Here is a 72,089-nt window from a genome sequence, read left to right on the forward strand (position 1 = left end):
TAACGAACTTTTTTTTTCTGCACGAACTCAAATATGCACAATATCACATTTAAAGAAATGACGTTTCTAAAATGCCATTAGAGCTTGACATTCGTTGCCCTTCATGGCGTTACAATAAAAACATGAACAGTTTAATTTTGAGATGGGGCTGAATTAGACAATTAAAAACAACCTTTATTCCAGCAACTTCCTAATGTGTATTGTTTCAAGCACAAACGTTCTAAACATCTCTAATATCAGATTACATCTAAGTTCTTAACAATCACAGGGTCAAGGACGCCCTCATGAGGTCAAAATATTAACGAATTATTAATTGAAATATAGCGACATATTCCATGCAGAATGATGTTCCTGATAAAATGTATGAACTTAGAGGTAGAACATATAACTTCAAAATTCAACTCTTTTCAAATTGCATATGAAATGTTTTGTATTGACTTCTATTCGTTTATCTAGTCAACTAATGTTGTGTATAATCTCCTGTCACTCAGTGTATGTACAGACCTATTGACCATGAAGGGTGTCGATGCCTTTACATTCATTCAATAATGCATTCTTCTACTCATTCGTTTGGCAAGTCAGTAGGTCGGTAAAGTAACTAGGTTCATTGAATGCTAATTGATATGTGATTTGACTGATTGGTTGCCGATCGATCGATTTTATTCATTGATTGATTAGCTGATTCACTGTCAGACTGACTGACTGATTTGATTCGTTTACTGAGTGAGTGAGTGAGTGAGTGAGTGAGTGAGTGAGTGAGTGAGTGAGTGAGTGAGTGAGTGAGTGAGTGAGTGAGTGAGTGAGTGAGTGAGTGAGTGAGTGAGTGAGTGAGTGAGTGAGTGAGTGAGTGAGTGAGTGAGTGAGTGAGTGAGTGAGTGGATCGGGAGGAGGAGAAGTGACTGGTTGGTTAGATGGTTGTTTGGTTCCTTGTTTGGTTTGTTGGTCAGTCGCTCATTTTTCCAATCGTTTATAAATTATAGTTGTATCGTTCATATAATGGTGTCAAGTACATCATATATCACATAAACAGGGAACAAAGTACATGTAAATCAAAACTGCAAAAGTGGAATGTATAATAAGCAATATTATGGTATTTAGTTGTATAAACACTTATAGTGCCACGTATTGGCCAATCAAATTTTTGTTGTTCATTGTGTGTCGTCAGTATTAGCCTACCATCGATTGCTAACAAGTATTGTTTACATATCTGAACGTACAAATCTGTAAAACACACACACACTGTACACGTGTTACATTGATCAATATCGATGCTTTACCCGTTTCTTTGTATCATGTATTACAGTATGGAAGTCACACTGTTATACTCTCTACAATTATTCCAGTTTGAACTCTAACATCTGACTAAATTATATTCTAAATCAATTTCCTTGTATTTAAACTGTGGAGAATTTTACTAATCCCATATGTTCCTATTTCATGCACTGTGAAAGATTGTCTGCTTCTGTTTGGCGTAATTCTTTGCTTTGCTGTTCAAACAACATCTCAGTGGAAGTCCTTCATAATTCCATTTTCAAAACATCAGCACCGTATAGTTATGATACATAAATATGTGATTTTTTTTTTCGGTTTCGTTGTCCATTCTCGATATATTTTCCTATTTTTTTTTACCCATGTGTCTGTATGAATGCACATTGAGGAAAGAACGAGTCGAATAAAGCGATGTTGATGATTACATATAGCGAGGATAGGATCAGTTTCAAATCAGTTGAAGATATGTCATTATCTATTTTGTGTTATCAAACTTACTTCCCATCATGCACTCATACAAAAGCCATGCAATAAGAACAAATCTCAGTTCTAACTATGTTTTGAGCGATAACCTTATTGTGTGCACGATAGAGAGTTACATCGACTGGACATGATCTAATTTTACAAACTCGTGATCAATGTTTCAGTGAAGCTGAGATTAGAAATGTTGAGAATTAAATCGAACCCAAAACTTATAAATAAAGAGAGTAATGTTGATAAAAATTGTTTGGTATTTTGTTATCGGTATGCGCCTAAACTGTTTTTACGGAAAACGGATGAATTACAAGTATTCATTATCATGAAATGCTGAATAGTATTCATTATTATTGTGTATGTATAAACAGGGCCAGGACAGGAAGTTTAGTGAACTAAGAATTAAAATAACAACTTTCAATAAAATCCCGGAAATGTAACGTGAATCGCAGATATTATTGTCCACACGTGAACTGTACATATTGATCTGAAATTAACGAAATATGTGTTTTTCAAATTTAACCCAATAGTGGGTTGATGATCATGGACCTCCGTATATACCTCTTACATTTGTGTTAATTTGGTGCATTATCATAAACATTATTTCCAGCGATCGCAAAAACATACTCGTAAAGTCGTACGTGAAAAAGAGTCGAACCAGCGCGGAGTGAAAGAGATTCTATCTTCACGCATTGATTGGTTAACTTAGGGTAAAAACTCAATGTATTACATGTACAGATTAACTGTTGAAAATTCATCCAATATTACAGAAAGGTTTTGTTAATCTCTTATCACGAGATATCACAAATTAATTAACTGGTTTTCTTGCCTTACCTCGCCCTGACAAATACCAGTAAGCCCGGTATTCAACAGTGCAGGCGTATTGGACAGAATACCTGCTTTTAATAACTTAGCAAGCTATATTAATTTTACCTTTATGCGGATCAGAAGTTACTTTAATCTTCTGAAATGATTAATCTGACATATCGACTGCCATTTTTTTCATTTCGTTTTTCACTTCATACGACACTAGTCCAGTAAGAAGTGCTAAAGTTGGATATTTGGCTGGCAGCGAACTGAGAGCTAGCCTAATCTCCGTGTCGGCCATGATTTCAATTTAGTTCGCTATAGTCGCCTCTGGCAACACAATGAATACATCATAAATTGCTATGGCAATGCCCTGACCGTCTGTATGACAGAATAGAAGGATATCTATCTGATTACGGCAGACTATTAAAGTAATGGGTAACATGGATCATACCATCCCTGATTACGGATTACGAGATGACCACACTCCTTGTCAATCTGTTGCGGCAAATTGGCCCACGTCTTTGCATTATTTGTGATGACATACAGTCCTATTATTGACACATGATGTAAAAACAAAATTACATTTACTTGTAAGTCGTTCATTTTAATACCTTCACGTATATTATCTTGTCTGTCTAGTTTTGTAAATTCATTCTGTGTGGAACTGTTTCAGATTTCAATAATATGTTTTCTGAATCAGGGGTACTTGTAAGTTGTTGCTTTTTCTGGGAGGCTATGGGGTGGGTTCGCAAGTAGTAGGTAAACACGACAAGATAAGTAAAAAAATAATAAGATAAGTATGACGTAACACTTAGTTATTTGAAAATACAAAGACAGAATAGAATAGTATGGAACTTTTTATTCATTTTCTCCAAAAGCAAAATAAAACTTGTGGAAATTCTATAATTACCGTAAGTGATACACTTCGGATTTCAGCCCCTCAATTTAAATCTTATACGCAGTCAAATGATTGGGGAGTGGTTGATTGAGTGTTTTCATAGATGTATCTTGTGATTTTATGTTATTTCTCATTTCAGTGATTTAGGTTCAAAAAATTGCAATGAAAATCGGAGTTGAAGCATCAAATTAAAGATGTCGGTCAGTTTTATCTCATGACAGCTGATAGTTCAACAAATTATCTTTAATTTAGAAAAATGTTCCCAAGTAAATACATCAATTATAATCAAGTTATTTGTAGTCATGGTAACGTATGTCTAATAAAATATTACAACGTGTTAAAATGAGTACTTTTTCATTTTTCACTTCTTGGAGATACATGAGAATAAAAGGAATATGTATATTTTTAGATATTTAAATTAACAAGTCCGTTTATAGTTTAGATGCCAACAGAGGAAAGGTCATAGGTCACATGATGCCCAACTCGAAGAGGCGATTACTTGGGACACCACCTTAGTGTCCCCCCTCACCTCACCTCCCCTTCCTATGCCTCTTGTATAAGACTATAGAAATTCAAATTATTCGGACTTTAAATTTACCACTAACCACAGATATTTGTTTTATATTCTGGGACTGCAGTCTGAGCGCCGAACCAAGTAATGAGGATTTCGATTGGAGAGAGCAAATAGAACGCGTGAAAAGGGAGAAAAATGGATCGAAAAGTCCATCTGTAGGGTGTACATAAATGTCCAGTACACACCTCTAGTAGTCTTTACATACACAACTACTCAAATGATGATATTAGCATCCGGGGTGTGATATATGCATATATTCCTTTACAATGAACAGTTATTTGAATCTCTAGCTACGGATTGTACTTATCGACGACTTGCATGTGATGAGGGGATCACGTACTTCTAAGATACATGCAATTGGAACAATGTGTTTGTTTCCAGAAACACGATGATTTAATTGCCAAATCATAATTATTCTGTTGTTTTGAGTAAGTATAAACCAGTGACCATATCTTATTGGTAATTTTTGATTTGTTGACAATCCAACATAACCATGACAACTGCATGAATAGTTAGTCGGTGGAATTTGTTGATCAAACATCGGAATTTATCATTTGATCGTTATAAAAGAATTTAATGATATCAAAACAACTAGTTTAGTCAGACGTTTTTATTTAAATCAAAGTCATGAAAAAACTTTGATGGAAATATAAAACTAAACTATGAAATAGATTATACAAACGTCATACAATGTTGACACGTTCTGAGCTAAATGGGTGGATTTGGTGATTAATGAAGTTGTAACGGTCATGAGAGAATTTTTATCGAACCATTTATCAAATCGTAATGGTTACACGAGAACTGTTGTAAGACACGGTTGTCTTCTTTTTAAAACGGTTTTACTTTCTCACGCTGCTACTGGACACGTCTTTGGGACGGTGAATGCTTGAGAAGCTGTCGCTAGGTAACCATTTTGACTATCAGTGGCTATGTAGGCATCAAAGAGCACCATCACCACGTCACTAAGCATTGTGACGTCATCATTTCACGTCAAGTCATTCGTTAAATCATCCACTTACTTAGAATAATAGAACCAACAAAGCAGGAACATGCTTGCTCATTTGTTCTTTAATTTCATCCTATATTCGGCCGACGACTACCAGCAGCTGTGGTGTTTATCTTTGAGCCCCAAGTATTTTTCAATTGACTCGTACTTTTGTTTGGTGTACCTACCGTTTATACACCTCTGTAATGTACCGGTTTTAACGTGTAAGGTGCCAAAGTCAGCACAACAACAGACATCGCCTACGTTGTGAGTCTTTCTCTTGTCAACTAGAGACCGCCATCATCACCCGTCATATAAATCCCGATAACAAATGACGAACACACGGTGAATTTCAAACTATGAAAAATGGACGTCTTCAGAAAATGTTTAAAAACACGAAAATGTAAACACCCACCTAATTTAAGCTTCATCATATTTCAAGAAAACATCTGAGAGGCAATATCAGAACTATTAACATATTTCGATAGGGTAACAATTTACTGACTTTCTGTGACACATTGAAAGTAACACAGTTTCTTTGAAGCGAAGACGTTTTATGAATTTGAACGATCTAAAATCATTATTCTACAAACGGGTAAACATAAGTGTTGTGTAGGCAGATAAAATGCATTCTATTTTCCTATGTTATGTATACATCACAATGATCGATTCTTAAAATGCACATCAAGGCATGTATGGTGCGTGTAACTACGAATTTCAGACTTTGTCGTTCAAAGTCCTCTACATCATATTTGCCACTAATCTAAGCGAAGTGAATAGTAATTTTATTCTGTGTAAGTCACCAAATTGTACACCGAGTAATGTTAAGGTTATCCTTTGTGTTGTATTAATAGAAGGATGCAAAAACTTTTTCTTGTCATAAAACAGCTGCCCCGACCTCGATATGGGCACAAGTAACATCTGTGATGATATCCTTAAACTAATATGAAGAGTTGATATTTTGAATATTGGTTAGTTTTATTTTAACAAACTGAAGGTCTAAAAGTCTTCACCCACCCATTCACACATATCTTTACTTCTATATTGACTTGTCATCTGAAATAGTTTATTTGCCTGTTGTGTGTTAGTTGGTTTATTTTTTTATCTGTCAATGTAGTTGCATGTTTTGGATCGTTTGTGTTACAATTATCTTGGCAAACTAGAGCTGGTTTTTTTTGTATCTTTCGACATATATGATTATTTGTAGCGAGAGTAGAAACTTGGCAGGCTACAAAGATTACAGTGTGTCGATACCAGCTGTCATAAAGCGAATTTCATGACTTGTTGAAGATACTAGATAGACTGATATCAAAAGAACTAAACTGCAATATCATATGAACGTTTCACTTGAGACGAAGGTACTGATAAACCATGACAAAGATAGCTATCTGGCGTTACAATATCTGATTCAAAAAACATCTTGAACTTGATAACTATAATTTTGGTGTGACTGGTAAATCGCCGTTATCGCTATCGACAAATTGAAGTTGACAGCTACTGATATGTAGTATGAAATCGAAATTGATATCCCCAGAACAAATTTAGACGCAATTGTTGATCTTTTGAAGCGATAACAAGCGACCAGCAGTTGGCCGTCACACAATTAACGTTAAACGTTGGGATGGCTGGATGGAAATGTAACAATATAATCGTTGCCATGGTAAGTACTTAATTAATGGGTCATTTGAATCATAATAATAGCAATTTTCTATGCTATAGTAGTCGACGTATTGCTAAAATTGTCATATGATTCAGTTTGGACTCACATGGTTTATGGTGGATAAAATAACATGTACAGATAAAAGACTTTGTCCTCTGTATTCTACAGAACCCATATTTCGGAAGAGACATCCTTCTCAATTATTCCATCACTCGACACCAACACGTAGAATCGAAAGCATCTATACAGCAGTGTTTCATTCGCTGTGGCCCTATCTGGTCGAATACCCCCAATTGTTTCGCTGAAGGTTGTAAGCGTTAAACTCTGCATTAATGTTGTAGGCGTAACTACTGTAGTTTGTATATGTGTAAAAGATGATAGGCGGTGCTCACTCACTTTTAGCATACCTACCATCATAAGGTTTCTTTTCCCATCCATCAAATATATCATATATAGTGGTGAAAGTGTAAAATTGTTGTCGGAAATTGGTCGAAGTGATCAGAGGCAAGGAAACAGTCGAGTTATTACAGTGGTCTTTGATGGTGTTTTATTCTCAAGTAATTAGCTTAATAACCAACGGCTGACTGGAATATTTAATAAGCTCGTGTAACGAAAAGGTGAGCCGAGTGATATGCAGTTAAGCTGTCAAGTGTCAAGACAACAACCAATAGGAATAGCCAATAATGAACAGGTGTAATTGAAGTCACATGAGACGTGTTATTTGATTGGTCCAGGCTGTGGTGAACTCGAGTGTTTTGTCGTTGAAGTAGTTAAGCAGACCGCTATCTATATAATCAGATGATATTTTTGTTCTTTCACCAGTCGTACCGAAAGTAACTCGACGCCAAGTCAACAATGGACTCCGATAGCATGGATACATTATCTGGTAAGACAATTTCTCCTAAATTATGAATTTAAAAATGATATGAAAAAAATGGTTTCATAGATCAGTAATCTATCACTCTACGAATGTGATCGTTGCCAACTTCACAACAACTGGCGATGATTGTATGTTTGTTATAATGGACGTAATAGCAAAAATAAAGTTTAACTGAATTGATGTGCAGTTTTATAAAAAAAAAACGTTTTCTGTTTAATAACAGCGTTGTCTCGTTATAGGGATATGGCATAATATCGTCGCGGTATGTATTTGCTATATGTACCACTTTAGGCATTTGTGAGTTTTCACGCACTTTTCTGGTGATTGGTTCTCATCTTAATCTCGGTAGAACCCCTTATTGCTTTTTCCTGTCTTCTGTTTTCTGTTAATGTTAGCTTCCCAATTCATCATCACGGATGGGGTCTGGTTAAAGTAATCCGCCTTAGCTAGAATCCGGTATTATAGACGACTGCCTATAGTTCACAATAACGTCAGTAATCGTTTTGCAGCAGACTCATTACATTGATGGTATTTTCGGCAGATTTTAAACGACTTCTAGTGGTGATCTTTCTTTTCACGTGGTTACAGCGAGACATTTGAGTCGCATCCATGTTTCCAATAATCGCCATTAGTAAAATTAGAGGTAGTAACAATTAAACGACCCCGTGACATTACCTCCCACCATCAAATTTTGCTCTTTTTTTTACTAAAAGCCTGGTTCCATGTCACTTATATGACAGTCGTGTCGGTACGACATGGCAACCATTCAATGCCATTCAACCATAACTTTCAATTTAGAAACTTCATCCGAACCTTGCCATGCTTCTGTGCTTATATTCTTCAATTTCATAGAAAGGTCTTTAATTTTTAATGACTGACTATATTAAAGACACGGATATGGCAACATAAAGTACTTTTAATTTTCGACATTACTTCAATAACGTTGACTTGTTCTCATTATGCATTTCTAATGATGAGTCCCTTGCCAATAGATCGCATTTATCCTTGCTATTTAGTATGATAAAATGACAAATATATATTTGATAGAACCCTTCTGCAGCTGTTTTCTATGCAATGAAATAATAATGTATAACGTGATTTAATATGCATAACATCATACATTATATTTGGGTAGATAACAAAGCCTGGGTCCTTAAGTGTTAATAACAGGCATGCCAACATTATCCATTGCGGGTATATACAGTTCCTGTCCCTGACTCAGAACGGGATGTTCTCGTCAACAGTAACGCATTCAAACGCCACGGTGGAGGAAATGAAGGTAAAAGCCACAGGAAATCGAGTCAATACCGGAGTTTGTACGGATTTCAAACAGCAAAGCTCATGATAATACGTAGTATTAAGTGTTCAGATCGGACATTGTCAAATGAGAGCCTAGCAACACACAACTTAATAATATAGTCTGTCAATAGAGTCAGCAACTAACATGTTATTAATTGGTCAGTTATCTCTTGTCCATTTAATATGTATCGGTATTTGAGGAGGGAAATTTATCAAACACGTTGTATTTGACAAGGAAATGAAAGTATGTCTGCTTTTAGTATCTCTTCTACTCGACTTCTTTGATACAATGAGTTGTCAGTATAGATAAATAGTGAGCACACAATACAGTACACAATAGACATGTATGCCAGCACCACACGTATGCTACTTTTCCCATCATATCACAATCAAACTATCACAGGCCTTAGTCTATTTTTTAATATACATGCCATAACGTCTTTCTACTTCGTTACCATAATTTAATATCTGGTCAAATTATTAGGTGCTTTGGGGCACAAGTATAGTGACGATAATTTCTTTCTATGTGCTGGTTGGAAAATTTAACACAATTGGGGGATTCGATATTAAATTCTTAATAATATTAGTGAGTGAAGATTGGGAGTCGATTAGTAATGACACTAGCAAGACGATTTCATTGAAATGGGATAATACTAATATAGAGATAGAGATTTCATCAACGCGACGAGATCTGAGGGTAGATGTACATTTCAATAACTTGATTTCATTTACCTAGTCGTTTTTCCTTCCATTCTCTCGTTACCGCCACAAAAGGAAATTGTCCAGGAAATCAACAATACCATTATCTTCAAGTGGTGTGTACAACTGTAGCAATACCGGTGTATCAATCTTCTCTATATTGCTCTTTCAATTTTACACATATTTGATATCAAGTAGCACTACCTATGGGTATATATACCTCATTTTCAGCCGACTAATTTAAGCCACGTTTCGATCAAAGAACGAGACAATAGAATTAAGTAAGCAATAACTAAATCAACCGCCACACGATACGAGTCTTTTGCAATATGCAAGAACCGTTTACAGATAACTTAATTTTCGTTATTTTTCATTTGGTCTTGTGGTGCATATATCAGAAAATAGCAATCAATCGCCAGCGGATATTGCTTACAGCAGAGCTTACAACAAGGCAGATATCAGACAATGACCAAAGATGTTAACAAATAATATCTAGATGTGTTTATTTCCACCTTTTTTTTCTTTGCCGTTATTTTGTTAATTTTTTTTTCTGTTCAATATACGGTAGCATTTTGTCCTTATGAAAGAGGCGACTTTTGCAGTATCGAAATAATGTTCCGTATTGATAAGTGAAGGAGCAATGAATCATAAACGCCAGACAGAACGAAAATCATTAAAAAGCATAGGTGTCGGGAAAATCATAATTTTCTGTGAAAAATCCAATATTCGAATGACATCACCCCATGTGTTATGAACACGATGTGCATTAACGGAATATCGACCACGTTTTGGTTTTAATGTGGGAAATGTTGCTCGGGAGGCAAGTACCTAGATAAACAGGGCGCATGTCGGGCTGAGTTATCGACTGCCGACTACATTGGAAACACGCAGACTAGCAGAGAATGAAAAGGTAACTGGAGACCATTGCGAAGATCAATATCGATATCAATAAAGTTGTTACAGCACAGCCAGCAAAGATTACACTACAAACAAACCCAATAGAGTTTTCCTATAAAGTAAATATGCCAGCCTTACAACACAGAGTATGCTTGATTAAATCAGTGGTTTATCCGAGTCGGAGAGTCACAGTCAAAATATAAAAAAAACGTTGAAAATCAAATCATGTAATCTTTCAGGCAGAAATTAATCTGAACAGAAAAAACATTGAATGATAATTAGATTAAGTTGCTGGTGTAAGGTGCACAGTATTGTAATGAATTACATGCCCTTTTTGATTTCAGAGAATTTTTGTAGCTGTGAATTAGTAAATATAAGCTACCGTGATGAAATATTTGCAGACTTCTGGCGTCACAAATTTGAGCTAACATTCATTCAAACGGTACGACATTTCTGGATGAAAACAATCAGTTAAGATACGTCATTCTCTTCACGAGGACGACCCATTGATATTTCACGTGTTTAATTTAGAGATATTCGTCAACAACTTTTCGCTCTCCACCATTTAAATTTCCCGTTTTGATTCTGTGTTGCTGTGATTTAAAATACAATGGCGGTAAAATGCTTACACTCCAGCAATATGTGTGTGACAGAAATTTTCCTTTTAAAGTCTTGATTGTACAAAAATATAGAACAAGGTTGAAACAAATCGTTAAAAAATGCAAAATTAAGGGGGAAAATGCAGATTTTCCTCCGCAATACTAAAAAGAAAGTCATTGAAGAAAACTCGTGAAAATGAGATCTCTATATAGAATGATATCTTTGTATAAACACTTACTGTCATCGCACTAAATAATTTGCCAGGCTTACATTATATCGATTCGTGTCAAAGTATTTATCGAATAGGCGACTTAAAGAAGCGTATACGCAGCAGGGATGAGACATTTGGATATTGGACAATTAGATAGTATGATACAGGTAACCGTACTCGCCATGGCAAGTCTACGGAGTTGATGAAGGTTCAATCAATATTGTCTTGGCCCTTCCATTTCAATTCACTCTGTTCAAGAAGCTATCGACCAAAAAGGGCTCGATTTACTGCAGCCACTAAACAGACATGCACTCAAACGTTACTCTTTATTATTTTATCCATCTAACTTCATACTTGGTGCGTGAATTAACAAAGCCTAGAGCACAAAGGTGAATGAGTACATGGCAGTTTTAATTGACGACGCCAAATCTGCCTAAAATCACACATACTTCAATGAATATTTGATAAAGACAGAGTTAGCTAATGACGCTCTAAAGAGACCTACAGGGATGGACATTAAGGAAATGTTCACGAGTAGTTCGCTTGTCGCCGACTTCCTTTAGTCCGTATAAATGATTTAACACCACGAACATGGAAATCAAAGTGAAATGCCACTACAACAGGCTTCCAAAATGACGCTGTTAGCACTTCACATATCACAATCACCCCATTAATGTATCTATCAGTAACGACTCACATTGTTTATACAAATTGTATACTTTATTTGGAAATTAACATGGAAACGGACAAAATGTTTGTTTTTTGTTGACGAATGCTGTTATGTGGATTGTTTGCGACAACACGGGCAGTCAGATGCAACCGTAACAAAGAAATATACAACGGACGCTATTCAACTTCGTACAGTTTGACAAAGGGGAGAATTTGTGAATAATGGAATATGAGAGTCTCACCTCAAGTTGTTTGTTAGAGTCTATTTGGTTTAAATGTCTTGACATGATATACCGATGTCTATTTGATTTATATGGTTTCTGATATCATACATTCATCACATTATGTAAACTATGTAACCGTAGGTGATGGTCCGATCTCCTCTTTGAAAGACGATGGTTTCTTATGGTTCTACCTTATACTTAAACATACCTTATCACGTTATTCAAAACAACCATTTTATTTCCTATCAAAACACGAAATAAAACGCACAACTTAATCAAATATTGAGGAAATAATTCGTCAAATGCAGGGACCCATATTATACCATGGCTGTACATGTTTTAGAGAGTGGAATGGCGGATATGGCAAACATCCAGTATCCCGTTTAACGGTAATATTTGAAGATTCTGCATTACTATAGTTAATCTATAATGACCAACCCTTCTTTTACGAGAAAAGGAAGACAATGCATTTAATGTACTTTGAACCATATTAAGCTTACACTTAAGTAATAATTCTGTTCGTATTCTGAGTACTATTTGACTTCATGTATTTTTAATATTGACCCCCATAAATCTTAAATAAAACTGTCCTCGAGTCACAAACCTGAAGTCTCGCTGGACTTTTGATATAAAAAAAATACCCAATAAATGTAGGTATAAATTATTCCATAATTTTTCAATAATTGAAATACCTCTTTGATAGGAAACTTGTCGTGGATCTGAGACGTGGAGTCCAACCTCCTAAATACTTTCCATGCTTTTCCATTTACAAGTGTTCTCCTGATTCGTTTAATATTTTCCTAGATTGTTATCAACCGTGTCTTATCATTATGGAGAAATATAGATTTGTTAACTTTAAAGCAAGTAACTGGAAGAGACAGGTATACTAGACATTTAAGGAAGGCTGTGTTGTTCGTTTTCCTTGTGTCTTGTTTAAAATAGACAGACAAATGATATTTATATACAACATATCTCAGTGAATCGTTGTAGACATACAAACACTATCCACCGTACAGACTAACTTGAGATGTCGAATTAAACAGCTACAAGTCATACTTCCTTGGTTCAAAATATACTCAATTGTAGATTTTATGCCAAAACAGAGTTACTAGGTTGATCACCGTTATGAAATAAAACAATAGTCGATAAAGTGTTGTTTATTTCATATGACACCAGTCTGATATCGTTTTATAAGCTGGGATAATTTTGTGAAATATTTCGATGGACGCGTTAAACTGATGTTGTGATCGGTCACTTTACTGAGTTGTACATTTGTAACAGTTTGGTTACTAGGCATCTAGAAAATACGGCGCACCGGTTTCTAAAACCCACTTGGTTTGTTGGGAGTTTCCTTTACCATCATGATACCAGATTAGTGGTTATGTTTTTATTTTTTGTGGACATTATCCCGTATTGGTGAATGTTCATGCTATCACATATGAAAATGATACTATTGCTGTATACAGTGATTTGTTTGATGTAAACCATGTCCCAAAGCATACCTGCACCAGACTATATACTTATAACATGCTAGCCTACGTAGTGGTAAGACTTATGAGGACAGCGCTTCGTATCGTTACTCTGGAATTTCATTCGTCATGTAATTTACGTTTCCATCTCTCATCAACGCTGTTTTCACAACAAAGTTGAGAAAAGCATGTCTCACTTAAAGGATTGCAACCATACTAAAGTCGCCAGTATTTTCTGGGGATTTGCACAATTATTTTTACATTAAGCCTGTCTGAAGTTTTATTCTTGCATTTTCCTATTTAATCACATGTTCAATTGAATATCTTCCACAGCAGTTTAACCAGTACGTCATGTATTAAAACACCAGCACATTTTACGCTTGAACAAGCAATTCGTAGAGATGTACACAACTTGGAGCTTTTAAAACATCTCGTCTGAATGTAGCCCGTGATGGGTGCCTGTGTAAAATGCTAAATCGCAAGGATTTGTATTATCGTCAGACCACTTAACGTAAAATACTATTCTATCAGAGCGTACCAACGTACGGATACCAGATGGAATCAAAATGCGAAGGCGACAGTTGTTAAATGTATCGTAAAAATTAATACCTGCCGACCAGAATTTTGTTGTTTTTTCGTTAAAGGATTTATTCTGTGTGGTTTTTACTTTATTTCAGTGATTACGCCATGTACTGTATCGGTCTCAACGCCGCCGAGCACACCTACGGTTACAGCAATCCCAACAAGTTTCAGCTCCGCGATAGCCAATCACGCTCCTTCTTCTAAGAGAGCCACACCTGGATTGAGTTGCTTGGTATGTGGTGACGTCAGTAGCGGTAAACATTATGGGATATATGCTTGTAACGGATGCAGTGGATTCTTTAAAAGAAGTGTACGTCGAAAACTGATCTACAGGTAATTATCGGAACACGTAGAACGCACTGACATTCTGACCCGCAAAACATTGAAAAATGACAGACCTCATCAAAAACATCCCATGTAATTGCTCAAAGTGGAATGATACATTCCAATGGTATGAATTCGATGGTATATAGAAGATGAAATAGTCACATTGTACAATACTGACACTGTGTATTATAAAGCAAGCCGTCTGAACTCTGACCCCATGTAAAACTAATGTCAAACAATGTCACAGTACTATGCTAGTAGACCTAATGATAAATACTAGTTTGTTGATGAATTCCGATAGGAACCGTCGAAGGTTCAATGGATAACTGAATAGAGTCTCAGTATGTAAACGTATTGTTAAACTATTTACAATTGTTAACAGTCAATAAACTAATGTATCTATTTCTTACACACCATTTTCCTCCGAGATGAATTTCCGATACACCTTCTTTTTAACCCAAGAATATGTTTGCGGAAATTTCACACATCAGTTAATGTTCTGGAGATAACAACCAACAAATAGATATTCTCTCTAAGTGAGAACACCATAATTGAGCGATGGTCCTATCATCTTCAGTTCAAGACATGTCACCTCGCTACGTCATCAATTACGTCAGTATGGAGAAAACATTGATGAAATTTTGAATATGGCATTATTATCAACATTTTATTGATTAGTTTGTTGCGAAAATAGCGATAGTGTATGAAGTCATTGGTGAAAGTATTCGGAATGTTTCTGCTACTCCAACACATTAGATGGCTACGTGTTTACATTATAATTTCATCTCATCTCTCAATATTAGTTTATTTGTGTAACACTACAAGACTAATTTACCCGAGTGATGACGATGATTATTACATATCTATTACACCTTGATGAGCGATATTTTGCATTTACACATAATATATCATTTGACACATCAAATGCCAATCTTCCTAAACAAATATTATGATATTAAAATGATGGTTGTAATTTCCTATCTGGGATGATTGAAATGTCTCTATTATAACGAATTCAATATTGATAATATTCAATATTGCTTGCATATATAATAAGCCCTTTAATTTACTTTTGTTGTCTAGATGTCAAGCTGGTACGGGTATGTGTACGGTAGACAAGGCTCATCGCAACCAATGCCAGGCGTGTCGACTTAAGAAATGTCTTCATACTGGAATGAATAAAGATGGTAGGAACATTGCTAATTTTACAAAGAGCTATGCTGTCAATTGGTTTACAAAGATGGTGAATTTTCATCAGTTTGTAAAAAAAAATATTATATCAATTTTACAACTGTTTTTAATACTGTTTTTCAAAGACATCTCTGTTGTTTATCTTTAAATTGACAGACAGACAGACAGACAGACAGACAGACAGACAGACAGACAGACAGACAGACAGACAGACAGACAGACAGACAGACAGACAGACAGACAGAAAAAGATAGGCGGAAAGAGCCAGACAGTGACATGGAGAGACAGAAACAGAGAAATCATTGACAAAAATAATGACTGACAAACTCCGTCAGAGAAGCAGACAGAAACGTACAGTACAGAGTTGACAGGCTAACGTCGATAGAAGTACCTTAAAGACAAGACAGGACACAGAGACATGTTGGTGATGAAAATGTCAAGGCAAATCAACTACTGGCAGACAAATGAACCCGCGTCAGATAAATCTGGTGAACAAGCTTTGTGACAAGTCGTATTTTTATGATGACTACTCAATAAAATTGTTGGGCGATAAGTGTACGTTAAAGAGACTGAAGTCTGGGGTTAATACGCTAATAATAACATTGTTGTAAAAAGACCAGGAAACGCTAACTGTAGGAAATAGTGAGATAGCATAGTATCGTAATGTGTTGTAGCCCCGGGTAAAAATAACAGTGACGGGTCTTTATTTCCTCTAGGATGATAAAAGCAGCTAGGTTTAGTACACTTTAACTATTAGATGTGGAACGGGTAATATTAGCAATACTCAGTGCCGTGGGGCTGATATACAATACAATACGAGCGCTCTTTGCCCACTTTATACATTTATTGATGTAAACGGTGATTTACTGGAGGAAACTCGTACTTGTGATACGTATGACATCATTAATATCATCTAAAAGACGGAATCATGTTGAATTGCTGCACCAAATGGCATAGACGTTTTAAAGATGAAGATGTATGTATTCGGCACCATGGCACTATGTGTGTGTCATGTCATCTTGTACTTCTATTAACGCCTAACACACCAACTACAATGCCTCCAGTCCGTTGTCAGTAATTTAATAAATAGACAAATCATGGTAACTTGACTCAAAATGCTTGACATTTTGCCTTTTACAATGTAAAGGTGTAGATTTTAACTGATATGTTGAGGATGAGTGCAATGGGTCGAGTTTGTAGACACCATAGATAGTGGAATACCATTAGTCACTCTGTTAGAGTAAATCTTAATGGCGTACTCGACTCTAAACTATTTTGTCAGTTTGAAAGTAGGACCAATTCAGCGCATTCTCGTACCATTGTTAGCTGACAAGTACGTCTGCTTGCCCCTCATCTACTTTATATGTATCACTTCAATCCCCCATTGTTAGTTCATTTAGTCACAGTGTTCGAGAGCTGATTCATGATTCATGGCTTTGTCTATCTATATTTGTAGCCCATGCCTAGTTCGCAGTCAGGCAATCATCACTGTACGACGATGAATTCTACTCTCTCTAAGAACACATATATTCATATTCAAATACGAATCTAACGTTTGTATAACTACTGAAGCATGGTATTATATTAAAGATATGAATTATAAATATGTTATGATCTTATAAATGGGAAAACTGACACATCATGTATCATGTACGTTTATTCACAAATTAAAGTCTATAAACAAAACTTACAGACACTAACTAACCTTTACTGACAGATTAACTGACTGACTGACTGACTGACTGACTGACTGACTGACTGACAGACAGACTGGCCGACAGACTTACAGATCCTACATTTACTTACTTACTTACTTACTTACTTACTTACTTACTTACTTACTTACTTACTTACTTACTTACTTACTTACTTACTTACTTACTTACTTACTTACTTACTTACTTACTTACTTACTTACTTACTTACTTACTTACTTACTTACTTACTTACTTACTTACAGACATACACTACCTTTACTTACAGACACTACCTTTACCCACTTACATACAATACCTTTACCCACTTACAGACACTACCTTTACTTACAGACACTACCTTTACCCACTTACATACACTACCTTTACTTATTTACTTACTTTCTTACAGACACTACCTTTACTTTCTTACAGACACTACACATATCGGAAACTGTATTACAGTTTTATATTTTTCATCACATATCAAATATTATTCTCAGTTCGTTAGAAGAAATCGAAACAAAGATTCGGTATAAAATAAAATAATGACCTTTGACTCCATTACAATGTTTCATTATGTTAAATTCATACAGGATATTCATAATTCTATTTTATCCATCTCTGCAGTCAGGTTTTCTGTTCTCCTGTCACAATATGTTAAGCCAGCCATGCGTTATGCCCATGTCCAATGCCCAGTACCCACCACGTGTTATGCCCACCATGTGGTATACCCACCATGTGTTATACCCACCACGTGTTATACCCAGCATGTGGTATGCCCACCTCGTATTATCCCCACCATGTGTTATCCCGCCATGTATTATGTCCACCAAATATTATCACCACCATGTGTTATCCCCACCATGTATTATACCCACCATGTGTTATACCCACCATGTGTTATACCCACCATGTGTTATACCCACCACTTGTTATACCCACCACATGCTATACCCACCATGTGTTATACCCACCACATGTTATACCCACCACTTGTTATACCCACCACTTGTTATACCCACCACATGCTATACCCACCATGTGTTATACCCAGCATGTGGTATGCCCACCATGTATTATCTCCACCACGTGTTATCCCACCATGTGTTATACCCACCACGTGTTATACCCACCACTTGTTATACCCACCACATGCTATACCCACCACGTGTTATACCCAGCATGTGGTATGCCCACCATGTATTATCTCCACAATGTGTTATCCCGCCATGTATTATGCCCACCATGTGTTATCCCCACCATGTGTTATCCCCACCATGTGGTATACCTACCATGTGTTCTGCCCGCCGTATGTCCACCATGTATTATGCCCTCCAAGTGTTATGCCCACCACGTGTTATGCCCATCACATGTTACGCCGACTATGTGTCATACCCACTACATATAATACCCACCACGTGTTGTCTGCGGTGCCATTATGAAAAGGAATAACACTTTTACACTTCTCTTTGAAATGTGTCTACATTGGCTTGATGAGTGGTGACTCTGCAAGTGAGATGAAAATCGAAACGAATAAGTGAATACCCCGTATGGAAGCAATAATTGTTTTGTCACCGAGATTGTGCCCAGATGTTGATCGGTGAATAAATAGTCCCTGATCTCCTTCTGGTGAAAAAAACGATATTTTCGACCAAACGACTGCTAAATCATTACATGAAAAGTAAAATATTCCATAATGGCAATCACCATGCTTCGATCATTACAGCCCTGATTCATTCCGACAAAGAGAACGGCAGGTCTTTGAAATTTTGGAACGACCGAAAATAAAGATCTTGTGGGCCATTTTGATGCTTGACAAGGTCTCATGGTTTGTCTGTGTTTAAAACCTCTACTATATTTGTATTTCCATGTGGTAATCGATTTGCCGATCTACATGCTACACCCATGATGTTCCATATTTTTATTAGGGAATTGCCCCATCTGCTGTTTTCTCGTTCGTTCATATTGAATATTATTCACTGACATTACATGTAGCTATTAAACAGGACATTTCTACTGCTTTGATCGGTAAACTCTAACTCTAATTCAACCCCCACCCCCACCCCCACCCCCACCCCACCGTTGTAGTTACATGCAAGGTTACAGAAATACGTTTCGAGGGAAATAATTGAACATTGAGAAAAAAAGTACGTTCATTGTTAATTAATATGACCTTTTTACATGGCGGCTCTGCAGCATTTGCCCTCTCCCCTCCCTAAATCTAGACATCGCAATTGCCAAGGGGAGACCAAAATATAGCCTGCTAGTTTTCTAACTCTGTTTAATAATTGTGACGGGTAAACTAATAGTTAACGGTGGCTTAGGTCAAAGCGTGAAGTGGGAGCAGCATAGAATGCTAAGGTAGGTATCAACATGCCACGAAAAATAAGTAATTTACTATGAAAGGCGTCTAGAATTGGATAAAATAACACTACAGGAAAAATCATAGGGATAATAGGCCCATCATCAAGTGTAAATTGACTGAACTCATGCAGCGAATCTAAAAACCCCGACTGCTTAACTCACTACCAAATTGACCTGTAGATTTTCAAGTAGCTCGATATCAAGAACATTGTTTGTGAGTATGTCAATGACGTCACAATGAAAGGCAGCCATGAAAAGATATCTGAAGTATGACAGCTAGGGAGTCTTGTTAAAAATGAAGATAAAATGTGAAAAACGGGGTGTTACCTTCAGCTCGTGACTTGACATTTCTCCTCAGCATTTAATGAGTCAAGTTATTTTTTTCTTTTTCTGGTTGATTAAGTTGCCAACCGAGATAATAGTAGCTGAACTAATACCCCACTTTACAACCTCTAGCATAATGTCTTTTTTCCCTATTCCATTCTCCGCTAATACTTTGATGGCGACGAGATGAAGCGAGTCGAAAATTCACTGAAATGCTATCAAAGTCGCCAAATTGCTCTCGCACACTTTCAATCTTGGTCAACTAAGCTTAGTTCAGGAAACTAAAATTAGAACAATAACGTGTTTTATTCCTATTGCTAAGTCACCATGTTATGTTATTATATTGTACATGGAAACACCAGTCAACATAAATAAGTTCGACTCTTTAAATTTACACGTAACTCTTTAAGTTGGCTTTTTAAGTTATTCTAAATTCATAAATCTATATATTCATTTAATCAAAATATACAATATCCTGCCAGATATATTGTGACATATTTTTAACCTCTGAACATCGATTTACGATTTTTGTGTCATTTTGGTATTCAAACAAAAAATAGCATCCAAAGTGACTGTTACAATTTGAAAGCAGTACGTACATAGGAAGAACGTGGTAATTGTTCACCTCTATCTATGACCATCAACATAATATCTTCATAGTCCGTTAATGAATGTGCAACCAACGGGAAGACACTAAATAGGCAGAGTATAAACCTTGGGTATGCCAAAAATCATATTGTGTATAAACAATCTTTTTGACAATAATGCATGGGGCAAATATGTGGGTTCTGGCACGCGTGTGTGTGTGTGTGTGTGTGTGTGTGTGTGTGTGTGTGTGTGCGTGTGTGTTTTAATAACTATTGTTTTATTGGGCTTATTATAATGATCCATAATCTTTCATATAGAACATTCATAGACATAATCATTCATAAAAATATTACACATGACTACTTTAAAAATTACAGACAGGGATCTCAGTTTACAGTGATATATCAATATTTTATGTTTAGAGATTCTTAAGTTAAACATTTCAAACTTGCCCCCTTGATGTGTAAATGTAATGTAACTTTTTTCTAACAGTAGAATTCTATATTGTGAATATATTGCAAGTGGTTCTGGTACTTTTAATTGTTGTGTGAAGGTGTAAATCTGTCATGAATTTTTAAAATTTCAAAAACGGATCAGTAAGCTTCATGTTACTTTCTCTGTTCTGTTTACCGTACTTCAGAAATTTGATCTTTTAATTTATGCATAACGACAGCTTGGACATTCCATAGGTAAAATGGCCAACTCTGTATGGTAGTGAGTGATATGAAAATTTCAAGTCGATCTAATAATTTTTGGGTTATAATATTTGAACCCTGAATGACCGATAAATGTAGAAATATGCTGTAGAGAATACACATTATCACATTCCTTACGGCACTCGCTACACTGGCACAGTAATCATAGACACAGTGGTCGATACAGTACCCTGTACGACTCAACTTTGTATAATAGCCAACAAATGAAGTAATTTGAAACATTCAAAGATGGCTGTATAGTGAGGTGTTGTTCCCTGGGGGGTTCTATTCTTGCCCTTTCAATCTCTTACCGTTTTACATTTCCTTCCCTATTCATTGTTAAAATACGCTATACTATTCTTCATTTATTTTGTTAATTAATGCAATTGAATAATGTCCATCAAAAAAGTAAAAATGCCAGCCATAATGGACCCGACACGTGTCTTTCCCCTTCTCTTATTGATCTGTAACCACGGTTTTATGTATTCATAGTCTTCCTAGCAGTATATATACTAGTATAGCTATTTGTTCTAGTCTGTTAAAATTCGTGTGTTTCTGTATGTCAATATATATATATATATATGTATGTATGTATGTGTAGGAAAAAAAGAAATGCAATAGGAACGAGTGAGTCATTCCGAATAAATAGATGCAATTCGTCGTTTCGAATAAAAATTCTTTTTCAAGGTATTCAAGGCTCGACATAGTTGGTTGATACCTGACTATAGACTATATCTGAATGTTATGGAATAGAACGACAACCGCGCGAGATTGACGGTTATACGTGTAAAATTCACACGCACCAAAAGAACCCTATATAACACGCCTGAAAGATAGAATAAGCGTAGTTGGTCAAAAAATAATGTAAATAATCTATTAATTCCAAGGGGTTCCAGCGTTCCGAGACGGAACGATTTTCCTCCTCCTTTGTATGTATGTATGTATGTATGTATGTATGTATGTATGTATGTATGTATGTATGTATGTATGTATGTATGTATGTATGTATGTATGTATGTATGTATGTATGTATGTATGTATGTATGTATGTATGTATGTATGTATGTATGTATGTATGTATGTATGTATGTATGTATGGATGTGTGTATGTATGTATGTATGTATGTATGTATGTATGTATGTATGTATGTATGTATGTATGTGTGTCTGTGTGTGTCTGTGTGTGTGTGTCTGTGTGTGTGTGTGTAAGTATGTATATGTGTTTGTATTCTGTTTTACAAAAGTAGTATGCACTTCAATAACAACTTTACACATGGAAACGATCCAATGGACATATGATATGATGTGTGTGTTACTATACTATATCTACTTCAACTACGTGATCGCTATATTTATACCAAACATCTTATTTATGCTCACAACAATACATTTAAAATCTAAAATTCCCTGCTCTCACTACAAATACACAATCTCAGAATTTAAACAAACTCGTTCCAACAAACCCACGAACATTCTAACATTTGAAACCTTGGATCTGTATACATACAAATGTAAAAAAAAACCTAAAGGAATTACGCTTATGTCTAAACACCAGAGTAAAACATCAAAGTTGAAAGTCGCTATACATTAATGTTCTTTGGTAGGTTTGCCAGTAGAGTACTATAAACTTTGGAAATGAAACTCAACATCTCATATCACACTTGAAATGTGAAAAAGTGTAAAACTACTTATCCCAAAAACGATTTTTATAAATTATTGTGTCGGTTTTTGTCAGTTAAAATTGTTGTCTGCATAGGTATTTTAAAATACAGTAATTATCACTTCAATCTATTTCTGACAATAGTGAAAAGTCTTGCAAACAACCAAACATCTCTTAACAAAATAGTAGCCTACGGCAACTCCAGGCAATTCTTTTGCCGAGACAGCATAAAAAACCTGTGAAATTACATACAGAAAAGTTATAGAACATTGGCACGATATCTTGCCGCAGCAGGGAGTTAGCAAAACAACGACTCCATGCCCATTTTGATATAATAGACAACATTGGGGACCTTGTCAATTTTTTTTTGAATCTACGATTATAAGGCGGAACTACGTACATCACACAGGCGTCTCACGCCGGTCAATTTGGTGCTTCGATAAGGAGGCAGAACAGGGAATATCACCCCACGTCGAGTCTCACACTGGGAGTGACAGTGAAAAGTAATTTTGAAGTGTGATAGTGTAGCATGAGACGACTAGACGAACGACAAACTGGTGTTTAAATTCATTAATGCCTTCGTCACGGACAAGTCCCGCTCATTTTCGAACTGGAGCACAGTTTTTATCAAATTTACCAGTATTAGATTAAAGCTAGTGTTGATATAATTGTTATCCCGCTGAGCGACGCAATTCCTCGTATTTTCACCATTAATGCCATATTTGCTGCTACACGTTAGAAAAGAACGAATACAGAGAAAAACTGTCATGTTTATTCTCCGTCTTTAGGCAATAGATCTTGACATCAAATAGTGATAGAAATGGTGTTAATTCGCATTTTTTTTATATTATTACAATCTAACGTGTGAATAACTGTGATGAAGGTTTCACTTTCTTGGGCGACGTAATATCAATTCGACAACGTTGCTGTCAGTATTGTTAAATAATTAGAAGTGTTTAAGCAAAAATAAACGTTAGTAAGGTAGTTCCCGTCACGAAGTATACAAAGTTAAGCACTCCTCTACACGTAAGCACTTCTTGCATAGAACGATAAGGTATATATACATTATATATACAGTTTTCACATAATACCGTAGTTGTCGATACGCATTAAGTTCCCCTTTCCTGTTTAGTGCTTACACTCCATTGTTTTTATGGTGTGTCGACCTCAAAAGTATTGTAAGTGATAGAAGCATCTCATCCGATAAAAATTACAAACGCTATATAATTTATAATAGTAATTATTGATAGTGTTTATTATTCATTAGATACAACATATTTCAGTTAAATATTAAACAGTTTCGTATACGAAAGTATATTGGTCGCAGAAGTTTAAATTTAGAACAGTGAATTCATAGAAAGGTAGCCATCCAAAGTGACGTCTAGTACATAATTAGTAAGATGTGACTGTTTGAAAACTAAGACATTTGTCATTACTATGTGAATAGAACAGGTTTATGTAGTCGTAGATGAATAAAGTGATGCAGTTGTAATAATTGTCTGACGTTTAATACTGAACAACTATTTCAACACCGTAAATCGAAGTCTTAGTACCAGGTAAGGGTTGATAATATATTTTGTTATTTCTCAATTGGTCGACATGTCTAGTCTGTTAAAATTCATGTATTTTTGTATAAGTATGTATGTATGTATGTATGTATGTATGTATGTATGTATGTATGTATGTATGTATGTATGTATGTATGTATGTATGTATGTATGTATGTATGTATGTATGTATGTATGTATGTATGTATGTGTGTGTGTGTGTGTGTGTGTGTGTGTGTGTGTGTGTGTGTGTATGTATGTATGTATGTATGTATGTATGTATGTATGTATGTATGTATGTATGTATGTATGTGTGTGTGTGTGTGTGTGTGTATGTATGTGTGTGTGTGTGTAAGTATGTATGTGTCTGTGTCTGTGTTGTTTGTAAGAATGATGGCCACAACAAATAAGATAGTTGATAATGAGCCTGTTTTTAAATTATTTAAAATATTGCATCGTTCATTATTATTTCTCACTAAAATGACATCCAAATACTGTTTCACTTCGAATTTATTTCAAGCGATTTCACTTTCTGTATGACGACAAACATTTGTGAAAAATAAGATAAGTTCGATGCAAAGCAGCAAGTCAGACGTGGGAACCCATGAATGCATCGATTGTATCCAGATACAAACATTTAGTAGTAATCGAATAGGTGTTTCATCCATATCAAGTGAAGGTGAACAGGGGGCACGCCAACACACGACACGGTTTATAACTTGTTTGTCGATATATTGTAAAGATATGTGCATACCCAGGGTGGATCGATTACCGATTCTATATGTAAGTGGTGTCCAGATTGTCAGCTAAAGAGCAGCAAATCGATAGACTCACCAACAACTCTCTACTTACTTTACAACATAGTCTTCCAACACTTTGACTAATGTCACCAGACTGTCTTTTTTAACGATTTGTGTGTGTGTGTGTGTGTGTGTGTGTGTGTGTGTGTGTGTGTGTGTGTGTGTGTATGTGTGTAGGTAGGTAGGTAGGTAGGTATAGATGTGTATATATATATGCATGTGTATTTCTAGCTGGTACCGTAATTACGATCTATTGGTCAGTTGACGTTTGTCAGCCAACTACCTATCGGTCTACCTGACAGTTTGACTTCACCCAGCCGTCCCGTCCGGTCATTCGCTTTGGCCATGACATATGTCAACCTATCTTTTTTTTCACTGAAAGCTGGTACTTGAAATGACATTGATCTATGTAGTGCGATTTGCTATAATGTAATCGTTCCGCACGAGGAGACTGGCTGATGTCAATTCATTTGGTAGATTCCGGGTTTATGAGATAATTCCGACAAATTACCATAATTACTTTCTATTCATTTATCGGATTTACATGTAATGTGGAATTACTAGGTAGATCGTCTGACATGACCTGTTCTCCGTCACGAAACATTAAATGTGGCCGTCGGAACTATCAACATTTCATTCAACGTTTGGGTTAAGCGTGACCAAATGAAACTGTCACGTATGCAGTTTTCACGGGTTTGTCTACAGCAATTTAGTCTCGGAGAAAATGGATGCATCGTTACTTGGGAATAGATAAGATATGTATTGCACTAAGGGCTATATACTAGGAGCGTCGTTATCCCCTGATAATATCCTGTGGGTGGTATTGTGACGTTCAGTCCTCCCTGTGTAGTAATGGTTCTCTGCTTTAGTCATACAATAGATTTAATAGCATAACAGTTTGCTAATATAAAGTTACCAATGGATGTTGTATCGCTTGAAAGTTTCAATAAACAGGTAGTTTGCTAACCCATTGTGAATATACAGAGCATGCATTTTGATGTTGAACGGTTGTGTGTAGAATTGGTCATCAATTCCGTCAAGATATTTACGCTTCGGAACAGTGGGCCGATAAAGTGGAAAATCTAACTAAATTTAATAACCCGTCATTGAGCTTCACAACTCAATATTCCAGCAATATTGGAAGTGTAGGAAATCTTGAGGAAGTGTAATAGGATTTCGGCAGACAGACAATAAGTTAAGGTCAGGATAGTTCAATCATATAACCGTGTCATCAATTCAGCAATAGAAAAAAGGTCTTAAGACTAATCGTCCCCCATCTCCCATATGAATTGTTAAATGAGTGCCATTAATTAAGTTGATTACTGGACAAGCCCTTCAACTCGCTTGACAATCATTTCGTCTAAGTGCCATCACATAGTAACACTAATATCGCCACCCAAAGAATTATCACTACCTGAATTGTAATCACAAATCTATACTACGTCTGTAAACCAGTCAAGTTTTAGACTATCAACTATATTAAAGTGTAAAGTCTCCTCGACTAAAACGATCCTGTCGCCATGGATATGTAAAAATGTTTCTGATAAAGAGGGATTTCTGCCTGTTAAAGATGTACTAGTGTAAGATTAGTAGTGATTTTCTGTGTGTGCTGTTTAAACGGAATAACCTAACGGCTTAAATCTATAGTAGTCGACACGCGATGTACGCACTTTCCTTCTACAGCTAGTTCTTTACCGGACTTCTTCTTGAAGCAAACAAGTAAGGTACTTTATTTTAAGGGAGGTATAACCTAATTTTAACGGGGACTTCAATTTCGTTCCCGATCACTGCAAGCTTACCATTTTATTTGTTAATTCCATCATTTAGTCAGAGTAGTTAATTGTTTATATATAATTGGGTCTGTTTATCGGTCTGTCCATCTACCACCTATACATCCACCCACCACCACCACATCTACCTACCTATACCTTCCTTCCTACCTACCTACCTACCTACTTTGTCTGTCTGTCTGTCTGTCTGTCTGTCTGTCTGTCTGTCTGTCTGTCTGTCTGTCTGTCTGGCTGGCTGGCTGGCTGGCTGGCTGGCTGGCTGTTGGTCGGTCGGTCGGTCAATCAGTCAGTCAGTCAGTCAGTCAGTCAGTCAGTCGGTCGGTCGCTCAGTCGGTCGGTCGCTCAGTCCGTCCGCCCCCCCCCCACCGCCTGTCCATCCGTCCTTCTATCCGTCCGCCCTCCCACCCGTCTGTCCATCCACCCACTCACCCACTCATCCATCCGTCCATCCATCCATCTAGCTTTATGTCTGTCTGTTTGTCTGTGTCCTTCCCTCAACACACCCACACACCAACTCACCTGCCCACCCACCCATCTAAACACCCTCCCACCCATTCATCCATTCATCCAAGTATATATCCATCTAGCTACTCGTTAATTTTGCCCTTTTTGTTTATTATATGGTCTTTGTGTCCATTCCAACCTTCTGGCAGGATAAAGCCAGTGAAAATTTTGCCTTCTACATACTAAGTCCATCTAACATCAGTAAAACTTTCTATGATTCGTGATTTAATTGTGAACTGAGTGTCAAGTAGGGTTGAGAAACGACATCTGTACTTTCACATGACTCTGTACGAAAAATGATTAAATTTCGTGTAAAGTTATATGAACTAATACTTCTGACGTTACATTTTGTCTAAACTTTCCCATTTTGCACTGCCTGTCACTTTACCACTGCATAGACAAATACCGATTCCTGAAAGGCAGAGATAATAACTTAATAATGTGATGTCCGCCATGTTTTCAACTTTTCACTAAAAGTGTCAAGGTATTTCATATGTCATACATGTATGGGTTTACTGTACAGATATACTTAGGATTATAACACATATATTGCGGTATACATTTTAAGCCCAGCCTGGAGAAGTATTCATCGGATTTGTACACCGTTACTAACATCATTCTCCATTTCGTCCCACCGCAATTTTCACTGATCTCTTCAATTTGGTAACACCACCCTACACTCGTTCAGTTGCCTAGCGTAAGATTACATCCTTGCGTGGATAAAAACTGTCAAGCTGCAATATTATTGATGAACGGACTTGGATGTCGCCTTTAAATTTTATCTTTAATTTCGAAGCTGCTGGGTAACATTGCACGATTGGTCGCCTAGTCATTGTAGTTTGTTACATCTGCAAAATTAGTATTTGCGTCTATGTTGTTTTCTGTGAATTAATTGAGTTTGCGATCTTGCCTTAAGTATAAAAGTTAATGCGTATTGATAGCTGAAAGTTGCCTTTGGTAAAACTGTCTTGTCTAACTCCCTTATCCAATCCAATAATACCAAGGTAGGCTGACATTTCCAAGTAATGGCAATGCCGCTGGCTAAAGTATCACTTACAATAAATGTTTGACGAAATCCCGCTTTTTGTTGGCTCCTATGTACATGACAGTTAATAAATAGGGTAGAATTAAAAACGACAAAGTGCTCATTGCTCTTATCTACCCTTGCTATTACCATTTACCAATTTCATTTTAAACGAAATATTGTTTTTCACAATAAACCCGTCTTGGTTGTGAATAATTTCCTTTGAAATGAAATAGGGGGTATTATAGTATACTGCTATTCAGGTATATTAATGAGTAGTATTTATTGTGTATAACGGTTAATGTTGACTGACAGGTTAGACACAGCAACGTCATCTCTCTCTCTCTCTCTCTTTCTCTCTACACCAATATTTTGTATTAAAGCTGAAGCTAGTTACGCTACTCTCTCAGATTAACGATGTGGTGGTAACTGGTTTTAGTTTTGTAATCGGCGTTCTTTTACTTAAACATTCTCGTATTTCGTATTGTGTTTATTAACGTACTAATCAACACTTACGTGAATGTAGTCCACTTTATGCTCATATTTGTCAAATTTAAAAAAAACGCTCTTTGTTTATTCGATATTTATACATGTATGTATAACGAATTGTTGTAATGCAGACATGTTGTGGTTGTCTCTGTTCTTCCTTTCGACAGGTCAAACCGAGTTGTCCTTTTCTATTTGCAACTATCATTATGTCGTAAATTTATGCTTTTACTTTCTACATTTTCAGTTCTATTCTGTAATTGTGAACATATATGTTTTTTTTTCAAAGTGTAATTTCTTTTCTCTGTTATTTCAAATACTTATGTCTTTTAGCGGTACAGAATGAGCGTCAACCACGGAACAGTTCTCAAGTCCGTATAGATTGTGCCCCCGTAGTATCGGCCACAGGTGAACATCCCAACTTGACGCCAAGTCCGAATCGAGAGCCTAGTTCTTCGACTGTGATCACACAAAGAGCTACCAGTCCTTCCACTAATCACCGGTTTATGGCCAGTTTGATGACAGCTGAGACATTTGCCAAACTAGAACCACAGGAAGGTAAGTCTCACCTTGCCGTTCACTCAACTTCAAAAATATATATACATTGTATAATTTACCATTGATGTATGTCTGAGTAGTTAACACAACAACGTATTTCTAGCCATGTTTAAAATAAAACTATTTCAACGTGAAGGAATTGGACTCCGGAAAGATCGAAGAGTGACACGAGTGTAAATCGCTTCTACATCGCCGTAAAACTACATCACCTCTTTTACAATTTACCAATTTACAAACGCAATATTATCTACAAAATTATTTTGAACACTTCGTACGTTCCTTTCATCGCTAAAATAATATTAGTCTACATCACCGAACATAAATGCTACAGATAGTTGATAAGATGGTTTCAGTTGTGGAAGTAAAATATAGCGTTTGTTGTTGTTTTTGTCGTATTTACTGCAATACCGTCATAAGACTATGAATCCATCTATTTACATTTTATTAATGGACTTCAAAGTCAGTTGTAAAAATAGTTTCAGAACAGATGTATAGATTACATACGTTAGTACTTTTCCGACCAGAGATTTTTTTCCGACAGTGGAAAATCTTGACATCGTAACTGTTGTTATACTTCATTGAAAATGTCAACAGAAGAAATCCCCCAATTTATGCTCGTTTTACACAATTATCGCCCGTCACCAGTCAAGCATATTTACTTAAAAGACAATCAGTTCGACTATAACACGACAAATTTACTGTAAAAATACGCATCAAATGTCAGTCATCGTTCTTGGTGACAAGCAAGTTGGGTGTAATTGAGATCTTTTTCCGGCTTAGTTAATAATAGCAGCCTTGTAGCTATGTTATTTGTAACGCTATTCTGTCAGAACTCAAAAGACTCCTTCATGCATGTCTGATCTTCTAGTCCTCTTTCTCGTTTCGCCTCAATTGTTCATATCAATTTGTCACCACGTCTTTATTTATATTACTTGGAACAATTAACAGTGACGTCATACATACAAGCTGACCTTGTTCGTGTTTTATGTCTTTATTTATTCTTTACAGCGGACGAAAATATCGACGTTACCAGTATCGATCACGACCTTGAATCTGAACGTTTCTACAGGGTTGGGATGAATATCCGAGATGTGCCGGTGTATACTAATACCCCTGAAAGCATCTATGAAACCTCGGCAAGGTTGCTATTCATGGCTGTCAAATGGGCAAAAAACCTCCCGTCGTTCTCAGCATTGCCATTCCGAGACCAGGTGAGAGCATTTTAATTTTTGAGATGTACCTCACCTCCGATCCATCATCGGAACTATAACCCAAAGAGTAACAGAGAGGGCGCTTGGTCTCAAAAGTACATCTATCACGTTTAGTGTCAGCAGAGACAACCACTATAACCCGGCACTTCTGGGAATTGATATTTCAGTGAAGCATGTATTGTATTCTATAGTGAATACAATACTTTGACTGAGCACGCAAAAGGTTTGCCGAAATCGATATCCAAACGACTTTATTAAGTTGATGCACTTTTAAAAACCTATTTTGAGCTCGAAGAACTTCTCGATGGGAATATTAAACTCTTGGCCTTTCCCATTAGATGAAATTCAAAACACCCCTCCCCCAATCATTTTGTACTATCTACAGATTCCGCCTTTGTCAAACTTGTGATGACTGCGAACTCCCGTCATCGAGTCTGTTCCCTATATCAATGTACATTTTATAGCCACGTCGTAAGCATGTCGTTGATTTTAAATTGTATGTATTCCTTGTAGGGTTGTCAATTCACCCCACCCCACCCCTTCCCATTTTGACAATATGATATCCAAATATGTATTGTCCCTGGTGTCTCTCTCTCCCCAATCTGATTCTATCCGATGTAGATGTCGGCTAATCGTTCAATGTTATTTTACATCGGTATTTTTGCTTGAATTGACCTTCGCATTACATGTTTATGTTTTGGTCTTGATGACTGCCTCCTCTACTCTCTCTCTCTCTCCCTTACTCCCTCCCCACTTAACTTGAAAATAAACACATAAATACCGCTCACGATAACAGTACATAACCTTCAACTGAAAAACTTTGCTCCCCCTTTTACTGACAATGTTGTGTTGTTAAAATTGCTTATTTTTTCGTACGAGCAATTTCGGTCCTTTCTCTCATGAGCATTGGTGACGGGATGCCGGGTGTAGCTGCAACTGATACTATCTCTTACTATAGAGTTTACATGTACCATTAAATTTTATTTTTTTGACATTGTGTTTTTTACCAGGTTATTTTATTAGAGGAAGCATGGAGTGAGTTATTCTTACTATGTGCCATACAGTGGTCGATGCCTTTAGATTCGTCACCTTTACTAACAGCAACGGAGCAGAACTCCAATACGTCGGTGAACGGCAAGACGGCTGCTGCGTTATCTGATTTAAGAGTGTTACAAGAACTGATGACTCGATTCAAAGCCATCAATGTCGACCCAGCTGAATTCGCCTGTATGAAAGCCATCGTATTATTCAGACCAGGTATTGTGGAATATTAAATTGCTTTAACTTGTAACTTTCAAGTACATATCTTTTAAATCATAATTCAAACGGTCGACTAGATCAGTCCACTGTTGTACAGTTCTCAACTGTCAAACACGATTAGGTTCTTGAAGCTTAATAACCCAGGCCCATCAGTGTAAGAAACGATCGCTTGTAATATTGAAATATAACAAATAGAATATGTTGTTACAAAAGATGTATACCCAATGAAGTCCATCTGACAACTGGTCTCTGATTGGTCACTAAACCCTACAAATTATTCGGCAACCACCTGTTGCATCCCTCATCATGGCGTACAAATATCAATAACCTCTCATCACCACCTGGCGTAATAGATGATCTAAAGATGACAGTCTTGTGCAAAATTTACTTTTCAAATCTTACTATCATATACAAATTATTTATACCAGATTTTATCTGGAAACCAGCGAATGTTAAGTGTGAGGTTGATTGATATATTTCTTTACAATACTTCACGTGTCGTACACGATTTGTTTCACGAGTACATTATTTACACAATTGCATCACCAATGCTTTACACTAGCAAAATTATGCAGTGTATTGAAAATATCAAAAAAATAGCATAACACACAGAATATGATTATGTTAGTTTTAAGCATGATGTCTCAAGCATAGATGCAATAATTGTAGTATTAGTGCATCATTCTTGACCTTTCATTTTTTCCATTATTGAGTGTTTTATTCTTCCGGAGTTTACACTCAAATGGTAACTTTACTGCAAACATATAGGATCAATAAACAAAACAAAAACGAAAGCTAAAAAGCAAAAACCAAGGCTACAGTTATTGTAACCAGTCTCAAATTGTAAAGCTCTTAATCAAAAAAGAAATTAAAATGCCTACATCTTGCTTAAAGCAAAGCCACACAGAATATACGGTGATCAAAATCGATGTCTTTTTGCAGGGCGAAAATATAACTTTTAACGCCAAAGTTAGGAACAATATATGAATCGACTTGATAATCATACGATATGACTGTACACCCAAATAGCAGATTCTGAGTTGTGGTAAATGGTGTCCCAAATTTGCTGATTTTCGTAGGTTTTGATTATTTGAGAAGTTGATGAATGGAGAGAACATTCTACCAAACAAAATGGGAGTACGATACATATTTTGAAAAATGTATCACGCTTGGCACAACTGCACTGATAAATGACGTAGAATGTCCAATGAGTACAGATCTTGGCTAACACTCGGACTTAGAGTGACGATGGTGATAACCCAGTGGTCAGTGAAATCACGTGGGATTTTGTGGCACGCACGCGCAGAGCCAATTTAAAGTCTCATATAGACATAGACAAAGGTTTCATAAGGCGACGTACAAATTTAGACAATTTTACTCACCAGCCTATTCCTGAAATCACGGAGAAGCCAACGTACGGTGCCAAATACATGTACTCTCATCCAAACGAACGCTTAGAATAAAGCAAAATTGATGGAAAGACGTGTTCCTCAAGTGCCACCTGGTTAAAATGAATTGGTCAATCACTGGCCTGTTGCTCACAATAACTTGCTAATTTGTGAACACATCCTGAACCCGACTGGCCAATTTGTGACCACACACAGGTGTCTTTGATGGCCATTCAAAAATCATAAACTTCCAAACACATTCAGTGGCTTGATGGTTCAACTCTTTCATGGGGTTATTCTTTTAACTATATTGTAATATAAGTTTTTTAAACATAAGATTGATGTGTACATGTACATGTGTACATGGTATAAGCTGCTTAACTGGTATAATGTTGGGTTCTTATATAGCGCTTTCCCACACCGTGCTCAAAGCGCTTTACAATTTATTACCCCTGGCTCGGATCAGAACTGGTATTCATATCAAATTTGTAAAGAATTATTATCAAATACAGAAAATTCATCTGTTTCTCTTTGTGCAATGTACAGACTATATATCAGGACAGTGTTAATACTGTGACGTCTCAAAAGTGACAGTTTTTGATTTGGTTGGTTGTTTCTAGATACCCGTGGACTGAAGGACCCACCACAGGTAGAGAACCTTCAAGACCAAGCACAGTTAATGTTAGGACAACATACACGAAACCACCATCCAGCTCAGCCGACAAGGTAAGCCAGAAGAATCGAATTAAGGTAGAATACTCCTCGGGGTGAGTTTTCTTAAAAATCAAAATGAGAGATTCCATCATATTAACTGCTGTAAAAACATAAGGCTGGGGAAAGTTGAACATCAAAACATTCAGCGTCACACCTGCATACTTCAATGCCATAGCATCAATTAATTAAGGTTGTTATCATTCTAACTTCTTCTTTTCTATATATCATTTCAGGTTTGGTCGGTTACTGTTGATGTTACCATCGTTACGCTTTGTGTGTGCCGACAGAATAGAAAGCATCTTCTTCCACCACACGATAGGCAACACTCCCATGGAGAGGCTGCTTTGTGACATGTTCAAGAATTAACGTTGAGGGCGCTTTTATCCTCTCAATATCGGATGGGAAATACATCCATATATGTACATAAATGTGATAAGTACGATAAACGATAGAGAGTTTGTAGGTATCCCCCAAAAGGGGATTAACGTCGAATAGAATATAAAAACCATATCATCTACATTATGTATGAAACTATAATATCTTGAATGACGTGAAATGTAAACTTATTGTTTTTAATTTATTGTAAGTTCAGTGAAACTGACGACAAGGAATGGGAAATGTGCAAGTACTGATACATGTAAAGTGTAATCAATTTCTATAATTTCAGAATCAAGTTTAATTCAACAACGGTCGGCAACAAAAATAAGCTAGAGTCTTGTTCGTGTTTTTGCTGCTGCTACAGTACCATTTTTGTTACAGCCTGGTGCTGTGAAATGTGTGGCATTGAACTTGTAGACTACTAGTATGCACAGTCACCATATTTATTGTTACATTAGCCGGATGTTTATGTGTGACGTCATGATTGACAAACGTAGAACGGTACAGTTTTCAAAAAGTGTCATAATTCTCAGAATTGAAATAGAAAGCGGACGTATCTATCACAAAGATTTCCCGCCACTGTCTATGGCTAAACTAACATACGACGACGTTTGGATCGAGAAATTTCAACGACTGAGTACATTCTTCGCCTACGTTTTCCTTGGCAATTTGATTTGTCATGGCCAGTAAATTGGAAGGAGTTTGATCAGGAGTTTGATAAACCAGCAATCGAAGATAGCGCCCTCCTCCGACGAATAGAGCATAGTCTGTATACGAAAGTTGATGGCTTCTCATTTCGATTAATAAATTATGTAAATTTCTTTTTAAAATTTGCATATCAGTATCAATACATTTGCACTGCTACAAGTTTTTTTAAAATGTAATTTATGAAACCATCTATTTTATGCAGTTTTCTCGATGTTTGTGCTCAGTAATATACACATCTTTTGATTCACTAATACATTGACTGATTGGTCGATTTTTTGTATGAAATAAATCTATCGCACATATTACAAACTACGAACTATAGATTGTTACAACCCATAGACAATAAAATATTGTATCTACAGTCTATGAATGAACTAGCTAGAAAGATTACACGACCGTTTTAATTTAAAAGTATATATACCTGTAATTACTTTCATAAACTCCTTCTTTAGTAGTCATACTATTATCATTATAATTATTTATTTGTTCTAATTTATTTAAACAGATTTAATTTTTTTATAGCATATACAGTTTCTCTTCACCATATATGATTTGTAGCCATCCATCTTCAAAATGTGTAACTAACGGTAGTTTTAAGTATACTAGATTAGTATATGCCACATTACACAAAGTCAATATGAATATTCTTTCTGCGATGGACATTGTTGTTTTTTTGTCAGAAGGAAGTGATTTTCCCGTCAATATTTAGTACAGCACCAAGTAGGAGATTTGATGTAAATAAATACTTTAATATATCACAGAGAAAGAGTGTACGTTAAATAAGGCATTGTTTTCTCTTTCTTAAATTATTTTATTTTTTCTAAAATGTGTTTCATTCATTGCGTGTTGTTACGGCTCAAAGAGCGTTATAAAGTATGTACTGTAACATTGACTGCGATCGATCATTTTGGTTTTTGCGGACTTCTCCAGTGAAGTACTGTAATACTTGCACCATTGCACTTATTGACACAAGCTTGTATTCAAGTTTAAGGCAGTATGGTATTGCAAAGTTCCACAAATTATTGAGATGAAATAGGAGACTTTTTTTTTAAATCGGCTTTTCATGATACTTTGCTGTGCAAACTTATGACAAGATGAAATACCACACGAAATAAACAGACATAAGTACGTGAAATCATAGAGATGAGTTCTATATTGATAAAACTAATGACTGATGTATGACACTTGATCACGACAAATTTCTCATGGTATTCTGAAATGTGATGATGTGGATTTTTTTGAAGATTGAAGTTACTTTTCAGAACCAGCCTGCCTGAATTGATATTAACAATGCACATACATATAGACTGTGGTCACATAGAGATTATGAATGTGTCAGAATCGATGCTTCTGTAAGTTTGCAGACTTTCTTAATAAACGGCTACTATATTTCACAAGTTCACTACTTTAGTTTGCTTGATAGGTATGTTGAATACAGAGATGTGACTTATGGTTTGGAATGGAATGAGGCTTCTGAAAGGTAGACCACCCTAAAGCTGTGGATTGGCATCAGTGTCTCAAGCACAGCACTTTGTGAAAGTCGTGGTGAAAATTATAGTCACCCTTACAAATCTTTTGAAAATGGCGAATCTGACCCACTGACATTACATGTAAAATTATGTGTGAATCTCGAAATAATTTCAGTAAAGGTGCCAATTATTGCAACACAAAGAAAGACATGATTACATACTCCATATATGGCACTATAATGTGATGTCATATTCCATACATGGTATTATGTGATGCCATACTCCATATATGGCACTATAATGTGATGTCATATTCCATACATGGTATTATGTGATGCCATACTCCATATATGGCATTATAATGTGGTCATATTCCATATATGGCATTATAATGTGATGTTGCACTTCTTATATGGCCACACAATGTGATGTCATATTCCTTATATAGCATTACAATATGATGTCATATTCCTTATATAGCATTACAATGTGATGTCATATTCCATGTGTCATAACTTGACCCCATACGAATATCACACATTCCCACTAACTCCCTCTACCATAATGTCACATGTCAAACTTCAAGACCACACAATAATATCAAACAAGACATGTAGTAATTATGCAGGCAATTTATTTTCTATAGCTTGTTTCAAAACTTGCACTTTGTTCTACAATGCGGTGATCTGTGCAAGAAACCAACTTTATTTGCAACTCACAAGAACAGAATTGTTTATCAGAATTCTTAATCCAAATACTGTACATTCACACACTTCATGCACATTGTGGTGTCTTTGTAAGCTATATGAATATTCATTCTCATTAGCATATCATTAACCTATGAACTATAACATTCAACACACGGTTGATAAGGGTGGCTTTACTTTAACATAACTGTATGTTTCTCATGACCCGATTAACCCTATGACTCTTCAATTTGGTGGAATTAAAAAAAATTGACACCCTCTATGGCAGAATTAGAAAACAATGACAAGTAAACATCATTGACTTTAAGATGGCAACCCCCATGATCCAAGTGCGTATCAGAGAGAAAATTATCGTTTATTGCCAAAAATTGGAAAATTAAATAATTCAGGCTGTTAAAGTGCATTATATTGAAAGTATCCCCAACATGTACTCTTACACTTACTTAAAAAACTTGTTATTTTTTACTTTTTTTTACAACTGACCAACCCAATTTTTAAAAAAAGTGTTATGAGAAACATAGAATTAATTATGGGTGTCCCCAACCTGTCTTTATGATATTCCACCCAGAATAACACTAGTAAGGATGGCAATGTACAGAATTAAAGTAAGGTTATATCAGATGTACAGATCAAGTATTCTGACAAGTTGAATACATCCGTTCACTTAATTAACATGCTACAAAATTTAAAACACCTGGGTTTCCATGGTTACAATCCTAATATCCTACTGTCAAATTAATATTCTGTACTTGGTGAGTGAATGGTGTCAAACATTCTGTGAAATGTTGAAGTCCAGAAAGCAATGAGTACCTCTGTCTGGTACAGCCCGGGTCTTGTTAAACTCAACTCTGTAGTCAGAGTAAAAACAGCATCCAATCACACGATCACATTTACTAGTGCCCTCAGTAGGGGGTCGCCATTACAATAAACAATAGCCTGAGGGGTCTAGCAGCCAGACTACTAGTAACTGAACTGTGACAACTTTGTGAATAGTCTGACAGACACAAAAATGAAACCACATTTAAGCTATAACCAAATTAATTTATAGAGGTTCTTATTAAAGGGGTATTAACGGATAATTTTTGCTGAATATTAAAAATGCATCTGTAGTGTTCATCTTACTGAGGAATATTTCATCATCAATTGTTATTGACAGAATTCAAAACTGGTCTTCAGGTATGAGACATACATGATTCACTAATGATATAGTATATATAATATATACTAAGATATTGAAGCAACCTAACACACCATCAACTGCACTAGCAACACAAATGCTGACAAAATTTAAAACACCTGTCACCATGGTTACAAATATGAAATGCCAGTCATTATAGAGATCAATGTAGAAATACTGCATATGAAACACTTTCTTCCAAACCATGTCTTCAAATTCACTTTGTACTCCAAAATGTACAAACTTGGCCTACAAGTACGATTCTATCTCTAAAACAATCATAATATTTTCATCCAGAAGTTCATCTACAAATAATGACCAATCTCATTGAAAAGGTCAAAACAGAATAATTTTGAATATTTTGATACGATACAGTACTGTAAATAGCAGCTTACTATTAGCTGAAGCAACTAAAATTATTTGCTCATTTATATATATATATATCATGTGACAAGTGTAACCTATGACCTTGTGTCAAAGTTCAATAACACAGCTATAGTATGGCAGCTTATTTAGTTTATATGGTAAACTCCAAAAAAATGACATTAAAGTACATGCAATACAAAAACACCTCGCTGACCAAAAATATTCCAATTTCACAATGCTAAAGTGAGAAACTGAAAAAAGTTCTTAGTACCTGACTCAAAATATTGTCCCGGCTACTTCTACACTTTTGTTAAATAAGTGTGTATCTCTTTTGTATAAGCTGAAAAGTACATGCAGTACGTTATTTAAGAAAGCTATTTTGTGTACTGAAGCACAAATTATGTGCCGATGAGGAAGATATGTGAATATCAATAGCTGTATTTAATAAGTAGAAAAAAACAAACTTTATCACACTACTCTTTTTGAAACTCCTATAACTTACAACATACCATAAACGTGATAACATGACAGACAAGATGATAAACATACACATAACAACACAGAAATGAAGATATAGAAGACAGTGTATAGAGAGGTAGACTTTAGAAAAGGTAGGAGACAGAAAAATACAATACATTTATGGATAGTTGAGTCAGTCCGTCCTACAAGTACACAATTTAGTACATCAACTCTTGTCTTTCTAGTGCAACTTTTGTAAACACAAAACATACTACAAAAATACCTGGTACACACAATAACATAGAAATACCATAAAATAAATCTCCCTTTAATAAAAAGACATGATTATATCCTGACGATCAGAATTCTGCTAAATTTACAAAATAAAAGTTATAATTCATGATTTTTTTCTTCCATTCTAATGCAACACAACACAAAACATCAGTAACTTAAGATGCTGTTGTCAAATATCCATAAAACCAAATATCGATAAACACTGCCACCGAAGTGTATGAAAAGCATATTTATCAAACTAACCCTTTCTTGTAGGTTTTTGGTCAAAATTGTCATCTAAATGAAATTCTACATAAACTAGCATTCTGACTAAAATGAGTGAATTCATGGCTGCACACACAGTGTGACCAATGACGTCTTATATATTTATCTACCATAGAATTTTCTATTGAGCAAGAATATCAACAAGTTGACATTGACTTTTGCTCTGTCAAACATCTTCATCACAGCAACACCATCGTACTGTAGCTGTAGTAAGTCCTGCAGTTGGGAAATAGAAAGGTGAATCTGTGTAAGTACAGAAGTTCAAAGTCACTGGTTTACGAAGTACAAAGTCACTGGTTTACAAATACAATTGTACAAAGTCATTGGTATATAAGTACAGATGTACAAAGTCATTCGTATATAATGTACAGATGTTCAATAAATTGACAACAAACTTCTAAAACATCAGAAATACAAGATTGTTACCTGAATATTTTTCTTTTCAAAAAAGAAATGACTCCTCATATAACATTTAGTGATATCATTTTGATTGTGAATAGTTATTGTCAAAATCTATACCTGGAAGTCATGCTGTACTTTCTCTACACTGAGAACCATAAACTTAACTTACCTGGAAGACAAGTTGTACTTTCTCCATACTGACACCCATAAACTTGGCTGATATCGCAAAAACACCAGATGTTTCCGTTGTTTCAAATTCAAACATTACATTCTTAAACCTACAAAGGAAAAACAAAAACAATATGTTTAGGTATAAAATTGATAAAAGTTTTAAGTTCAGTAGTAATTACTAGCAGTTCATCTTTGTTCTTATTTTCAATATATTGTACTTGCTGTAGCATGCAGGGTCACCAAGGTGATCAAACGCTATCAATATCTAACACGTCTACTTTTAGTTGTACAATGAGTAAAATAGTCTGTACATCCTTCCCCATTGTTTACACACGGACATCAAGCCAGTGTACACAGTAAACTCAAATGACTAATACAGAGATATTTCAGCCAATCTGAATCATTGAAACTTTTCATAGAAGTGTTTGGTATATGTTTCAAATTGACAATGGGGAAAATATCAACAAAAACAGTGCAAAGTTACAGACAGCATCATCATAATTTTGGAACTGTAGAAACGTCACCTCTCCTAGAAATTCTCTTCTATTTCTAGACAGTACACCATTAATATCTTAGTCTATGTTTTGTGACTTTTACCAACTCATACTCACTGATTTTCTGGTAGTCCTTCTATTTCCAAGATAACACCCTTTTCATGTAACTTAGCTGCACTGTATTTGAGTTGGCCTTGAATCCTAGCTGCTTCACGGTCCACTGTAAATGGATTCTTAGCTTTGGTGGATTTCCTGTCAAAGATATATGAGATATGTTATATATAAACTAGATTTATGATGGGGGTGAGTTGTATAAACTCTAACCATAGACCCTTCACCAAGTGGTGGAGGTAGAAGGTCTTTGCTCTATTAAATCTAAGCCTCCCTTTGATATATAGTCTAGCTGCTAGACCCCTCAGACTACTCTGCTTACTTTAAAAGTGACAGACAGAGGTACGTATACTGTCATCACATTTCTGTTTTATTTGGCAATCCCCAAAGTGCAGATCAGAGGTCTTACTGCATGACTATTTGATAAACAGTGATCACTGATATGTATATTTTTGTATTGTTAGTCAAATCAGGTACACTCTTGTAAAATTTTTGACAGTTTAAAAATTTGTTTAGATATTTTTTTACAAGTGGTTACTTCTGAGTCTTCTTGATTTGTAACCCTTTCAAACAGTTTTAAAACCGACATCTTGTCTAAGTAAAGGAAATACAAGAAGTGTTAGTGTTAAGCTACATTTCCAACGAGTGCCATGATATGGACTTGATGATATCCTTTATATTACCATCCTCATATCTTACTTTCACATATACAACCTGTATTCACATTCAAACCTGATCACAGTGGTTGCTGTGGTCGGTATTCTTGTAGTAACACCTCTGCATCTGTGCTTTGATGTTTTTCGAACAAAACGGAGGAGGACAGTACCTCTGGTGTGAAGTACCTTGGGCAAGCCCTCCCTTGACATATGGTTGTTTTACAGTACCTCTGGTGTGAAGTACCTTGGGCAAGCCCTCCCTTGACATATGGTTGTTTTACAGTACCTCTGGTGTGAAGTACCTTGGGCAAGCCCTCCCTTGACATATGGTTGTTTTACAGTACCTCTGGTGTGAAATACCTTGGGCAAGCCCTCCCTTGACATATGGTTGTTTTACAGTACCTCTGGTGTGAAGTACCTTGGGCAAGCCCTCCCTTGACATATGGTTGTTTTACAGTACCTCTGGTGTGAAGTACCTTGGGCAAGCCCTCCCTTGACATATGGTTGTTTTACAGTACCTCTGGTGTGAAGTACCTTGGGCAAGCCCTCCCTTGACATATGGTTGTTTTACAGTACCTCTGGTGTGAAATACCTTGGGCAAGCCCCCCCCCCCCCCCCCCCTTGACATATGGTTGTTTGTACAGTTGCCTGAGGGTCTAACAGCTAGACTAAGTGGTTGGATGTCAGGGGCAACATGTATCAAAGACTTACTTTCCCTTCCTTTGTAGATTATCCAGACATGTTTTGATGTACTGATTATAATAATCAATCTGCTCTTCATAGAAACTAGACTTTGTTTCCAAGCCTTTCAAAGTGTTTCTTAGTTTGACGATTTCCTGTTTACGACGTTGTCGGTATTTACGCTGGTTCCTTATGTCCTGGAAAGACAAGGAAAGACAGTTTTGTCAGTGAAAGCTGAATAACTGTAAATCTTCCATAAAATGTAAACCAATGAGCATATTTACCATGCATTCTCTCTAGAGACATTCACTGACAGAAATGTTTGGACCCATCCACCTACCCACCCACCCACCCATCCATCCATCCATCCATCCATCCAGACAAACTCCATCTATACAGACACTTTCCCTCCTTCCCTACTAAACACACTCCATCCATCAATACATACATATATACCGAAAATTCACACACACACACACACACACACACATACATACACACACATACATTACATACACACACACATACATACACACACATATACATACATACACACACATACATTACACACACACATACACTATTATCATATTGTTACTGTTATCATTATTATCTAGTTTTCAAAATAATTACATAATAGATAATGAAAAGAAAGTATGTTTACCCTGACAATAGCATTAATTATTTGTTGATAATTATCAGATTTGGATACAAGACCAGCTTTCTCCAACATCCTCAGATTATGGTGAATTTTCTTCTTCTTACCTTCTAATGGTAACCTAGGTGACAATCAAATATAAACATGCTCTAACAAACACACTAAATGATTTTCTAGGAAATTCTCTGTTCAAAACAGTGTAACAGTGCTTCATAATAATTGTACAGACCTTATTGAAAGCATTGCAATATTGGCTATGCTAACTCATAGTACGGATATATTGTATCAATATGGTCATGCCATTTTACTCATTTAGAAACAAAGCTGGGGATTTAATACATTTTTTTCTTGAGAAAAGTACAAAATATGAAATGACTAGAAAATGATCTTAAAAAATGTAAGTGTGTGTAAAAGACACCACAAGTTATGATCTGTGATGAGCTTAGAGAGTAGACATGGAAGACACGATAATGAAATGATGGAGGATTCAAAAATAACAGAAAGACATATCATGGACAGTTTGCTATCACTTTCCATCCAAAAGTCTAATACCATGTATCTTTCTACACTGGTAAAAATCAAGCAGCAAGACACGTCACACACACCCCCCCCCCCAAAAAAAAAAAAAATTACAAAAAAAATTACAAAAAAAAAAAAAAAAAAAAAAAAAAAAATTACAAAAAAATCTTACCTTATACTTTTCAACTTTGATAAAGATATCAAGAAATGAGATATTTCCTCATCCAAAAACCTTACCTTGTATCTTTCTACTTTGATACAGGGCAAGAACTGGGATGCTTCATCCACATCCCCACCCCCAATAATCTTACCTTGTATCTCCATAAACTGATAGAGATCTCTTCAAACCACCACCTCTCTTGTCTGCTCTCTGATCTCTAGCTTCTCTTGTTTTAATAATCAGCTGATGTCTTTCTTCCTGTATAATGTGAAATGGGTATAAGACAAGATTCCAATCATGGTCACTTTGTGATGACAAGCAAAACAGAGACGTGATCAACAAGTCTTCGTAGAAGACACAGCTCCCTACAGTGTGTCTGTGATAAGCAGAAATTGGCTTGATTTTGATAATTAGCCCTGAAGGTCAATGTCAAAGTGTCACAAGATAGCTTGCATCTGATAATATGGGGGTAGACACTTGAATGGAGTGTCTGTGTATTACAGTTTTTAAGTTATGCAACAAATATTGAATTTTAACTACAAATACAGTCACATTTGCATGTATGAAAAAACAAATTGATGTGCATATGTCTCATATGATATGTCACCTTTGTGCCACATTTGAAAGAAATCGGATATGGCATGTCTGAGAAATGACGTATTATGAATGGACACAGAGCCCATCGCAATGCCCCCCCCCCCCCTGCATTGGGTGGTTAAAAAGGTGACCATTTACCTTATAATACTGAATCAGTCTATTTGTTGTTGACTGTTAATAATTCAAATCTTCCTCTACTTAAAGTGGCCACATGGATGAGAATTTGGTATTTATTTTGGATTTTTATTTGATAAAACAACTTCCCCATGTTTTTCTGCATGAAAAAATAATGCGAAAGAGCATATACCAAGTCCATGTTCATAACTCAATACATTGCAAAAAGATGGAAAAAGTGTAAAAAGTTTGTTAATGTACGTACAATAACAAACATTTTATACATTGTTTAATGTTTTGCCGTTTATTGAGTTGTGAACATAGACTTGGTATATGTTCTTTCACATTATTTTTTCCAGTAGAAAAACATAGTGAAGCTGTTTTATCAAATAAAAATCCAAAATAAATACCAAATTCTCATCCATATGGCCACTTTAAGAATAAACTGTGAAATTCATCACAGATTTAAACCATTTTGTACTGAATTCCTTCAGTTACAGAATATTTGGCAATTTTACATTTCACTGTATATAGTGAAATACATGTACATGGTACCATCTCTTGGACTGTTATTTGCATATTAACCTACCTGATCATCTGTAGCAGGTAAGGACAACACCTGGGGTAGGGTGTCACCTGGTTGACTGCCAATCACATCTACAATCAATCTCTTTGTCCTGTTGTCCAAAAGATATCACAATAATCATTATTACTATTAGAGAAAGCAGTTAGTTATTTACAATACAACATTCAGCATCACAATTGTCCTTGTGAGAATTAGAAATCTAACCAATACACACAACATAGTTTGATAAGCTGAGAACTTTGACTGCAAACTGCCATTCTTGTTCACTCCATGATAGATGGCACTGTTTACCTGTTCTTATATTTGTTGAACTAGGTAGCATCTTCACACATGCCAGATAATAAATGGCTTGCTTTGTATGTAACCTCTTATAGTTACTGATCAATGATATTCACCTAGACAATAGACAACTCCACTGTTTATGCCGACACTTACCTTATATACATAGTTTTCAAGTCAGTATCATCCTCTGCCATCATTTCAAATTTGTTGTTCAAAGTCAGTGATATTTCTACTTTAGCCATATTATTCATGAATGTCTGTATGGCTGGGTCATTGGGGTCACCTGGTAATTCACCTAGGGAGGGGAAAATAAAGAGGTGTGAATGTCTGTATTGGGGTCACCGAGTAATTCACCTTAGTAGGGAGGGAAAAATAAAAAGATCCATAAAAAGTGGTGGTGGTCGTTGTCGTTGTCGTCGCCGCCGTCGTCGTCGTCGTCGTCGTCGTCGTCGTCGTCGTCTTCTTCTTGTTGTTCTTGTTCTTGTTCTTGTTCTCAAATTTGTAGAAAAACAGAATGTTATATCCTTTACAGTAGAGATGGGACTCCAAACACAGTCAATATTATATCAATGGCATTTCATTTACCAGATAACAGGCAGAGTTGTTTGATTTTAGACCATAAACTGTACTGAAGCTGTGTACTCACCAATCAGGTGTTCAATACTTGGCTGTTGATCACCTAAATCTTCTAATAGTTCATGAAGTGGATCACTGGCATCAGGTGATATGGCGTCTTGGTGTTCAAGTAACAACTACAAATGAAACAGTACTATGTGAATATTGGGTCTAACTCTACACGCATGTATTAGGCTACCTCAGTCAGTAACTAGGACATGTGCTTTGCATTGAGGCCACAACAAGTTTCTTCCTTACTCTCTATCTGTATAGATAGATAGCCATTGCTGAAAAGCATTTATGATTAGGTGATGCATAAAAATTTCATGCAAAGTATATCCGACTTGTCACAGACAGGAAGTACTTTATGACATAAAACCTACTTTTTGACACTGAGAGAAATGCACAATGTATATAAGCATATTTGGTGGAAACGAGTTTTATCATCTACTCAATTTATTTTACTGATCATAAATTTGTGAAAAAAATATAAGCAATGCTCTACACACATATTTGCCAAACTACTATCAAGATATATATCGTATACTACTTACTTGATGGGTGTCACAAATTTCCTGTGCTGAGATATAAATGACAGGTTTGGTAGTTGTAGTGAAGTCTGTGAACTCATCCATGTTAAATTTGGTTTCTAATTCTGGAACCTGGCAGGCTGCAGCGAAGTATTGCCTAAAATAAGAAATAAATTGAATAACAGTGTAATGTAATCATTAGTTGTGTCCAGTAAACACTGTAGTTGTCAACAAGTCACTAATCAGGAATGTGCCATTATGTCATACTATATTTATGATGTCAAAGTTTTAACAAAACCATCTATACTACTCAACCTCAATCTATGATATACGAATGTGATTATGTATACACATGACAGTATCTAAAGTTTTTATCCTATCTGATCCGTGAATCATTTTTAAGATTTTTATTTTTTATTTTTAATATGTCCATTCCATTGGTCCATGTTAAGTAGTTTTGTATGTTTCAAACGGAAATTTGAGGTCTGTGATCTTAGACTGTTAAACTAGATTGCTGACCACAACATTTGGTGATTATGTTTTGTCTGTTGTGGGGGGCATCTCTTTGGAACAATGTTCCAATAGGGAACTTGCAAACCTGCCATGTTGAATGCTGCATCATGGGAAATGTGATAATAAATACTAATCAATTAGCATTATAAACAATGTTGATACATTGTTTGTAACCACAAATAATCAATTCATAGTTACCCTGACCATTGTGGGAGGTTTATTTTAGCAGTAGCTCCAGATTAGGTTTTATGATAAGCTCAGATAATCCCATAGTCCTTTGCGTCTGAGCATGCTCAGTCTGGAATGCAAGTTCCCTATTCACATCCATATCTGAAACCATGACAAGGGATGATCACAGACTAAAAACTAATAATTCTTACCTGAATTTAATGTGTGCTTCTGATACATATTCATTGAGAGATGCCATGTATACACTTTCACCCTCAAACTACAAGACAAAATAACAAACTCTATGTTACTGACAACGACATACAAATAAAGAAGAGAGATTACAGGTCAAAGTTGAACACAGGTCATGCAAGAACCTTCACCAGTATGATCCAAGTATCACCATTTATGACAATGATAGCTGGAAAGTGTATGACAAAGAGGCATGCAGACTTTCAGTTCAGAACTTGTGAAACTGCAAAGATAGTCTTCCTAAAATAGATGTGAAAAAAATGTTGCATTATGGTAATAGAAGATAGCAAAAAAAGTGGTCTCAAAAGAACTGTTTCCCTATTTTCATGGGTTACAAATAACCATAAATGTTACCTCACATTTTTGCACTAATGTGAAGTCAATTTTAGGTTCACTCTAAATAGTGTATCTGTATGTACTCTTAGTCTGTAGGATATGCCATGTTGGGGCGCCCTCACTCATCAGTCAACTTCTTTCACAGTGAGATATATAGTGGATGAGTAGCCTGATGTGTGAGGGCGCTATGACATGCCGTATCTTACAGACAACTGATGGTACATGTACTCCAATATTCAGGATCCCCTTAACATCACAAACCTATAAAGACTGAAAGACAAAGCAACTGACAGAAATGAAAATAGACAAAGAAGAACTCTGAATTCTGTAAGAAGAACACCCTATGACACAGAATCAGATGAAACCTGGGTGATTTCTAACATGCAAAAAAGTAGTTCCATTAAAAAGATGGTAACGAAGTTTTGAGAGAAGTCGTATCAAAAGTTATCCATGTATCAAGTCTGATACAGTATTTGTATTTACAAATTTTACTCTGGGATTCTGCCTATGAATAATATCATTGTGAACCATACATTTCTACACTGTGTCACACCGCCTTCATTGGCCTCCTCTCTGTGTGACAGGTTGACCAATGTGTGAAGGTGCCACATCATGGCATACCTTACAGACCAGAAGAGACTGAGTTCCTAGTCATTGGTGGATCTAACAGAACTGGCGACCCACCAATGAAGATATCAGTCTCTACAAAATATTTGACTGTTAGAAATGTATGATTCATATTATATATAAAGTTTGTATGATACCCGGTACATGAAGTCATTTTTATCAACCTTAGGTGAATTATCTCATGCATAATAACCTTATAGTATTAAACATACGTAGAGAAAAGAGCCTGAAGATGAGGCATGGTTCTGCAACACTTAAAGAATTGAATGACATTGAATAATGCACTGTACATGCAAATAATCAACACCATAATCTTTGTTATATTTATTCCATCCATTTTGATTTAATATAAAAACTGTATCGTATACAGTAAACACACCCGACAGCCAAATCCTTAGATGTTAGATGGTACAAGTGACATGCAATGTATACGCCATATAGAATACACAACAGACTCATCACTGGCAGTGACATGCAAGTAGGTGCAAGCCCTATATATGTTAGAATGACATGCATTGTCAAACTAGCCAACATTGCCAAAATCCAACTTTTGTCGGTGGTTGTAACAGGGTATCCAACAAGTCCCATGGCTGCAGACTTACCGAATACTCCTGATCAAGATTGAAAATATAATAAATAAATAAATAAATAAAAAACAAAAATGAAACAAAACACCATGAGATGAAAACTAAATAAACATATATGAAATATACTATTTGAAAAAAAAAATCATGTATCAAATTAAAAATAAACATAAAGAAATGAAAATGAAATAAAAATAAAATAATTTTAAATAAATTAACAGAAAAGCAATGTAATGACAAACATTGGTAACAGGATGTGGCATAAACTGTTTAGTAATACTAGCAAAATTAGAAACAAATGCATATGAGTAGTGATTTCATGGATGGATCAATGTGTTTTGCCAATCACTGCATATATATCATAATGCATACTTTAATATCATAAATGACAATTCACGCAGCCCAATCATACAACTCACATGATAAAAATTATACTGATTACTGAAAAAACAAACTTGGTGGTTTTTCCTTTACAATGATGCTACTTACACATGGTATAAAGGAAACTGATTTGACTATTAGTCCAATTATTTTGGAAGAATTCACATCTATGCAGCATTATGCTAATGCATTGCTAAGAAAGAATCAACCAAAGCCAGCATCTATCAAATGGTTGAATATAAAATTACTATGAAAGAAAGCCACAGGAAGACAAGCAACAACCTGGTTGACGGATTTCATCCACAATTTTATAGTCCTTATCTTTTTCAAATTATAGACAAAGAGAAGTATACCCCTACCATTTTATTGGATGCTGCAAACTGTAAAATCTTGGCAATAGATCCCAGATTTCTTCTCTTCTGCATTGTAAGTCCTCTTTCTGGGCCAACATCAATAATATCAAATGCATCGGGTGCTACAATAGCTGGATTCATGTAGCGGTAATACACCAAATTACCAATCACCTGTAACAATGGGGAAAAGAAATATATTGGATAAATATTGCTAACTGTTAAATTTTGATTGCACAACTCTGGTTATACATACAGTATGTATATACCAGAATTGTTTCTACAGCTAAAACAGGAAGGGTTTGCCTGAAGAATATATATACACCATACATTATCAAATTTGTGAGCTCTGCTTGTCAGTATGGACTAGTTTAAAATCAGCAATGAAATAAGTTACCTTCTTTTGCAAAAAGGAAATCTATTCTCTTGGTCGATGCAATTCAATTTCTGTGCACTCATTTCTTATTCAGAGGTGCAGTAGTTTATAAAGTTGGCTACAGCAATATCTCATTGTTTTTTTTGATGAAAACTTTTGAATACAGAAAGTGAATCAATCTCAATTCAAAATACATGTATGTACATTGTACTCGACTGTATTTCTTAGACATGGGCTATCTATGTTTTAAATTAATGTTAGGTAAATTTGACTTCATAAACCAAGTGAATGTAACACATGTCCATGCTTTTCATAAGCATAGTATTTTAATACTTTTATCACAGTATGTTGATGCATTTGTTCATTTGCCACTGTTAAGTCACTTTTAATCTATTCAATACTGGGGTAAACACTTTTCCATATAAATAATACAGTAATCGGGGACCAAGTTAAAGTTTTGATTATCTTGGCTCAGACAACCAATGTTGAGATTTAGGTCACTAGATATACTGTTCAGTGAAGTAACTGTTAATCAAGTTACCGTACTTTCTATGTTTTGACATGCAACAGTACATACATTTATCATTTAGTACAACAAAGAGTTTTAGTCTAGCTTGTCTGGAAAACTATGTGCCCTATATAACTGCATGAACAGAACTCTGTCCTGAATAACAATGTTTGCCCTCTGACCTCCCATGAGAGCCTTTATGTGCTTGAAGTTTGGTATGTGTACCATGACGACAGACTGAATAACAATACACAGCCATGCCACAGTGTAAGAGCCACTAATAAATTAAGGGGTACACAAGATAATCATTTCTGAGAATTCAAGTAGTTCCTGATCAAGTGTCGTTTAGTGATATATGTATCATTGACCAACATGGCGACTGCTATTCCAGACTTGGAAACATTTCTAAAAGAACTTGGAGAAGATTATCTGTCCTGTACAATCTGTTTAGAGCAGTACAAGAATCCTAAAGTGTTACCATGTGATCATACGTTTTGTCAAGAATGTCTGATTAAGATCGTTGAAAGAGAAGGTAGGTTGCAGTGCTTGGTTTGTGACACACCCTGTGAGCTACCAAATGGTAATGTAACTGAACTGAAAGCTAACTTCTTTATGAACTCACTGCTTGACATAGTTGGGAGATGCCAACCAACCGAAGTGTCTGAACCAGGGCTTTGTGAAGGATGTGATGAAAACACAGCAACAAACAGGTGTGTAGATTGTAGTATCAACTTTTGTTCTTCATGTACTAAGGCCCATAGAAGAGCTCTAGTATCTAGAAACCACACCATTATTACAGTTGATGAATATAAGGAAGGAAAGCTTGGCAGTCGTTTACAACCCAAGAAAGTCTACTGCAACATTCATCCAGAAAATGAAGTCAAATACTACTGTGAGACCTGTAAGGTTACTGTGTGTACTGACTGTGCCTTTATAAAGCATCGAACTGCTGAACATGTACACAGAGATCTACAAGGAGCAGCAGATGAATTCATCATACAGTTGAAAGAAATGGTGGTAGAGTTGAGACAGAAAGAACGGGAAAGTGAAATTTGTAAATTAGAAGCCATAAAGAACAGAAACCAACTTCAACTTAAGTGTCAGGAAGAAGAAATGAGGGTGAGAAAGAAAGCAGAAGAGGTCATAGAGAAAGTAAAGAAGGAAGAGAAGAGACTTGTAGAGGATTTGAAGACAGAGTATGGACAGAAAGTGAAAACTGCTGAAGTCCAAATAGATGAATGGGAAATGAAACATGGCAACATTTCAAGTACATGTGGTTATCTAGAAGCACTGACGCATCATGGGAGTGCTGCTCAACTGATCACTAATAAACAGACAACAGTACAGCATGTTGAAGGACTTATCACCATGGAAACCAAACCAAACATAAATCCAGGACTTATTGACTTCAAGCCAAATGCAGAAGTTCCCTTCCATGGGATGTTGGGAATGCTGTGTAGGAAGACTGACAAAGTTGAAGTAGCAATAGATACCAGTAATGTTGTACACACAGCTATTCCAGACATGGAAAGAATGATGGCAAGCCATGTTGTCATGTCAACAGGTCATCTTCCAACAGAGTCTTCTAGTATGTGGAGATCACAGGAATCAGCTGATGGGACATGGCAGTTTCCAAAACTGGTCACAAATATGGATACAAGCATCAGGGGTCAAAGATCAACAGGTGACCACAATAATACCAAGGCACTGAAACCAGCAATGCCAGAGATATGTGCCTCCCAGTGTACAGTTGAAAACATACCTAAGAAGCTGTTTGAAGGTGAACAGGGTAACATAGTGATTAGAACTAAAGACAGCCAGGGGAGACAAGTCACAGTACCAACACCAGCTGTGAAGGCTGAGATAAGAAAACCAGATGGTACAAGAGAAGATGTCAAAGTAACTGACAACAGAGATGGTACACTAGTATTCACTGTCAGAGGAGAAATGGTAGGCAGACACCAAGTTACCATGGCAATTGGAGATCAACCAATACAAGGATCACCTTTCAATATTCCTGTTACTAAAAGAGTGGTGAAGACCTTGGGGAAGAAGGGTAGTGGGAAAGGATGTTTTAATGGCCCAGTCAGTGTCATCTTGAATAAAAGAAGACAATTTGTAGTTGCTGAGCTATTCAATAAACGAATACAAGTCATAGATAGGGAAGGAAATCACATTAGATTTATTACATTCACTCAGTTCAAGAATGCCTTCTGGCCAAGAGATATAGCAGTGTCAGATGATGGAAATTATTTCATGACAGACCGAGATAACCACCAAATAGTTGTAAGTGATGAGGAAGGAAAATTTATCAGATGTTTTGGACAGAATGAAGTGAAGTCTCCATGGGGTATAGCTATCAGTCCTGTAGATGGTGCTGTTTATGTGACTGATTGGGATGGCCATAGAGAAAGTGGAACTGACAAGACAACACACTGTATCAGAAAATACACCCAGTATGGTAAATACATCACAACATTTGGCAGCCATGGAAGTGGACCAGCTCAATTCAGAGGACCTACACGTCTTTGCATTAGCAGACAAGGAAGACTGTATATACCTGACCGTAACAACAACCGTGTACAGGTGTTTAGCCAAGATTGTAAACTTCTACACAGCTTTGGTTCAAAGGGGGAAGAAGATGGAAAGCTATTGTGGCCACAGTCAGTGGCCGTAGATAAGGATGAATTTGTGTATGTTGCAGAAGAGATGGGCAATAACAGAGTCCAGAAATTTGACAATAAGGGTAACTTCATATGCCGTATTGATAGAGAAGAGGATTCGTTGGAAAGACCAAAGGCTGTGGCACTAACTGAGGATTGGCCTGTCAAAATTGTTGTAGCAGATGACAAATCTCATTGTGTGAAGGTATTCACACAGTGAACAGAGAAATCAGTGACTCCAACTCACACCTTCTGGTGTGTCAAACAGTGGAATATATGATATCCCAGCACTTGTGACAAAGTGACATATATGATAGCCTAGCACTTGTAACATGATATTGACATGACTGTACAATTATTCTGTACTACAAAATTGATTTTGATATATTCTCTATACAAATTATGCACCATTCACTACCACAAATAAAGGGATAGCCCCACTAACAGTGAGGCAGCGTGCTCCTCAAAAAACTCTTGGAGGACAGAGTTAAATTTGCTATGGATGTGGACACAATGTTTTGTATCGCTCTAACAGTATTTTACAGGATGCCACCAAAATTAAATAACAAGTTAAGGAAATGTATGCAAGCGTTACTAAATTTCCTACAACATCAAGGTTCCTTCCTTATCTAAAACACTGCACCCCTCTCCACCATCAACCTGACTACTTGGAGGTTAAAAGTTCTGTAGTTTTATTTTTGCAAATAAAGAATACAGACAGAAAAAAGATAATAATTTGTATTGAAACCTACCTTTAGAATATCTCCATCTGAAGCATCAGGAAACTTCTCATCTAGTGAATCACACAAGACTTTACAAACAATACGAATACCATACCTGATGAAAAGAAAAATATAATCAATGTCAATCATACTGTAAGAAAATACCATCTTTGTACAGTTAGTTGTTTTGACCAATCACATGTAAACGTTATGGCAATACTGGTTTACAGGATTTGAAATAAGTTCAGACATTTAGTTTCAACCTTTCATGTGGTTTGCCTTTAGACTTCAAATCAATAACATCATATAGTTTCTGTCAAGTCTTTTTTTTATCATACCTGTATTGAATCCCAATTACCCTATACTTAGATCTTATAGTTTACTATGTGTCCATTTGTACTAGTTAAACTGTAAGTTTTAACTCAACCAAAGTATTTTTACAAGCCACGATCCAATCAACTAACCAACCAATCAACAACTGATATAATTATGATCCAACCAATCAACAACTGACATTACTATCATCCAACCAACCAACAACTGACATCATTATGATCCAACCAATCAAGAACTGACATCATTATGATCCAACCAATCAATGACATGCAGTCCTTCAGTTCTTGTGGATATTTATCTTCTTATTGAACTGGACTAAACAAAGTATTTTAAACGAATGTCAAATTCTATACTTGGTATACTTACGGTAATTTATCCACACTGTTGATAATAGATTGAAAGAATTTATCACTGAGTTTATGCAGTACAGCTATACTTTGACTCAATTTCACCTGCACTTCTTTCAGTTTTAACGCTTGCTCTATGGTTACATCATATGGTAATTTACTGTAATGAAATTGAAAAGAAATTAAATACATTCAGTAAAATTCTTAAAGTTGCTAGCTGTTTCTTTAAAGTAAATTGTCAGAACGTCTTGATTTCTACAGGGCTGATGTTGATGAAACTTTGGCAATCGAGGTCTTGGTTTACTGAGATAGACACAAACTAGAACTATTGTTCTTCGCTGTGGTAGATTACACAAGTGGGTTATAGTGGTTCCTCTGTTCTGTGAATCTAATCACCCTGTGGTCAAGATAGTGTAAACATTGGAAGTCTACAACCATTGGTAGATTACACATTCAAGTGGGTGATAATGGTACCTCTGCTGTGTAAACCACCCTGTGATCAAGATAGTATAAACATGGGAAGTCTCCATAAATGTGCTCTGAAAGATCATGGAAGTCATCAAAAATGCCACCCCACAGTGACAGTGACTAACCAACAACCATTCAATAGCTTGTATTGACATGTTGTAACAATAGTTTCAGTTTGTGTCTATCTTGGCACACCAAGACTTTGCATGCCAGAGTAGTTTTTTTTTAGTGTGTTATCATCAATGTCAACATAATCCATCAAAACCATGTATATTGTACCCTTACCTTTTCTCTCCTGTCTGAGATTCCATCTGGTTAACACATGCCTTGTAGATATCTACAGGGTTGGTATTGATATTTAGTGTGTTATCATCAATTATTTCTTTTACCAAGGGTTGTAATATCTCTCGTAAAGCACTTTGTCCTTTAGCATCTCTTTGAGCCCTGTGTGTACAATAATATATCATCAATAATTTCTTTAATACCAAGGGTTTTAATATCTCACATAAAACACTTTGTACCTCTCTAAGGCCTGTGTGCAGATAACGCTAACACTGAATATGCAATGACATCATTTTGAGAAGTTTACATGTAACACTTTCCATAACCACAAATAAGGAGTCCTTCATACCTCTGAGTGTATCCATGGCAATAAAGGATGCTGTACAGAGTACAATAAGTTTGTCTGGATTTTTCCTTCAGGAAATATATTTAGGTTCCAAAATAATGAACATAAGTGGTAAATGCTAAATATTTACTTACCAATTTACTTGATAAGATTAGAGACAATTTTTAAAGACTGACCTGTTATAGTTGAGTACCATCCGTATCACCATGGGATCACCAGTTATCATGTCCTGAAGTTTATCAACTTTAAGTCTGGATAAACAAGAAAAAAAGTAATAGTAGTGTGATATACTTGGTGAAATTACTGTGTTTGTGTTTAGGTCTCCTTTTCATCATATTTGGAAAGACATAACTAGATGTGATTATTTTTAAGAACAATTTCACACCTGGTTACATGAAATATACTTCTGCTATGCCATGTGCAAATACATTGTATTTTGTAACAATATGAGTGTTGGTACTCAGTAAAGCTGAATCTGTCGATATCATTAGTGAGACTACAGATGACTACAACTTGTCAATACTGTTATATATACTGCAAATAATTTGAGATCCTGTAACATATTCTTGATTTTCTGTGTGTGTGTGTGTGTGTGTGTGTGTGTGTGTGTGTGTGTGTGTGTGTGTGTGTGTGTAGAACTCTTCCCTAAGTATTATAGCTTGGATTCTACTTTACTGGGCTAGTTTCAATCCCAGGTCATCATAGGTCATTTGTATCATCTTATCAGTGGTGCCATGACGATTACACGAGATAATTCTCTTTTTAATGGCTAATTTTTTTCACAGCCGTAACAAACTGTTTTTCACACCAATCCTAATCAAAGATGGCCTTTAACCAGTATCTGATAAATACATCAATAGTCACCTCTCTGTAATAATAGTATTTATAATCTACACAAAATGAAAGAAAGTTCTCACCTTACTTCTTCCTGTATAGCTGTCTCATACAGTTTAAGCAGTAGGTATTCTTCTCTTTGATTGGAGGCATAATTATACAGTGTGAGAATCACAGACTGCATGAATTTATTGGTGGCATTAGGGGGCATTTCAAATATCAACTTAGCTAAGTAGTTTGGCTGTGTTTGCAGAAGATAGAAAAGATGTTGGTAGGCTTCCAGTTTCTCACGTTTCTCTTTACTTAGTGACTTCAATCCCATCACACTTGATGTCCGACTTGTGTCAACCTTTTCTCTCTTCAACTTCTTTCCATGCATCACAACATCCTGTAAAAAGACAGAGATTACGCTTATAAAAATTAAACCTGTCTGTACCTAATTACTATTGATGTGCATGAAGAAGGTTCAGTGTCAGCCCAATGTTAGCACTGAGATGGACTGATGCTAACATTATCCACATCACCACATATACTCACAGACTAAAAACTATTATCACAAAAATAGTCCTGTAATCTTGGATCTGCATTTTTGGAGTTGCTGAATAGAGCTGACAGGTGATGAGTATCTCTGTCTGGATGCAGCGCCCTCAGTGGCAACCTTGGTTGCATTTAAAGTAAGCAGGTTCGGTTGAAGATCTGGCAGCTATGCTATCACAGAAGTAACAATGATCTCACCTGTAATGTGATTCTGTTTCTGACCAGCAATCCTATTTTGATATCCATCATGTTTAAATCGATTTCTAATCTCTGATTGGCTCTGATATCAGTTACAACTTGGGCACGTAACTTTTGTAAGTCTGAAAGACAAAGATGATAAATAGAACTAAAACTTGTATATATGTATGTATAAATATGACATAACATGATGATTATTCATGGTTGAACAATGAATACTCATGAGATTTACACAGAAGGCAATGAAGTGACTTATTTGATTCAAATACCTGACCATGAACACAACTGCTTACCTAACTCTTCCTGCATGTCTGCATCATTACTGTCCAATAAATGTATAAACTTTCTGACCACAGATAGTGGTGGATTTTCTGAATGCACTGCAAAATAAAATGTCAAAGAATGTCAAAATGCACTGTATATAAAGTAGTACAGTTCAAGTGACTAAAATCGTCACATAACTTTGAAGTTGTTACCAATATTTATTATGAATTCACCATGGATACAGTGAAATTCAAACAAGTTGCAATCAACTGAATGAAAAGGTGAAATTGACAAAATGGAATGTTATTCAACCAAGGTTACTTACTGAGTGCAAAATAGTCCTGCCTTGCCATATTTGACCGTACAAATGCCTGTATCTTGACAATGGCATCTTCCTGCAATACAAAAAGTATGTGACATTATAACATAAGCCATTTTCTATAAAACCAGGATTAACAGATGATACTTTAAAGCAAAGTTAGCTAGAAGTCATTAATCATGAATATTCTAACTTTTCAAATGAAATTGTTAAGTTTTCAGTTCAAAGGGCGACTTCAAGTTTGTCCTCTCTAACTGGTTATGTTCTTTCCCTCATTGTGTCTATTTGCTACCCCTTCAGATCTCTCATCCCAATATGTTCTTCACATGTTTATGTGATGACAATTCTGTAAAATTCATACAGAAAATGTTTTACATTATAATTAGAAAAGTTTTAAATGATTACAACCAAAAATTGTTAGACTGTTAAAACATCATACAGGAAATCCAACAGGTTTTTCAGAAATACAGGCCAAGTGACTGCAAACTTGTCAATGTACAGTTGCAGACCAATGTTCATCTTGTATCTCAGAAGTCAAACAAAGTCAGTAAAACTGATATACAGTAAAGGGGTCAGAATATTCACGCTGTATCTGCCTATACATTTAGATACTCACATTGCTTCTGTAAAATGTCTGCCTTTCTTTAAAGTTCTTCCTGGCTAGCCACATTCTTACAAGTGCCTGGAGCTGTGAACATGAAGCATGAAAGAACAATAAACCATTGTATCATGAAATCATAAATTCTTGGCGAATTCATATGAATACATATTTACCCTACTCCAAACAGTGACATATATTGTGAAAGTGCAGTACAAGTGATAAGTATGGTGCAATATAGTCTTGTAACAAGACCTTGGATCTCATACCTTGATGACTTCATTCTGTGTAGTGTTCAAATATTCCACTCTGTCTTTGTACTGTTTGCGTTGTTTCATCATTCTCCACCAAGACTGAAAATAAAGAAGGGGTAAATAAAATTTTATTAACAATTATACTTTATTAGTATTACATGAGATTTACAAAGTTACAACATTATTCAATCTCAACAATGGCAGATATTTCACTTAGAATAGAATGACTACAAGTACTAAAATGTTAACCAGTACACATAACATAAATTGATAAGCTGAGAGCTTTCGACCGCAAACTGTCAGCCTGTTCACACTATGATAGAGGGCGCTGTTTATTATCAACTGCAAGCTGTCATTCTTGTTCACTGTATGATAGATGGTGATGTTTATTATCAAATGCAAATTGTCAGCCTTTGTCAATCCATCGTAGATGGCAGTTTATTATGGTCACATATAGAATGGGACACTTTTTAAAAATACATATCATTGATGAAATCAGACAAGATAAATAAAACAAACAAAAGAAAATCAGATATCAAATATGTATACAGTTTAAATACAGAGAAATGCTAATATTATCTGGCAAATTCACTGAAAGTACTTTTTTTTTTCATTTACCTGTATTTTGATGATAGCTGGTAACTGGGTAAACATGAAGTTCTTCCTTTCTTTGAAATCTTTTCTGACCAATGTACCTCTGACATGGGCTTGTAACTTGACTATGAGTGGTTCGTTGGATTCAAATAGTAGTTGTCTATCATAGTCAGAAGTCACTTTGCTGACAACACTCTGAAGTAAAGATGGACACAGAAATATACATGACTATGTTGAAAGTTTAATCATAAAGAAATAAACTAAAAGTTTTCTTACTATAAACCATGCAATTACAAACATCCATACATTTGACATGTACAATGATCAAATATTACATGTAAATGGTTATAAATTTTTTTCCTTCTACATTTGGGAATATTTTACATCGTATTTGTTGTGGGGTATATCAATAGGTTTCATGACTGATTTGATATCTTCTATACAAACATTTTTTGTGTGTAATTTTTTCCAATGGTTAAATGGGCATTACGTCACAAAGATGTATATGTCGTATGCACAAATGCAGGTTCTAAGCCAGACAAGAGAAAGAGACAGAGAGACACATGAACACTTTGACACACAGCCAGTACCTGTATCTCATCCCTGGTAAGGTAGCTACTTTGTGATGTATACTCTACAGGAGGCAGCCAATGATATTCCATGCTACGATGGTTGCTGGCCAACTGGGCCTTTCTCCACTGAACCAACACACACAGATTCATACACATAGTCTACAAGTAAAGTAACTTACCTGTATTTCATCCCTGGTTAGGTAGCTACTCTGTGATGTATACTCCGCAGGAGGCAGCCAGCGATATTCCATGGTACGATTATTAAAATAGAATGGTATTCCATCTCTGGTTGAATGACAAACCCATCCATTGTCTGGCAGTTCTGATGATTGAAAAACACAGATTTTAGTTTATGACCAACTCTCATAATAATAGTCTTGAGACAGTTACAGAATAAATAATCATACAAGGCTACACTACTCAAACCTGCAAACACACTGACTGCAACTATAGTATTTTGAAGTTTTTACACAAAAATATTCCTGAAGACATAGGGTAAAGATTGATGCCTCAAACTCTAAAACTAAATATTGTCTTCTAAGACAAATTCTTTCTGGTTTTGTAGAAGAAATTGTTAAAAAATCTCTGTAAACACACTGTACATTAATGCAACTCAATAATGCACCAAGTTAATAGATTCCAAGAATCAAAACTGGCCAAGAATGCAAAGAATTTTCTGAAATGAAAAATAAAGTTTTCAGTCAGATACAGATTTGACTTGATTACTTTGTTGCTAGGTTACTGACTTATGATGATAAAAGTGATACATACTTGAATCTCCTTCTTTCTTTGCTATCTTCAATGTTTTCAACTCCTCTAGGTAAGTCTGACTGCAATCAGCTGTGACACTAGACAGGAAGACGTCCGGTGATTTCAATGTCTGTATAAGTCCTTGACTGTTCCCGTCATCCACCATTACATTTATACTGGCTATACTGACAGCAGCTAAGAAATACAAAACACAGTCAAATACTTGTGTGTGTTCTAAGAAAACACTGTAGTTGAGATTTGACAAACCCCTGAAAGCTAAATCTGATGAAGTTCTCCAGACTTTGTTTTTTCTGTGACTCCAACCCAAAATCATCCGTCTATATGTATATGTACAGGAACACTTGAGTTCCTCAGAGTTACCCAAATGCATCAAATTGTGTTTTGTGTAACCCAGCTCCCTTAATGGTGTCTTTGAACACTTAGGCTTATCTGGAAGGATAATGAAATACATCCATGAAGAGAAACACTGCTATGTGTGTTAAAATACATTTTCATATGAAATGTTAGTACTTACTTTTATTGGCATCAATAGCCTGTAAGTTGGTATCATCTATACAGCTTTGAATTTCTTCTAGCCATAACACAGCGCCCTCATCACCAGCTTTCTATAGATTTTAAACAACATATGGTACAGTCCTGTACTATTACATTCACACTTTTGTCACAAATGTACAAAGAGGGGAACTGAACTGAAATTGTTGACAAATAAGTGCATGGTATGGACAGTTTATTTACACTGTTTACATACAGACATCAAGCCAGTATACACAGTAATACCAAAGTAGACATTCAGGTAGTTTGGCAAACTAGAAGGACAGAACCCTTTTCAGTAAAGAGTGGGTATATTTTCAATGGGCAAAACTACTCAAATCAATCGGTACTCTTATGCATGCAATTTACAAATACAGGAGAACAACACTTCATGACTGTATTGTACAACCAGTGACAAGCAAGCATTTACAAGCAGAACTTGTTACAAACAGGGAAAGCAAACAATTTTCTTGGATTCAATAACACTTGACACAACATGTTGGAAGTACAGAGACATGTATGGTTTGATAAGAACAGTTTCATGGCTTCTTTACATTTACATGAAATACCAGGTGAAGTTGAAATTTGTCTGTGAATGTGAACTATTATGTAAAGAGGCATTAGAACTGTTCTTATCAAATGATAGAATGTAATACTGTCTTTGTACTTCCAACATGCTGTGTGAAGTGTTATTAATCCAATTCAGTTGTTTACTTTCTCTGTTTGTAACAAGTTCCACTTGGAAATGTTTGCTTGTCATTAATTGTACATAGATATCCCTGAGGGTGACAGTTAGATAAATGTTTACACCTACCGAGGCCTTGTCTTGTTTCTCTGTAGCCAATATGGCTTGATACAAGTCCTTCTGTTGCTCTTCAACATTTTTCAATTTAGCTTCTGGTAACTGCAACCCAGCCAATGTTTCTGCAGCACTCCCTTTATCAATGGCTTCATTGATGGCTTCAATAGCAAGAATACCTACATGTACACCCAAACAAAACCCATGAATATTGCATATTGTAACTTTAATCCTATAATATGATTGGAATAAGTGCTATGTAAGGGAAACCTATCAGTGTCAATACAACTCATCATAATGCTACAAAATTTCCCTTATCTGTTTCTGGGGGTCTAAAATCTATAAATTTGGCAAATACATTGTTGACATAGAAAGAGAAGGTTGACACTCATATTGGCTATGTAAATACTAGGTTTGAGAATATACATATTTTTGACCCATTTGTCAAGAAATTTACAGTATGGGACCCCTTCCAATCAATGTATAGGACACCTTGAATCATTAACATTGTAAGATCAGAATGACAGTACTGGAAATGAAACACATGTAATGAAAATCGAAAAAACGGTACTGAAAGAAAGCTTCACTTTCCGATTATGACTGAATCAGCAGAATGTCATTTTCTCTTCTTTTAATGGTTTACACATTAGTTAGTATATATGTTGTATGTTCTTAACCAAGATTAGTTAAGTCTTGAAACTGATTTCCTCAAGATCTAACAATTTGAATATATGTTATTCTATCGCTAGACTATCTATCAAGACAATCTTGTAGCTGTTAGATATATATCCGTACACTTGTATGTGAGTGTACTGGACAGCTAATAATGTTTGACTACAAAGACAGGGTATCTATCAATACTCAATACATGATTTCGTTCTTTTGTGAAATAATCACATTGACAATACTTACGATCTTGTTCCTCTTGTATTTCTCTATTCACTAGGTGTATATCTTGTTGAATTTCATCATGAGTCAGATAATCACGGTCCTGATTCCAGTTATCTATCACATAGGATCCAGCCTTGAATTAAACCAAATATCAAGATTAAAGACCGATTTATGTGATCTGAGATTTGATAATTCAAAATAGACTATTATATAAGCATAAAATAAAATTGTAACTATATTATTTTTATTAATATTTCATCTTATCATAACTTTCACAAAATGATATTTTAGTCATATATGTATTTCAACACTTGTATGGTAGCTGAATACTAGTACGTGCAAAAGTTTTTTTCTGTGGAAATAAAACCTGCTAACATACAGTCATGTATTTTACATACATTATGCATATTTCAATATTCAGTTGTTGTGAAAGGTGTTGATAACATTTGCACTGAATTCTGAATGAGTTATTTACAAATAGTGTCCAGTTTTCACTTGTCCACTAAATCGAAATGCACCTGACATGTCTTAAATTGCTATTCCGCAACATGTTTCATGTACCAAAATTATACAGGAATTTGTGAATGTTCAAATATGTACATAGTCCCCATAGTACTGTAATGGAACTATCTATGGACTTACAGATCCCAATTGTTGTTTCCTGGCAGTCAAATACTCCTGATATCTCTCCTGGGCAGCATTATCTATTGCTCTTATGTTGGCTTCAGATTTACTCAGAGCTAGTATCGTTTCTGTAGAATTGCCTGCATCTATAGCTTTGTTGATGACGGCTACAGCACTCAACACTGAAAGATTTATCAAAATAGACCACAACATTTAGAAAAATATGTATCTATGGTTTTGTTGATGGTGGCTACGGCACTCAACACTGAAGGATTTATCAAAATAGACCACAACATTTACAATTGCCTGAGCTGTAAGTTTGTTTATAGTGGCTACAGCACTTAAAACACTGGAACATTTATCAAAATAGACCAGAGCATAAAAAAGCAGCGATGACATTTGATTCATGATTGTTTACATATGGACATCAATGATAACTGAGAAGGTAACTACACAGATCAAAAGCATTAAACTACTTTATATGAGTTATGATATGATATGATATGATAACAGATTTATATAGCGCCTGGTATCCATTTAAAATGTTCACTGGCGCTTTACAAAGTGTCACTTAAATATGAGTTTGGTGTATTTTCAAAAAAAGTCTTAAAGACAAGCAAAAATTCACAACCAGTAGGTTTTAACTAAATGTGTCATCATGAAAACTGCCACCCTCTCCCCAAAGTTTGTCAACTATTTGATACATATATTTGAAAACAATCTTACATTGTACGGCTGACACCAGTTCTTCATGGGTTAGCTGCTCCTGTTGAGTCAATAAAAATAACAACTTGTAAATTGTGTACACAGTTTAATATCAACAGTTTTTACTCAAAAACTGAAATTATTGTGCTGCAATAATATTGATATTTACAGATTTAGATCAGTATGGTCTGGTCTGTCCTTTGGTCACATGATATTACCACTCTTTTTTACGATGACTTAAATTTCCTATGTTAAATATTCACACAAAAATACATATAGTATATTCAAATTTGTCTAAAGGAAAAATATGCCTAAGACATAAAAATTCTACCGTTACCCCCCCCCCCCCCGATAAAATATTTCAATAATTGTTGATGTCTATATGTCTATGACCCTTGACCTTCCCTTCAGCACACAATAAACTATTTTAAGGGTATATTTAAATAAGGGAGAATATGTTGTTCATGGTTCTAAGAATCAACATGACAATAAAATAAAGTTATCAGTACTTTGGAACAGTAAAGTAGAAATGAATGTGATGTTGCATTCGTTTCTAATTTTAATTTCCATTCGAAAGTAATTCTATTTCATTTTACTGTCCTATATTTACAAAGACTGCAAAAACCAAATACTTACCCCTGCTTTGTTATTTTTCAGATTAGCCAACTCAGTTTGATAGAGATCAGCATATTCAGGTAGTACGACTGGTAGTCTGGCTTCTGGTTTCATCAAACTTGTTGCTGTCTCTGAGGCCGAGCCTTGGTCGATAGCTTCATTGATACTCTTTACAGCAAACACCACTGTAAGAAAAAGGGTAGTGATAAAATAATCAATCGATGAGTTATCAATAAAATAATCATTAATGACGACCATTTTTAATTTTTACAATTTTGGTGTCCGTTCATTGGCCAGTTTTAAAAAATGGGGCAAAGAAAAAGTATCAATGGAGAATACATTGTTCATGGTTTAAAGAATCAAAGAGAGACATTAATGCGTGATCAAAGTCAATAGATGACGGACAGATGAAATGTCGCATTCGTTTTCAATTTACCGTTCCAAAGTAACTGAATTGTACTGTCCAAAAAGTATCAAGCATGTACATACTGTATACACACTGGCGATGCTTTCAATCCATACTAGTACTTTTACATGTAACAGTCTGGATGACTTAAAAATGACAATTACAGTCAGGAGTAAACTATGAACCTTTTGATGTCATGAATTTCAGTGAGAAACTGTTTATTTTTCCCAAGATGTGCACTAGTGGTGTCACCATCAAACCTTTGCAATTTCTCTGATTTCGCCATAGAGGGCGTCATATTAAAATTTGTTGGGGCTTACATTTCATATATATTTGGCTAGTTGCATAAAAATAAATTTGTCTACCCTTATAAACATGATACTGAAAACTTTCATTTTACAAATCATATTTTTATCAGAATAGAAGTATGAACTGAGAGTATGAACCCGACAGCAGGCACAAAATATTCATGTACATCCTTGGAAATTACCTTATTTGAATATAGAAATTTTGTATTCGATATAAATATATATTAGTTATTATTCTTGTTTATCCAATCACCTCAAGCTTTATTTCTAATAATTGAGTGTAAATGATGGAAAGTTCAACTTACAACTGTTGAACTGTTTAGCTGATCTATTGGCCTGGGTGATTGCCTTCTGAATATCATCTTTGTCAAGGAAGGCCTTTCCTTCTGCTGACTGCTACAAAATGAAAATCATTACATTAGAAGAAACATTAAATTTCAGGCAATATTAGTTGTTAGATCTGTAATGACGAAAATATTAGTAATACTATAGAATGAGTTAATGTATGATTAACATGCATGTAGGTATAGAATGTATTACGATGTACACTATTCATGTTGGTGTAGAAATACAATGTACCGTACACTGCACCATGCATGTACTGAGGTGTGATACAAAGTTATTGCAATGATATTGATATTGATATGCTGGATACAATGTTACAGCAACATACAATGTAACAATGAGGCTGTAGTCCATGCCTGCATCCAGTCAGACTGTAGGTACATTACCGTAGCTAAATTTGTTAATTTTAAATGACATGCAGAGAGAAGTATAGACAGTTTTGAGTAAGTTAAGAGGTTGAAAAGGCTAGAGAATTTTGAATTAGAATTATGACAGCATGCATGTCTTAGTTAAAAAGAGTTTTTTTACAGACAGGAAGTAGAGTAACTACAACTATATGTGTATATTAGGATAAAAAATCAGAGATTAAATAATTATTATAGTTTAATATTGGATTAGTACTCTATATCTACTGAGTCTATCTATCTAGTCTACGTACTGTTGACTAATTCTACTATTAAAGGTTTATAATCCAACAGTGTCTTTGCTAAGGTTTGGTTAAATCTTGTCACAGATGGGGAAAATATGCTACATGAATAACTTTATACACATTGTACCATAATGTTGGTGGGGAACCACTGGAAACCACCTGAGGTACCCCAGTAGAAGTGCCAACTTACCGCTCATAACAAAAACATCAATCTAGGTAAAATTCACATCATGGTGTCTGGTATGTTACAGTGTAACTTAGGTTGGGGACTATTGACTGAGGAGTTCCTTAACAAAAACACTGATGATCTACTTCTACTTCTAGTTCTACCTGCCAAAAGCCATGTTACAGTGTTTTTACCTCTGACTTTTCCTGCCTACATTGTGTAAGCACATCAAGGTACCAGTCACTATTGTCTTTCACAAGATCACGTAAGGTTGCATCAGATGCAGTTAGTGCTTCATATAATTCCAAGTCGTCACCTTTGTCAATGGCAGCATTGATGATATCGAGCTGAACAATTACTTGATGGAATAAAGTATGGTATAGCAATGAAGCATGTGTGATGCCAAAGCAATGTGAAAGACTTCAAAGATCCATCATTTACATACAGTACTATGTCTGTCTGTCTGTCTGTCTATCTATGTATGTGTGTGTGTGTGTGTGTGTGTGTGTGTGTGTGTGTGTGTGTGTGTGTCTGTCTCTCTCTCTCTCTCTCTCTCTCTCTCTCTCTCTCTCCCCCTAGACAAAACAAGGAAACATGAAGTGATGTAAATGACCAAATCCTATATTCAGCAGTGTGGCTGTATAAGTAATACCACATGGTCATACATGTGGCAAACCTTCCTGTCTGAACAGTTACATGGTTACAGAGAGAAATATACCAATTTCTGAAGTTACATGGTTATAGAGAAAAAGATTTATTTTTGGTAGGACTACAAAGTGAGAGTCAAAGGGCTAAATCAAATATTACTTTGGTGTATAGTATACAGACTGAGGACTTACAGTTCACTCTGTTTATATTGCCCTGGATTTCAGCCTGTGTCAACAAAGTATCATAAACATCACGCTCCTCAAACGCATCACCTTCTCGTAATGACTGTGAAAAAGATGATACAAAGTGATATGACAAGACACCATGAAGATGTAGGAACTAGTGATGAACAACATGCAGTCATGATTTTATCAAATAGTATATACTACTGTGGAAACTGAGATTTCAGCTTACTTTGATAGACACAAACTAAAACTGTTGTTGTTCAATGTGGTAGATTACACAAGTAAGTGATAGTGGGGCCTCTGTTATGTGGATATAATCACCTGTAATCAAGATTAGGGTAAACATTGGGTAAACAAGTCCCAAAAGATGTAACCTGGCCAATCATGGAAGTCATCAGAAATGCCACCCTACTGTGAGTACAATTTAACTAACGTCAAATCAAAAGCTTATATCAATATATGGCAACAATAGTTTTAGTTTGTTTCTATCTTAGGTTAGTCGAAAGCTCACTTTTCAGTTATAAATTTCAACACACAACTTTATGTAACATCTTTTAGTTACGAAGACTGGACAAAATTAAAGAAATTATTCACTGATTTCATTTGCATTTAACGATAGAATAGTATGACTTGATAGCAATCAACAGGTGATAAAATGGACTGAACTGTCTGAGTGACTTATTTGTAATAATACACATAAAGTTGGTATCATTTATGTGTATGAACTACCAAATGTACTTTGTTGTTCATTTCATATATCTATTTTTTAAAGTTGTATTCAACAAGAAATGACACATCAGTCTCCATGGTTATGATTAATACAATACCCAAGTGATCTCTAATTTACCTTGTTCAGGATGGCCTCAGCTTTGCTAGCCTTGGCATGGGCTAAGATGTCTTGGTAACCGAACTCATTGTTGAGTCTGACATTGAGTAAGTGAGCACTGGGGTTTTCCAATGCTGACACAGTATCGGATGGTACGCCATGGTCTATAGCTTCATTGATGGCAATGATGGCTGCATGTACTGGAGAATATAACATAATAAAATCCAGACATAGTTAACATTTATGAAGATAGTTCTACATAAGAGACTACACTGACACCATTTACTACAATATCTAAATATTTTGTCACATATCTCTAAGTAGTTTTACATTTTCAGTGGCAATTGACAGAAGCAGTTGTGTTTACCGTATGTAGACTTTCAAAAATGAAACATTACAGTTTGATTTTACCAATGGTAATTATAGGTTTACAGTTGTATTCACATTGCATCAAATATAGTATAATACCAGCAACAGCAACTTCCATATTGAAAATCAGACTTCTACATTTTGCGCAAACTTATTCATTTTGAAGAGAACTTGAATGAAGAAAATTTGCATATGGAGAGTGAGGAATTACAATATACAATATACAATCATGTTGTAGTGCCCTAAAAGAATACCGGGTTAAGTGTATGTTGATACCCAAACTGATTTGTAACCCAAGCCAACGTAGGAGACTGTGACATTAGGGTTAGGGATATTTGAGTATAGGGCCAGGGTCATGTCATGATTATTATTCTGGTTTCCAAGCAAAAATTGTTATCATTTGGAAGGCTGAGTTCAGTGTCCTTCAGATTTGCTACAATAATATACCAAGGCTAAACACAAGTCATAACTGTACATGGAATGAATGTTCTTCTTTTTCTTTTTCTCTTGAAATACTTACAGGCTGCTTCATCCACAGGCATCTGATAAAAAAAGACAAGATGGAAAAGAATGAATTTTCAAGTTACAATGAATAACAATATTAAATGATATTGTTTTGATGGAAACTGAATTGAAAGTTCAAACTGTATCAATGTAATTACTAGAAAAACACAAAAATGAAAACCGTATGGTTTCAACAAAACTCAATTCAAAGGGTTTACAGCTGCCACCCTGTTAACAGAGCATTAATAGGTCAGTAGACATAACTACTGACTATACTGCTGATAGGTCTCACTTCAGTGGCTGCAATAGCTTAATTTGCTAAAATCTGATAGGCTCATTGGCTAGAATATTGTCATTTTGCTACAAGATGACAGGTCTTACCTCATTTGCTAGGATACCGCCTATTTTGCTAAAAGCTGGCATCTGAATTCCATATTTGTCAAGTTCCTTTCTCATTGCACTGATTTCTTCATCTACAAAAGGAAAACACAGTTTAGAGATAATTAAGTCAAAGAAATGATTTCACAAAACCTACCTTCTGTAAGTATATACTTTTTGTACTTCCACACTGAATTCATGTAAGTTTCTATGTGTTTGTGAATTCTGAACTCGAGATCTCTCAAATGTTCCTTTGCATGGTTTTATTGGATTGTAGTTCTTTTTTGTTTGTTTTCTTATTTCAACATTTCATACTTATTTGTTCCTTTCTATCTCTTCCATGTTGATTTATAAACTACTAATATACACATTGACTAGAACTCAAATTAGTTCAACCACAAAATGAGAAAATTAACTTCTAAAACTAAAACTTTGCTCAAGCCTCCATACGAGAGATACAATGTAGTCTAGAGACTATCTGTGGCTTCCAATCTCTCTTTTCACGTCTAGCTTAATGAGGTCCTAAGATGAAATTAAAATTAAAACAAAGCCATCCACACAGTCATTAACATCATGTCTTTGTTTATCAATCAAAGAATTCTGCCCAATGATAAGTTGGTGTTTATTGGGGCAATTACATAATGTCCAAATATGGTAATTTGTCAGCTCAGGACTTGGGGTTTATTCATCTGTATGATCAATTTTTAGCTCCTGATTTCTCATTGAGCTAGACAGGGTGGAGATAGATTTTGAGATTGGAAGCCACGGATAGCCCCTAGACTATACAGGAAACTGGCCTTAGACTTTTAAGAAAACAACATGATACTGGCTATACAACAGGGAGGCAACTATTTCTGTTTACATCTAAATATTATAATACAATGAACTCATAGGCTATAGGATCAGAGGTTTCTAAACCTTCACACTATACACAATATCTAACAAACTTTTTAATCTATAAATAATGTCATAATGATGGGGAACCTGGTCTTAAACTAAAAACTTTAACCTGTAATACATAACTCATTATAACAAATTGGCACACATACAATAGGGAAATGGTGATTTAGTATTAAATATTCTATGAATAAATCAACTCTGAATAGATGGATGAGAAAATCTCACACACTGTCAAAGGTCAAAGTTCAGTCATTCACTCATAAACTCACACAGGTCAAAGTGAGGGCACATACCTGTGAAACTGACTTTCCCATACAGATTCTGTATTTGTGGGGCTATACCCAGCTTGAACAGGAATAAACTGTAAATAAAAAGTTCAATGATATCCAATTAAATTGTTTAATACACAGTCGTAAATTTTAAAAGTAGTAAAAAGTTGAAATTCAAACATGTTAATATAATATGTATCTACACCCATGAAGGTGGAAATGACTATTGATACAGTAAAGCTTTTATCATTACATAGATAGTGATTGAATAGTTAATGTTTTCAATGTAACAGGTAGATATCACCATCTGCCATTCCAACAAAGAAGTCATTTATACACTCTACAATGAACAACTGAAAAACTAGACTTCTCTAGTCAAATTAATAACAGTTGCATATTGGCTGAAAAATGGCTGGCATGGTATTTTTCTGGCTCACTTCTGGCTGGTTTGTCCTGAATGGCTTAACATTTACATTTTAGGAGTTTGTATGGGATGTAGAGTTAACACGGGGACTTTTATACGGGAAGGAGGCAGGAGATTGGAGATATAAGAAAGCTTCGAGTTTTTTGGTTTTTTTTCAATACTATCTGAAATGATAAAAAGATGTGGTAGCCTAGGCACAGAGTCACAGGGTGACATCAGCTAGCTATCTCGATGTCTCATGACTATCTGCAAAGATTGATCTATTCATAGACACTGTCTATGGCCTATTCATCTACATGGTGGTCATTGAATGACATTGGTTATGGCCAGTCATTCACAAAGTCCAATATACTAATAAGGTTCCTCTACCACACAAAGTATTCCAATTTGTTTGAATTTACATGAATACTACAACTCGTGATAGGTATCAATACCAGGTTGTCAACTTGTGACCTTTTGACCGTACATTGAATCGTGGTATCAGTTACATATTATGCCATTTCATAAAGTGAATTTACAGCTGTCTAGTTCATACAAAGGTGAATGACAAAAATTTAAACTCCGATGACAAAATTGTGTTAAATTTCAACATCGATAAATTGATAGCAATGCCCTATTATG

The 72,089-nt window shown here is 35.6% G+C and overlaps 2 protein-coding genes across 5 annotated transcripts in view; one reads left to right on the top strand and one right to left on the bottom strand.

Annotated features, from left to right (window-relative positions):
- The first annotated feature begins 7,498 nt into the window (after positions 1-7,498).
- Positions 7,499-34,757, top strand: LOC144443805 (photoreceptor-specific nuclear receptor-like). The gene is made up of 8 exons (XM_078133353.1): positions 7,499-7,556; positions 14,296-14,533; positions 15,611-15,714; positions 29,531-29,755; positions 30,764-30,966; positions 31,977-32,223; positions 34,235-34,340; positions 34,562-34,757. Exons 1-8 carry the CDS (start codon positions 7,526-7,528, stop codon positions 34,692-34,694), a joined length of 1,287 nt encoding a protein of 428 aa, XP_077989479.1. The 5' UTR covers positions 7,499-7,525; the 3' UTR covers positions 34,695-34,757.
- Positions 34,758-37,514: 2,757 nt separating this feature from the next.
- LOC144443800 (ras GTPase-activating-like protein IQGAP1) overlaps positions 37,515-72,089 on the bottom strand; it is a 158,054-nt gene continuing 123,479 nt past the window's right edge. For 2 of the 4 annotated variants that reach the window (XM_078133348.1, XM_078133346.1), the window contains exons 6-43: positions 71,069-71,136; positions 69,879-69,970; positions 69,514-69,535; positions 68,646-68,824; positions 67,805-67,898; positions 67,160-67,323; positions 66,111-66,201; positions 65,113-65,276; positions 64,498-64,537; positions 63,790-63,953; positions 63,169-63,280; positions 62,272-62,435; positions 61,441-61,531; positions 60,927-61,100; positions 60,335-60,477; positions 59,608-59,778; positions 59,005-59,088; positions 58,754-58,825; positions 58,144-58,213; positions 57,848-57,934; positions 57,555-57,676; positions 56,903-57,207; positions 56,162-56,236; positions 55,643-55,801; positions 54,909-55,049; positions 54,237-54,321; positions 49,947-50,111; positions 47,620-47,687; positions 46,751-46,883; positions 46,228-46,333; positions 45,735-45,876; positions 45,303-45,390; positions 44,154-44,260; positions 43,330-43,444; positions 42,696-42,862; positions 41,335-41,469; positions 40,722-40,830; positions 37,515-40,366 (exon numbers count right to left, since the gene is read on the bottom strand). In XM_078133348.1, coding sequence (XP_077989474.1) covers positions 40,253-40,366; positions 40,722-40,830; positions 41,335-41,469; positions 42,696-42,862; positions 43,330-43,444; positions 44,154-44,260; positions 45,303-45,390; positions 45,735-45,876; positions 46,228-46,333; positions 46,751-46,883; positions 47,620-47,687; positions 49,947-50,111; positions 54,237-54,321; positions 54,909-55,049; positions 55,643-55,801; positions 56,162-56,236; positions 56,903-57,207; positions 57,555-57,676; positions 57,848-57,934; positions 58,144-58,213; positions 58,754-58,825; positions 59,005-59,088; positions 59,608-59,778; positions 60,335-60,477; positions 60,927-61,100; positions 61,441-61,531; positions 62,272-62,435; positions 63,169-63,280; positions 63,790-63,953; positions 64,498-64,537; positions 65,113-65,276; positions 66,111-66,201; positions 67,160-67,323; positions 67,805-67,898; positions 68,646-68,824; positions 69,514-69,535; positions 69,879-69,970; positions 71,069-71,136 — 4,582 coding nt within the window. In that variant the 3' untranslated portion in view covers positions 37,515-40,252. The remainder of the gene's footprint in view (positions 40,367-40,721; positions 40,831-41,334; positions 41,470-42,695; positions 42,863-43,329; positions 43,445-44,153; positions 44,261-45,302; positions 45,391-45,734; positions 45,877-46,227; positions 46,334-46,750; positions 46,884-47,619; positions 47,688-49,946; positions 50,112-54,236; positions 54,322-54,908; positions 55,050-55,642; positions 55,802-56,161; positions 56,237-56,902; positions 57,208-57,554; positions 57,677-57,847; positions 57,935-58,143; positions 58,214-58,753; positions 58,826-59,004; positions 59,089-59,607; positions 59,779-60,334; positions 60,478-60,926; positions 61,101-61,440; positions 61,532-62,271; positions 62,436-63,168; positions 63,281-63,789; positions 63,954-64,497; positions 64,538-65,112; positions 65,277-66,110; positions 66,202-67,159; positions 67,324-67,804; positions 67,899-68,645; positions 68,825-69,513; positions 69,536-69,878; positions 69,971-71,068; positions 71,137-72,089) is intronic. The other 2 variants (XM_078133347.1, XM_078133349.1) reach the window with 2 other exon arrangements.

This window comes from Glandiceps talaboti, chromosome 12, assembly GCF_964340395.1.
Source record: "Glandiceps talaboti chromosome 12, keGlaTala1.1, whole genome shotgun sequence".
NCBI lineage: Eukaryota > Metazoa > Hemichordata > Enteropneusta > Spengelidae > Glandiceps > Glandiceps talaboti.

Excerpts from the sequence above, each read along its gene's own strand:
- LOC144443805 (XM_078133353.1), top strand. The coding sequence starts at position 7,526 with ATGGACTCCGATAGCATGGATACATTATCTG. Across the intron at positions 29,756-30,763 it reads CAAACTAGAACCACAGGAAG|CGGACGAAAATATCGACGTT; the intron begins GTAAGTCTCACC and ends TATTCTTTACAG. Across the intron at positions 34,341-34,561 it reads CATCCAGCTCAGCCGACAAG|GTTTGGTCGGTTACTGTTGA; the intron begins GTAAGCCAGAAG and ends ATATCATTTCAG.